The sequence below is a fragment of the Mustela erminea genome, chromosome 17 (genome assembly GCF_009829155.1).
Source record: "Mustela erminea isolate mMusErm1 chromosome 17, mMusErm1.Pri, whole genome shotgun sequence".
NCBI lineage: Eukaryota > Metazoa > Chordata > Mammalia > Carnivora > Mustelidae > Mustela > Mustela erminea.
The window spans coordinates 41232164-41304252 of record NC_045630.1 but is presented as its reverse complement, the minus strand read 5'-3'; the positions used below and the strand labels follow the sequence as shown (position 1 = coordinate 41304252).

Here is a 72089-nt window from a genome sequence, read left to right as displayed (position 1 = left end):
TTATTAAAAATGGTTACAAAATATTAGTTAATTTCCTTTCCCCACTTTCCTCCCTTAAGTCTGCTTACCAGCTAAAGGGTCACCTATTTGTCATTGCAAGTTTCTTAGAAAATGTGTTTAATCCTTTTAAATACACTCAATACTAAAAAGTCTGTATTTCTTATTTTGGTAAGTGCGGTAAGTTCTATTGGGTACAGAGTACAAGCTGTAATCAAAGGATGGAGAGGACCTTTACCACTGTATCTCTTAAGCTGTATGATTTTTCTCCAGTGTTTGTTTTATACAGGTTTTGAATTTCTTTAACTTTTATTGTGTGTACTGAATACTGCATATGTATTATTCTGATTGTTTGCTCTAGTTTACTACCAATAAAAGACCTGTTAATCACAAAATGAAGAAAGGAGATATCACTTAATATCCAGTAACATTTTTCAGATTTTTTTTTTTTTTTATTAACTACATTTTCTAAAATAATTCACATTGGTGTTACGAAACTGCATTTTAGGGACTTGTATTTTTATTGTGGGGTGTTTTTCTTTTTTTTGAACTCAAGTATTTTCATATTTCTAGGTTTATTTTATGTGAAAACTGGGTGAGTATTTTCTGTGTTTGAGGTGCACTATATATATATGGAAGTGTAGAAATTGAATATTATGTAAATCAGAACATGTTTTGTTGAAATGGGTTTACCTATTCTAAATATTATACCAGAGAGAGTATTTATTGAGACCTCATTTAAAATCAGATTCCAGTATCTTTTGGTTCTAGATGGATCCTTTTTGTCTCAAGAAGGTTGTAATAAGATAACAGTATGACACAAAAAAATGGCCTTGAGCATTTTTAGTAGGAATTAAAAAGTATTAGTCATAGTTTAACCATGTTTTAAAAGGTTGAAAGTATAGATAGCGGAAGGAGAGAAGTAAGACATATAAATATTAGAGATGCAGAAGAGATGTTTGGAAGTGTCTTTTAATTGTAAGTGGCTATGTAAAATCAGAAAATTGTGCTTTGAAATTCAGTGGCTTTAAATGTTGAATTAAGGAGTAAAAATATTAGTGGGTGGAATAGGTCTTTGAAACTTTGCTTTTTTTTTTGGCATATGATACTATTGTAGGGAAATGGTAAATTATATTAAGCATAAACATGGATTTTTCTGTAGAGAAATATCTACTCCTGGGCTCACAGGATTATGAAAAGTAAATTAGTTCTTTCTTTGCCAAGGTCATTTCCTAGATTTGGTCATTTTCTTGAACAAGACTGCCAAGCAGAATCTCACTGAGTCTGCTTTCAAGTCTAAGTCTTGATTTCTCTGCACAGTTGAATTCTCCATTCTAGCTAACTTTTTTATTTTTTTTTACCCACCTACCCGCCCCCCCCCCTTAGTTTCTATCCATGGAATGTCCTTATCTGAATATGATCTTTGTTAAATTAAGGTTTTTACTTTTAAAATATTTGGGCATGAAACAGAAAACTGTTGTGTTGTTGTACATTCAGGATGAGGTCTGCCATAATTTTAGTAGTTGCTAGTCTATAATTTGTGTGGTAATTCAAAAATGAGAGCAGAAATACGTGGAAGAAAATCTGTACTTAATTTTTTTTTAGTAGGCTCTACACCTAACTTGGGGCTTGAACTCAATCCCTAGATCAAGTAGTCAGCCAAACACTCCTGTATCTAAAATTTTTAATATTTTAAAATTGTGAACAATGATACAAATATTTCTACGTCACATTTAGTTTTATGTATTGCACTAATGAAGTAAGAAGGGCAAAACTTTGTTCCTTTCTGCTATGTGGAGTTTTGTAGTTTACTTGTAATTAGTAGCATTTAAGCCTGAATTGGGTGAACTGGGTGACTTTGAGCAATATGACCTCATGAGGGCATATACAATCCTTAATTTCCAGATTCATAGGTCTTGTTACTTCCGTTAGAAAAAAGGTTCTGAACTTGAGAGAGAGATTTTTAGAGTAAACTACATCTGAATATTATCATTTTTTGAGTTTTGTGGTATTCATGTTTTTCTAATCCATAATGACTAGATTTTTATTTTTAAAATGTGCTGCAAGATTGTTAGTGCTATGTGACCCGTGCATGGTGTTGTGTGAGGCTGGTGCACTCTGTGGATATTCTTGTTATGGGATCCCTTACCACAGAAGAGGATCTGTGGTGGTTTGCTAATCTTCTTGTAGTTCCTCATGGGTTTTGAGGGAAAAAATTGTGTTATTTCTACTTGTTATGTTATTTACATTCTTAATAATTGATTACTTGAACATTAGCATGAAAACAGCACCGGGAATTCTGTTGTCTTACCTTTGATCAAAAAACTCTGAGATAAATCCTTTGAGATTACAGTGAGTTTAAAAAGAGATTAAGCTATAGAGGACATAACACTTTTTAAATTATTTCCTTCTGTGTACCTGTTCTGCTTTTTGAAAAAAGTATTGACTGCTTGTGAATGACTAACTTGAGTAGATTCTATTTAAATTTTCGATGAGCCTTGGGCTCACTCTGGCGATAACGTTTTTAGGGTTACAGACTCCTTGGGGAGCAGATGACAGAATTGATATCATCCCACCCCCATTCATTAGAAATACGTTTGCATGTGAAAATATACGCGCTTTTCTGTACGCTCACAAGGACCACCCCCCTCCCAAAAGAAACCTCCCAATTAAAAATTCTTAACCTGTGGACCTTAGGTTAAGAATCCCTGCCTTGGGGCCCCTGGCCAGCTCAGCGGGAATAGCATGCAATTCTTAATCTCAGGATCATGAGTTTGAGCCCCATATTGGGTATGCAGAGATTACTAAAAAAAATAAACTTAAAAAAAAAAAATCCCTGCCTTAGAATACTGCCTAAATACTGAAATTTTATTTTACAAATAGTGGATACCTAAACTAAAAAAGCATCACATTAAGAGTACTTAAAAGTTTCTTTATATGCAATTTAACTACTTAGAATTTATAGAACACATTTAGGTTACATAAGGCCATAAAGTTTTATGGTAAGCTACTCAAATCATGAGTTGAGTCTAATTATGTGCAGTTTCTCATCTGATAATAAGTGCCATAGAGATGCTAGACCTGACAATAGTTCAGTATTTTCCATCAACAAAGAAATGTGTTAACGTGTATCATACTACAGTCAACCACTGTGCTGCTTCAGCTGCACAGGAGTGGCTTCCCACATAAGCATGAATATTGGCAAAAATGAAAGCCCACAACCAAGCCATACCTTTTTGCCTAGAAAGAAGAATAATTGAGTTCCTAATAACATGAAAACTCTGCTTCATATAGCCTGAGTGTGGCTACTAGCTAGGTTGAAATACACTGTGCAAGATAAGCCTTGAAAAGTATGTTGTTACATGTTGAGATAGGTATCTCTTGGGAAATGTAGATAAACAGCTGGAGAAAAATGTAATGATTTGGATCTTACACTCCACGGGGAAAATTTTGTTTCCTGTGTTTGTAGGGAGTAAAAGAATAATGGGCAGACGTTGTGTGTTAAGGGAGGTAAGGACTATGTTAAAATAGGGGAAGGAAAGGAATAGGTTTGCAGGAAAATAGGGAATATAAATTTACTCCAACATTGACAGGGGTCCTTAAGAATTTAAGTAACTAGAAGGGTAAAGGAGAGCTTTGAAAAACTTCTCATTCTGTCATTCTTCCAGTTCAGACGTCTTTAGGTACTTTGGTTTGGTATGAACTTTAGTACTATTGTGGAACAATTAATAAATAACTTAACAGACCACTGTGGTGAACTTCTGTTTACATTCCCAATCTAGGAAAAAGATGGCTAATCTTTGTGTTTGTATATTAAATCTTTTCTTTAGTAACTCATAAAATCAGACAGCTTCCATTGGTTGGTGAGAATTGTAAATAACTTATCAAAGCAGTTGCAGTCAAAATTATTGTCATATGTGGTGAAGTGAATATGCACAGAATTTAGGAATTAAGACAAAATTAATTTAGGAATTAAGACAAAATCTCTGAATCTACATCCCCAACTCACGAAAGGAGAAGGAACAAGTACTCAGTATAAAGGCATATGGTGTTATGACAAAGGAAAAGTGTGAGTGATTGTAACAAGTTGGAAACTCCCTAATTAATTATTGTTTCTTAGGTTTTGATTTTGAAAAGGGTTGTTTAATTTTAACTTGTGACTGGCTCATTTGTTCATTCTACTTTCTATAAGATCTTGTTTTTAAAAGCATTATTGGAAACATGAAAGGAGCTAAAGTTTTAATCTTGAGTTTTGAGATAGATACAGCTTTTTAAGTCTGAAAGTGACATTTTTAGGTTAGTTTTTTAAGAGTGCATTGCAAAATTAAATGACAAGATCAGCAATGTAACTATTTTATGTTTGGTTGCACATAAACTAGGCTCTTCCTACGAGGAAGCCAAGTATAAACATTTGAAAGAGAGTTCCTTCTTTTTGGAAGATAATGAGAACTGTAAATGGGTATCATTGTGGGTCTCCATGAATAGACAACCCATGACCTTGATCAGTTTAGTAGTGGAACTGGAACTACCCTCTCCCAGGCTGCAGTTTCTTAGTGGCCCGGAATAACAAAAGTGCTAAGTAGAGATTAGAAAGCAGACTGAAGTGGGACCTGGAGTTTTCATCTTGCAAATGGATCAAGAAATGAAAGTTACTATGAAAATGTATTTAATAGACCCAGCATGTAAATTTTACTCAGTCATAACCACAACATTAGAAAACTGAGTAAGGTTCATGGCACTGCATATGTGCATTAAAATATTTTTTAAAATTGGTCTTATATGATCCACTTTTGTTTAAGTAGCCTTTCAATGAACATCTTAAAGTTGTGTTAATAGTGTGAAAGGTTGTGTTGTTTCTAAGGTAAGTTACTGTGGGGTTTCATTTTTTTGAATTTGGGAGACAGTGGTGCAGAAGTTCCAAACATTTAATTACTTTTAAGTGCAGTCCACTAATAGTGGACTAGTAGACTAGTGGACTAGTAGACTAGTGGACTACTATAGAAACATAGTATATATGTTTCTATACTCAATCACATTTGGAATAGTCAGCTATATATTTTTTTATGAGTGTTAATATTAGTGATTTGGCTATCTCTTAAAAGCTTGGCTAAGAAAATTTATAAAAGAGTAATCTGAAACCATTACAGTCTTTTTAATGGCCTCATTTTTAGTAAAGAAAAAATTTGTGATGAGACTTAACATAGTTCAGGATTTATTTGAATATAAAATATTTAAGAATGCTGGACATAGCATAAAAAGAAAGTATTCAAACTGTTGTGACAGATTTGTCTTTGAAGGGGAAGGAAGGACTGTTGTGTAAAGGAAAAGTGTAAAGGGATGTAAGATTAATATTAATGGACATGTTTACCACAGTCATATAGTAAAAAATCTTAAAGATTTGAATGAGATACATTTTAGAGACTGGTAGTAGTTGTAATCTGATATGGTTTACTGCTGGTGAATCATAGTAATGTATTATGGAGGGAAAATTAAAATGCAGTTTGGGGAGATTTCTAGAGAAGATTGGAGAAAATGAATAGAAAACTAGTGTTTCAGTTTGTTAACTCTTTGATTTTATTAAACTTCTAAAGCAAATTGACATTTGACAAAGAAAAGGTATATTAATGAATGATACTATGTAATTTTTGCTGATAATGCTAGTATGTAGGACCTATGAAAAGAAAAGGTATTTAGGAAAAGATGGGAGAAAAGGGGGCATCTTGCATAATCATACATTTCTAATATTATTTAAAATTTCCTGTCTTGTAACTTAGATTTTGAATTACTATAATTTATTATGGATGAACATCTCAATTTGTTAAAAAATGCTATCACAAACAACTAATAGGTTAATATAAGGTAAAGAACACTTTGATTCTTAGCTAAAAATTTAGTAGCAAAGAATTGTAAGAGGGAACTTTTTGCTTTTAAATCCTATTGCTTTCATCTATGTATGTAATTGAAATTTTATATAACATGCAAGTAAAATTTTATAGGATTGAATACATAATTACAAAGTAATTTCAAGGCTCTCCATGGCATTTGATGATAGAAGTTATTTTTCTGATTTCCAAATCCAAAGTAATATGCATTTTATAATTTAATAAGAAATCATTCTGGATTATACTCATTCACCCAACTAAACCAATACTCCATCTGGAGCTAAAATACAAAAACATTTTGAACGGACTGAAAGTACTGCTTGTTAAAATTGTTCAGTACTGAAATATCAGTTGGAATTTTGGCAGCTGAATAGGAGAGCAGAAATTCAAAATATTTGTAGAATTGGCTTTCATAATTCAGTTAGTGATTTTGTTTATAAGCTATGTATAAATAATTATTTAGCTGATCAAGTTTATTCTCACTAATGCCCCCTTCTCATGTACTTACTTTAAAATAAAATACTCAGAACACAAATTACTGGGGCCGAATATGTTAAGAGAGAATTATATTTTCAGATGGAATACTAGCAGGAGCAGATGGTAGTAGGGGCATTGCTCGGCAATAAATAAGATTAATGTGTTTAGAGCTATTAAGATTGTAAAGAGAAAGGAAAAAAGTTTAGCCTGTCAATAGGAAGCAAACCGCTGCCTAAACCAGACTTGACTTGGTTTGAAAAAGTTCATTTCTCATAAACAGTGGCTAGAGAATTGAGCTTCACAGAACAGATAATATTTTTGAAATCTTTGTTCATATACAGCTTAAAGTAGATCCAGTTTCTTCAAATCTTTTTGGAAGTTTTCAAATGTTGGAGAGCAGCAGTTCTGGTTTATTATAAAATGTGAGTCCAAGATCTTTTTTTGAAGGAAGCTGAAATTTTTCACATGGTAAAATTAAGATACATTTCCAGAAATGTCTGTTGAAAGGTAAAATGAAATACTTTAGTATTTACATTGTGAACATGCGAAATGAATTATTCTCTTAAAATGGTCACTACAGTGTATTTAAACAGACTAGAACAAAGAAATCATAAATTTAGTTTAGACTTTGGAAATGGATGTCTTTAAAATTCTCTTACGCCTCTCTGGCATTTGTTCGATGAAACTCTTACGTTGGTTGAAGCCTATTAACTAATTTATAAATAAGTTTTAGAACTTTTTTTTCCCTCAAATACAGCATCATTGGATTTTAAATTAGGAGTTAGATAAGAAGAAATGTTATGATAATTTTACAGTTGTGCTTTGCTGATTTGATTTAAAACTGTCTTTGTAATAAAAATAAATTGAGCATTTTACTGTGACCAGAGGCTCTCATAAGTAAACATAATTTTTTAAGTTGGAAACTATGGTGCTGAGTGCTCTTCTTGATTTTGATCCCAATTATGTTGTTACCCAATTTGAAACCGGAGGGACAACTGCTTGGTCTTGAATTTGGAATGTATTCTGCTTCTCTATTTAGCTCATTTCTAATCTCATAATTTTTAATCACATAATCTCTCAACTGCTAATAACCTACGAACTACAAAATTCAGAGAGCATACTATGTGTTGGATTAAGCATTAAGTAATGTTGAAGCAAAATGTGGAGAAGAAGGCTTTTGCTAATCAGTGAAGTCAGATACATTAGTCATTAGTCTTTTGCATTATATGTAATCAGAAATTAAGCTAAATATGTTTTTGAATATCATGCATTTCAGCATATTGCATGTAGATACTCATTACATCAGGAAAACGATGCCATAGAAATATGAGATTATTTGGTACTGAGATTTGCAGATTTTTAATTCCATAAAGTATTCGATGCATCTGTCTCATCCATCTTAGAAACTGAAAAGAAGGCAATACAGAGTAGTATGGCAAGTACTTTTCGTTAGCAAATAACTCATCTGCTTAGTCTTCTGCAGTCCTGATTCTTGTCTCAGTGAAAAGTTTTTTTAGAATGTTTAAAACATTCATCAGTTGTCCAGCACCTTCTCTTCGGCTTTCCTTTCTCATCTCTAATCAAAGTCCATCATTTCCACAGGTCCTTAATTCCAGTTTTCTGGTTTCATTTTTGCATTATTTTGTTTACTTGTATTATTGCAGTTTTATTGAAATGTAACATCATATTAGTTTTAGGTGTACAACATGATGATTTGATACATGTGTGTATTGTGAAATGATTGCCACACTGAATTTACTTAACATCCATAACCACACATAGTTACCATCTTTGGTTTAGGGATTGTGTTTTTTTTAAGATTTTGTTTTATTTTATTTTGTTTTTAAGTTGTATTTATTCAGGTAATCTGTATACCCAACATGGAGCTCAAACTCACCACCTCACGATCAAGAATCACACGCTCCTCCAACTGAACCAGCTGGGCACCCCTAAAGATTTATTTTTAAGTAATCTCTCCACCCAACATAGGGCTCGAATTTTTTTTTTTTCAGTGTTCCAAGATTCATTGTTTATCTACCACACCCAGTGCTCCATGCTACATGTCCTCCTTAATACCCACCACCAGGCTCACTCATCCCCCCATCCCATCTCCTCCAAACCCTCCCAGTTTGTTTCTCATAGTCCACAGTCTCTCATGCTTTGTCTCCTCCACCGAGTTACCCTTCACTTTTCCTTTCCTTCTCCTAATGTCCTCCACGTTATTCCTTATGCTCCATAAGTAAGTGAAACCATATGATAATTGACTTTCTCTGCTTGACTTACTTCACTCAGCATAATCTCCTCCAGTCCTGTCCATGTTGGTAGAAAAGTTGCGTATTCATCCTTTCTGATGGCTGCATAATATTCCATTGTATATATGGACCATATCTTCTTTATCTGTTCATCTGTTGGAGGGCATCTTGGTTCTTTCCACAGTTTGGCGACTGTGGCCACTGCTGCTATGAACATTGGGGTGCATGTGGCCCTTCTTTTCACTCCATCTGTATCTTCGGGGTAAATACCCAGTAGTGCAATTACAGGTTCATAGGGAAGCTCTATTTTTAATTTCTTATGGAATCGCCATACTGTTTTTCAAAGTGCCTGCCCCAACTTGCATTCCCACCAACAGTGTAAAAGGGTTCCCCTTTCTTCACATTCTCTCCAACACTTGTTATTCCCTGTCCTGTTGATTTTGGCGATTCTAACTGGCGTAAGGTGGTTTCTCAATGTGGTTTTGATTTGTATTTCCCTGGTGGCTAATGATGATGAATATTTTTTCATGTGTCTGTTAGCCATTTGTATGTCTTCTTTGGAGAAGTGACTGTTCATGTCTTCTGATAGGACTCAAATTTAACAACTCCGAGGTCAGGGATTACACACTCTGGCAGCAGAGCCAGCCAGGTACCCCACAATCTTTGGTTTTTAAAAATCCACTGAGCAAACAGCTGGGTGCCCACTACAAGCCAGGTACTATTCTAGGTGAGCAGAGGTGAAAAGAGAACACAGTTAAGTGTCCTTAAAGTCTAGTGGAGGAGCTGGGTGAGCAAAAGCTTCCTGTGGGGTAGGGAGGGTAAGTGCTAGGAAGAAAAATAAAGGGACCAGAAAGTGAAAGTGAGTAGGGTGCTCTTCCAGATAGGGAAGTCCTGGAAGGGGTAACGTTGGAACAAAAACTCAAAGGAGGTGGGAATGTGAATCTGGGGAAGAGATTTTAGGGTGCTAATAGCCAATCATGAAGATAAAAAACAAATCATTGATAATTATGCTTGTATGTCATAGTCCATATGGTACTTGTGTGTTATAGGTGGGAGTATTTCCCCCAACTTACTGCTTCTTAAAATCACTGATGGAGGGATGTCTGGGTGGTTCTTTCCATGGAGCATCCAGCTTGGTTTCAGCTCAGGTCATGATATCAGGGCTGTGAGATTGAGCCCTGCTCGCATCAGGTTCCGTGGTTAATGGGGAGTCTGTTGGAGATTCTCTCCCTCTGCCTCCCGACCCCTCTAAAAATAAATAAACTTTAAAAAAAAAATCACTGATGAAATATTAGAGACATCTGTATGCTTTACTCAAAGCTCTAATAATTCTTGTGTATTCTGGATAATTTCTGGGTCACTGTAATGGTAGATTTAGGATTATTACATGGAATTTAGAGTTTAAGATTAGCCTAATTTCTTTAATGAGAATAAATCTATTTGAACTTAACTAAAATGCCCTCTTTTTATATTTTCATATTTATATAAGTATGAAAATATAAAAAGAGGGCATTTTAGTTAAGTTCAAATAGATTTATTCTATCCAACATTTAAAAAATAAATTAGTCAGGGAAGAGATACCTAATCCTTCTTTCATTCCAGGACTCCTTTAAAAAGAAATCTCCTTAAAGACAGGTCTTATTCTCGATGCATGTTCTGAATACCTTTACGCAGCATGCAGCTGTGGCGGGGGGACGGAGTAGCAGTTAGTGCTTCAGATCAGTAGCAGCTAGGGCCACAGATGAAGGAAGGAGCAATGAAAAGTGGCTTATACATGACTTGAGACTCTAGTCCATCAGTTGGAATATCTGATTTGGGCGCTGAGTAAACCAAAAGAACCCCTGACTGTTGTGTGCCCTGCCATACTGGAGTCGAGTGCACTAGTATACAGAGTATACGTCCCGAAGAACACAATGTTGCTCATGGAAGTTGGCACAGCCCGTTGTGGCTCTTGGGTATTCACGTTTGTTAACATCTACTTTATGGCTGGAGACCTTGCATACTTTACCTCATTTAGGTCTCCTGATGAGCCTGAAAGACAAGATACTATTCGTTCCATTTTACAGATGAACAGACTTGCGTCAGGACACTTCCAACAGGGAAACACTAGCTTAACATCCCTGACACTTTCCTATGTGCTCCCTGTCCAGCCTGGCACCAACTTTCCGTAGAAGTGGGTAGAGATCAAGCCTACAAGTCCAGAGGCTCGAGTTCTTGAAGCAAGTCCCAGCTCCAGAACTTTTAAGCTGTGTGTTTCAGGGAAACTGCTAAACCTTTCTAGATTACTTCTTCCAGTAAATATAGAAATACTTGCCTGCCTGTTTCTCAGGACTGTGACTATCACAGCAGAGAACAGGAAATTACTCTGCAATTAGTAAGGCCTTAGGGCCCAAGGAATCCTACCCTGCCTGAGTTACATAAAAGAGGTTGATTGGCAGAACTGGGCTAACAATGTGTAGGAATGAAGGGTTTCTATTTTTATTCATTCTTTTTTACAGAATCGTTCCATGTCCTATTTGTGATTCCCCAGTTAGGCACTGTCTGTTCTATTGTGCTCGGCAGTTTGTTTGCAATTTTTAATGCGTGTAGTTGATAGGACTAATATTTGGAATTTGCACAGCGGGAAAGTTTTTTTGAGGGAAGCAAATTTTGTAACATGAAAAAGATTATTTTCTATCTCTGTGATTTTCAGATTATTTTTATAGTTTCCACTGGAAAGATGAATATAAAGGAAATTTAGTATAAATATTAGCCACCTTCCTCATTTTGTTTCCCCAAAATGTAACACTTTATAAATACACTTGACTCTTCTTGTTAACCTGTCATAACATTCTTGCTTAATAAATATTAATAAGTAGATAAAAGGAAATATAATTTTCTCCCAAATGGAAATTATATAATGGTGTCAGTGTTGTTTATATACTGGGTATATAAACATGTGATTTGTTTTCAGACTATCTGCTTTAGAGGAAAAATAGAAAATAAGATGATGTATTCAAGAGTAAAAACTAGTGTCATTTAACTGCATTTTGTGAATTATAGTCTACTGAGGAATTTTTGCTGAAGAAGTTTATTATAAGACTTGCTTAGAGAATGAACTGAGAAATTGAAGATAATTTGAGAAAATTTTAAAGTTTCTTAAATCAAAAGTGCCACTTGGTTTTCTACTGCTTGTGTTTATTATCTGATGATAGTTTTTTCTGGGAGTCTTTGTTGTTAAGCCAATTGGCCATTTAATTTTTTCCAGGAAAACAAAATTTGTTGCTGTATTTGGGATTTGACTTCAATATTCTAAGTACATGAATGTCAACCATAAAAGATATAATTTAGGAGAGCATAGGCACTTCTAAATGCAAACCAGTATTTTGTTATTGTCATCTCATTAAGATGCAACTCATACTTTTTCATTTTTAAGGATTTATCTTGACTAATAAACTTGGTGATTTTTAGCAAAAAAAAAATTTTAAAGATACTTACGTAAGATTAATAATATCATAATTATCTGTAACAGATTTTCTTCATTGTTGAGTCCTCACATTTGAACATGCTGACATACGCTATCCAGTCTTTTCCAGTGGTTATATATTTAATTTTTATTTTTAAAAGATTTTATTTATTTATTTGACAAAGAGAGAGAATGAACACAAGCAGGGTGAGTGGGAGAGGGAGAAGCAGGCTCCCCACTGAGCAGGGAGCTTGATGTGGGGCTCCATCCCAGGGCCCTGGGATCATGGCCTTAGCCGAAGGCAAACGCTTAACCAACTGAGCCACCCAGGTGCCCCAATGACATAAATTTTTTAAAAGGTGATTTTCGGGGGGCACCTGGCTGGCTCAGTTGGAAGAGCATGTAACACTTCATCTCTGGGTTGTGAGTTTGAGCACCATATTAGGTGTAGAGAGTACTTAAAAATAAAGTAACTAAAAATAAATAAAAGGTGACTTTCACTATTAGCTTTCTACAACCAAAAATTGCCAAAAAGGAATAAATACATGAACATTTAAGATGGTCCATGTTTCAGGGGGTGCCTAGTTGGCTCAGTCTGTTAAGCATCCACCTCTTGATTGCAGCATATGTCACGTGATGGAACCCTGGATCAGGCTCTGTGCTTAGTGGGATACTGTCTCCCTTTCCTTCTCCCTCTGCCCCTCCCCCACCATGCTCGCCCGCCCTCCCTCTCTCTCTCTCTCTCATATAATAAATAAATCTTAAAATAGTCCACGTTTCATATATCCCGTGTCACTCAGTAGATCCCCAGGTAAGCCAGATAAGTTGCATCTTCATGTCATTGGTCACAAGGGAGATCAGAAGGGCTAATCAATGTAAAATCAATCCGTGCTGGTGGTAAGCCAATTTTATATCACTTTCCTAGTGGGACAGTCTTTCCATGCGAAGAATAACAAACAAGGCAAGTTTGGTGAAAGATCTAATGTTATGGTTTCACTTTTCAACTCAAAAATTACTCTACTTTTAATGTTTCCATTTTTAAAATATGATATTACCCAATAACAGTATTAATTGCTTGCCAAGCACGACGAGCTGCTGGCACTAAAGTTAAGAATCAGAGTTCTTCCTCTCGAGCTTAATTAAGGCCTAGTGAATTTTTTAAAAGGGGGAGGGCCACCTGGGTGGCTCAGTGGGTTAAAGCCTCTGCCTTCTGCTCAGGTCATGATCCCAGAGTTCTGGGATCGAGCCCTGCATCAGGCTCTCTGCTCAGCAGGGAGCCTGCTTCCTCCATTCTCTCTGCCTGCCTCTCTGCCTACTTACGATCTCTGTCAAATAAATAAATAAAATCTTAAAAAAAAAATGTGGGGGGAGAGCTGAAGCAGAATAGAATGAGAGAAAGAGGTGAGGAGCTATAGCTGTGGATAGTTGGGAATTTACCCTAGTTTAGGAATCATGGAGACGTCAAAGATGAGAAGGAGTTAGCCTAAGAGTAAGTGTAGAGAAAACAAGTGCCAAATTTCAGAAGGACCCTGACTGTACAGCACGTGGTAGCAGGTGGAACGGACAGGCCTAGATTTGCCAGGGCAACGACTGGAAATGGAGGTTTCGAATGGGGTAGAATCCAAGCAGGATAGAAGGGGACAGGGAGATGGGCAAAGGAAAGAGCCCTCAGAAGTTTAGAAAACAGCTGTGGTGGTATTAGATGAGGAAGACTGAAGGCGAAGAGGTCCCAGTCAGAGTGGGATGCCAGAATTTATTTCAGAGAGAGCAGGTCTGGACCCAACAAGGTCCCGGGTGCAACTGTGAGAGACGTGATTGAATTGAGGCAGGGCAGAATTATGATGGTGATAAGGATGGTCAAGAACAAGAGGGGGACAGTAATGGATGGCTGGTTCCCTTGGATCTTGAAGATACTCCGGGAGAGGACTTGGGGAGGAGAGGGGCCCATTTCCAAAGTGACCCTCTAGGACAAGTCTAAGTAGTTAATAGATGTCCGCTAAGAGAGAGAGTGGACAGGGATATAGCCAAATGCCATGAGGTTCAAAGAACTAGCTTTGCAGACAAGCAAAACTTTTAGAAAGTTTTTAGGAAGGAGGTATGTGGGAAAGGAGGACACTGACCCCACCTACCCCAAACCCTAGTCTTCCTTAATTCTCCCCATTTCAGTCTACTGGTATAGTCTACTGGTTGACCTCCAGAATGTGTTTTCAATCAGTTCTCTTTATTTCCATGTCACTCTTCAGGTTCAAGCCACCAGCATCTCTCATGCAGGTGGTTTCAACTGCCTGCCTCTCCTCTCTATTCATTTTTGCCACCACACAATCCATTTCCTCTAGATCTACTCAGATCGTGCCATTCCCCCCACCCTAAACGCTTTAGTGGCTTCCTACAGCTCTTCAGCTGCAATCCAGACTTTCTGCAGGGCCACTCTGCTGTTGGCTCTACTCTCCTGACACATGGGTTTCCTCTGTCCCTGCAGGAAGGCGAGCCCAGTGCCAACGACCCCATTCATGGTGCTGTGCACATTGTGACTCTTGGAACGTACTCAATATTTGTTAAACAGGTGAAAGAACAGTATCCTCTTCAGAGGACTGTGTGAGAGAGTGGTTTAGATGAATGCCAGGAGGTTAAGGCTGGAGAAGGGTTTCATTATGGAATGTGCTCCGGAGGAATCAAAGGAAGGCCTTAGTGACCAGTAGAGTGGAAGCACAGGGAATTTTGAGGTTTGTGGTACTAGCAGACTGTACAATTAGGGTATAACAGGTAAACTAAGTATTAAGAAATAGATCAGGATTTAAGGTGGCCAACCTGCCAACACTTTTCATATGGTTTGGGGCAACATAAAACTTCTGAAATTTTAAGATTTGGGTTAGGGCATAACTATAGAACCCTCTGTGTCAAGTAATTTTTTTCACACTTTCTAGGAATACTTGGGGATTTGATTTTTTATTAGGGCGAGGAACAGTAGTTTGTGGATGATTTCATTGTTTCTCTATTACATTAGACTAGAAGCTCTCAAACTTTTTTTCATGGGCGCCTGGGTGGCTCAGTGGGTTAAGCCTCTGCCTTAGGCTCAGGTCATGACCTCAGGGTCCTGGGATTGAGGCCTGCATTGGACTCTCTGCTCATCAGGGAGCTTGCTTCCCCCCGCCCCCCTGTCTGCCTGCTCTATGCTTACTTGTGATCTCTCTCTGTCAAATAAATGAATAAAATCTTAAAAAAAAAAATCTTTTTTTTATGACCCCAGAGTCAAAAATACATTTCGTATCACCTGTTACACAGATCATATAAGAGATACAAGGTTTTTACACAAAATAATATCTTTCTTATTGTCCTCTCATAGATTTTTTTTTTTTTTAAGATTTTATTTATTTATTTGACAGAGCGGTCACAAGTGGAGGCGGGGGAAGCAGGGGAAGCAGGCTCCCTGCTTCGAGCAGAGAGCCCGATGCAGGGCTCGATCCTAGGACCCTGAGATCATGATCTGTGCCGAAGGGAGAGGCTTACCCCACTGAGCCACCCACGCACCCCGGTCCTCTCACAGATTTTATTCCATTTTATTCTTTTGCAGTTTCACTGAGACACAATTGACATATGTCACTGTGTCAGTGTAAAGTGTCCAGAGCGATGGTCCCATGCATCAGTTCAATCAGAACTGGTTCAAAGAGAACAGATTGAAATGATGACTACACTGCGTTCATCTAGCTCTTTTTTTTTTTTTTTTTTAAAGATTATTTATTTGAGGGAGAGAGAGTGCATGCGAGCAGGGGGAGAGGCAGAAAGAGAGGGAGACAAGCAGACTCCCAACTGAGCGTGGATCTCCATGCGTGTCTCAATGCAGGGCTCAGTCTCAGCACCCTGAGATCATGACCTGATCCAAAATCAGGAACGGGCTGCTTCACTGATTGAGCCACTCAGATACCCCTATTTCATTTTTTTAAAAAGTGCTAGATGGGGCCCACTAAAAACTAATCTGTAACTTGAAAAACATTATTCTAGAAGATGAAGAGTATCATTACTCTGAACGATAGAGTGGCTTATACATCTGTTTTGATTTTGTCCCTTCTAGAGGGAGTGGGGAGAGATAGAAAGGGGAAAAAAAGGGCTTTTGGGGTGCTTGGCTGGCTCAGTGGGAAGAGCATGAAACTCTTGATCTCAGGGTTGTGAGTTCGAATCCCACATTGGGTGTAGAGATTTTTATATCAATAAAGATGACAGGTTCATAATATTTTTGGGCGAATAACAAATAATTCAAAAGGCCTCTGTCCCATTGTCTTTTTCTTGCTGTGTTTGCAAATGCCCCTTGCACAGGCCAGTGAAATGGGGGGTGAGTAACTAATTCTTTTCTTTAGGTCTACTTTCTGTCTCTCTTAATTGTTTTTATTAATGTGAAACCTCTTTTATTGCCACACATGTCATAGGTAGGCCTTGAACTGCAAAGTTACTGGGCTGTTAAAAGCTCATATAAATTATCCCAAAGAAAGTCAAATTTGAAACACTTTCACGAACTCTCTAGAAATTATATAACAGCATTTAGAAGCGAAAGTATTTTAAGTTATAGTCCTTTAAATGAACAGTGTCCATTAACTGTAAGCTAAAATGCCAAAGATAAAACCTCAGGACTCTCAGAGGACTTGTAGCATTATTACTGAAAGAAATGAAGCTTGACGATGACATAGGTTTTACGATTCTTTTATTTTATTCTGATATCATGATGATGTTTATTTTACAAAGTTGGAGGATTAAAAAAAAGATGCTTAAGTGAACTTTTGTTATATTTTCTTCCAGTTTTCCCTATGAAATGTAGTTTTTTGTTGTTGTTGTTGTTGTTGCTTTATTTTTAAGGAAACTCTATACCCAGCGTGGGACTTGAACCCACAACTCCAAGATCAAGAGTGGTATGCTCCACCAACTGAGCCAGCCAGGTGCCCCATGAAATGGAGCTTTTAAATCCTACTTGAGTTCATCAGTATCTTACTACTGGTCATTGCTGATTTTTTCACTGTTATGATGAAATATATGATACTTGTATATAATTCTTTATACCTGTCTCTGGATTATTTTGGTGTGATAAAGTCCATAAGTAGACTACACTAGGTTAAAGGGTTTGAAAATTCTTAAGGCTTTGATATTGCTAAATTGGGCTCCAAAAAGTTTGTGTCTGTTTGCTTACTTACCGGCAGTGTGTGAAAGTGCCCATCTCATGCTCTTTTCCTCTTGCCAACTCTAGATATTTCTAAGAAATATTGCCATTTTCTTAGAGGAAAAATGTAATCATTTTAATTTGCATCTTTGTAATTATTTTGAAAGTTGTTTTCTTATGTTTATTGGCCATTTTTCTTTGTTCATTGATACTGCTTACATCTAAGACATTTAAGTTAAACACAGTTAATGTAACATCCCTTTAAAGTGACTAAACTTTCCATTTTGTAGTTTATATTAGGACTGCTTTCTTGGAGGTTAGTTTATATCAAAAGACTTAAAATATGGGGTGCCTGGGTGGCTCAGTGGGTTAAAGCCTCTGCCTTCAGCTCAGGTTGTGATCCAAGGGTCCTGGGATCGAGCCCCGCATTGGGCTCTCTGCTCATCGGGGAGCCTGCTTCCCTCTCTCTCTCTGCCTGCCCCTCTGCCTACTTGTGATCTCTCTCTGTCAAGTAAATAAATAAATAAAATAAAATCTTTAAAAAAAAAAAAGACTTAAAATATGCATAGAGCATTTGAGGCACCAATTACCATTCTAGGGACATTTTCTATGGGACTATTGTGGGATGTGTACCAAAGATGAGCAAAGATGTTCATTCCAGCACTGTTTATAGCAGTGAAAAATTGAAACATTCTAAATGTCCAGGCAAGTTAACTAACTTATTATATTTCTATAGAGTGCAATCATTAAAAATGATTTTGTAAAAAAAAAAAAAGATTTTGTAAAAATGGAAAGATATTCAATATTTATTCAGTCTAAAAAAGAAGTTGTAAAAAAGAGGATGATAAGTTTTTCTCTTTTTGTAAGAATGTGTACATAAGAATCAGCCTAGAAGTATTAACAAAGTATTATGTCTGGGTGATGGGATTGTAGGTTTTTTTGTTTTTCTTAAGTCTTTGCTTATTTGTATATCCTATTTGTCTACAGTGATACTTGTATGTGTACAAAGTAAAGCTCTGCAAAAATCAACATAAAAGAGGGACCTAAATTTCATAAAGTATCAATATCTTCGGAAGCAAAAAGCATACTTGATATGAAGTTGTAGACTGTATAAATACATGGTTATTTATTTGCAATATTATATTTTAAGGGAAGCTACAGTAAAGTATCTTTAAACTCATCATTTCATCAGAATATCATTTGCTCCACTTTAAGTTAATGTGAGATTTAAATTCACTTTTTTGATTATTGATAGATCCCTTTTTAATATGCTAATGTGAAAAGTTCTCACCCCAGCTTGACTCACAGGGCCAGACATCTGAGATCTTCCCTTCCTATGCAGAGAAGAAACATTAATGGGGATTATTAGAGTGTGGTCAGAGTTTTTCTGAACTCTTAGAATGGTTGCAGGATGGGTCCACGTTTGGTAACAAATCCCCTATCTTTTTTCTTTCTGACGGACAATTAATTTTTAAAGGGAGACTGAATTGGGTTGTCTCTTTAGCCACATGAATATTAAAGAATGTGATAGAAATTCATTTTAGTCATATATCACCTGTGTCCTTAATAGATTTGAGCACTGTTAACATTCTTTAAATGAGCTCTACCCCCTCACGATGATTGTTTCTTTGTAGCTACATCATTGTAGCTTTGAAGGACCAACATATCTGGAATTTTACTCTAGTTTTTGTCATTGTGGAAGCCACAGTATCACATTTATTTATTTTTGATGCAGTTATTTGCGTTCCTTAGTTACCAAAAGCCACACGTGAATGTTGCATACATAGAGAATGATGCGTGGCTCAAGAAAAGGCATCTGGGACTCGGTGACATGTGAGTGGGTAGACATCTCTATGAAACTGGGAAAAGTGTAAAGTTTGCTGAGATCTTTAAGAACTCTTTTGTTAGACATCTTTCTAGAAAGTCTCACTGCACTTTCTAAGGATGGTTTATGTTGAGGAGAATGAGGATTTGAATGCAAGCTTCTCCGCAGGGGCTCACTAATGTACTTCTGTTACCTTCCTTCTGTGAAATGGGTTCTAACCAAGAGATTTGTAGATTGCAAAGTAAATTAAGATTCTATGAGTGTGGAGGGCAGGGAATGAAGCCTCAACTGATACCTACGTAGTGAGTTCATTTCATCTTCTTAGCATTCATTACATGGATTTATTCAATAAATAATACCTAATATAGTACCCCCACATACCACATGAAATTTTTTTTATATCACTTCGCTTTTACAGGCTTCTCTGCCTACCTGTGATCTCTGTCAAATAAATAAATAAAATCTTTTCTTAAAAAATGAAAGAAAAAGAAAAAAAAGCATCTTAAAAAAAAAAAAAGAATTTATTTCTTTGAGGTACCTCAGTGAGTTAAAGCCTCTGCCTTCGGCTCAGGGTCCTGGGATTGAGTTGGGCTTCTCTGCTCTGCAGGGAACCTGCTTCCCTTCCTGCCTCTCTTGCCTACTTGTGATCTCTGTCTGTCAAACGAATAAATAAAATCTTAAAAAAAAAAAAGAATTTATTTCTTTGAGAGAGAGAGAGTTGAGTGCACAAGCAGGGGGAGAACAGCAGGCAGAGAGAGAAGCAGATTTTCCACTGAGCAGTGAGCCTGACGTGGACTGGATTCCCAGCCCCGGGATCATAACCTGAGCCAAAGGGAGACACTTAACTGACTGAGCCACCCAGGTGCCCTAGCTAGTATCTTTAAAGCTGTTTTCTGAGTAGGATGTGCATTTAAATAATTTCTGAGTTTCTGAGTAGGCTGTGTATTTAAATGATTTAATTTAATTTAAATAATTTCATAAACTCCAAAGTGGTACTAAAGAAAATCAAGATGTTGTAGGGGCACATCTTGTAAACTGTCTCAGGGGACCACAACTTCCCATAAATTCCTGGGCTGGATGGACCAGTCATGGGATAGGACTTCTTTCCCACTTTTCCAGTGCTTCACTTGATATAAACAAAGCCCATCGTATTTTAACATTTATTATATACTTCATGGAACACCCATATTACTCATATTTCTGAGAATAAACTTTTAAATCTGGGTTGAAATGTAATCAAGGTGTGAAAATGTTCATATTCTTTGACTTGGTAATCCCAACCCGCGAATTTGTTTTAGACTCTAATAAGATGTATCTGTAGTGTTGTTTTTGATGGTGTCCCCCAAACAAAGAGAAATGCCTAATATCCCACAGAAGGAGCATTAAAAAAAAAAAATCACAGAATTTTAAGAGGTGGTATATTTAACCACTGAAAATTATAAGTAAGAAGTGTCTGGTAACATGGGGATATATAAAGCAAAAAGGACAAAATTCTAACTAGCATGTGTACTATGAATGTAATTTAAAACCATGTTCATGTAGGGGCACCTGGTTGGCTCAGTGAGAGGAGCATGTGACTCTTGATCTTGGGGTCATGAGTTTGAGTCTCCCATTGGGTGTAGAGATAACCTAAATAAAACTTAAAAGAATAAAGTTGTGTTCATGGATTGATAAGGAATAGAGTATTTGATGTGGTGCAATGGTGGTATTATGCCATGAATCCTTTTTTCCTTCGTACTGATTTCCGTTAATGCTGCTACAATATTTGTACAAATGTAAAACGGCTGAGTTAATAACATCCATGCTATACCTGGTCTGGGAATGATTACTGATGCAGGCAAAAATTGTGTTATATTGAACCCAGTGTATGGGGAGGTGGTGAAAACAAGGAAAACCGCTGGAAGTCCATGTTGAATTTCCATGCTTGCTTAATTTTTAGCTAGGCTTTGATTAGTAACTACCATGATGATGCCATGAAATACCAGTCTCTATCATGTCTCAAGAAGGTGAATCCTAGTGCCTGTTTGTCTAGGTTGTTAGAGTCGCGTATTCAACAAATGTGTGGATTGATAACAGTATAATCTTTTAACCCTAAGATTACTCAAAGTAGAGCTTGTACCATACACACGATGTACCCAAGGAACCAAACTATATTGTAAAACCATGGAATAATTCAGGGAATGCAAAATAAATGCACTGCAGTTAGTTAAACCAGAGTTGACCCCCAGTAAAGTTAGAGAGGTCTAGATTCAATTTCATACTTACTGCTGATAAGAAAGGTCCTCTTAAGTAAAATCTTTTCCTAAGAATCCAGATATAATGAAAACTAGAGTATCATAAAATTACAAGTTAAGGCCAAGTGAAGAAATTAAAATGTCTTTGATAGAGCATCTACAAATTCACTGTTGAATTAGTATATTGAGTATTTTTACTATACCACTGAAAATTAAGCATGGCAGGAAATTTCTAGTTGCTTGTTAAATTGAATGGGCTTGTGGTGTTGTAGCTGGAATCTTGTAGTTTTTAATACCTTGATTCTTAAAAAATTACTCTTGGGAATACAAGCCTCTCCTTAAATTTGGGAGTGGTTTAAACTTTGAACTGTCTAGATCTTTCTTAGAATCTGTCTGGAATGGGAAGACATAGATAATATGCCAATTACTCAGAAAGCCTTTTTACCAAATCTTACTTAAAAATAGAATTCCATGTTGTCACATAGCAGCCTAGCAGAGCGTGCTGAGAACACTCTTACATATGCCTTCCTGTAGCCAGTGATAAGCTGTTGACTTCACCCTTCAGTCTAGTATTCATCTTGTCACCCTTTCATTCATTCTGAAGAATTTGAGTATCTGCTAGGTACCAGGCACCGGTGTCAGGTGCTGGAATACACTGATAAACTAAGAAAGCCAAGGTTCTCGCTCTCCTGGGAGTAGCATTCTAGTGAAGTAGGCAGAGAATAGCAAACAAGATAAGTGGATTGTGATAAGTGCCACCAAGGAAGGACCCAGGACAGTGTGCTAGAGCAGAACACGGTGGGGTGCCCTCTAGACTGTATTCCTGGGAAGAGTTAAGATGAATCTTGGACTGTGTTTCATTTCCTAACACTCCTCGGAACAGCCTCTGAGCCCATTAACTCAATTTGAAACTTCTGAAACTCCAAACTGATCAAGTCTACAGAGACCGTCTCTAGAATAGCTCCAGTGCAGTTCTATTAATTCTTACAGCCATGTTTTACCTGCAGGACTATGCTTAAATTTTAACACCCAGTTTTTAAATATGGTATGTAGCAAACACATTCACTTTTAAGCAGGATCCCTTTAATGACTTAAGGCAAGTATGCATGCCTCTATAATTTCACATTACAAATTATATTTTGATTTTGATGAGCTTTGTTCCTTTATTTGTGCACTCACTCATTTATGCATTCATTCATTTATGCAACTGGTACTGAGAACCTCCCAGGTCCTGGAGATGCTGGAGTAGACAACACGAGTAGTGATATCGGCTCTCATTTAGTTATGGGGTCTGGTTATGCTGCTTGATTCCTTTTATTTTTCTTTCTGACTTTACACTAATATACTGTTAATATCACATCTTCACATAAGACCACACTTGGAAGACAATCTTTATGTGATGTAAATAGATCTATTTCGTGTTCTGCTGTTCTTCACACTTAAATGTTATTATTATCAGTGATTTTTATTCTTTGGGATGTGGGTAATTTAACTTTTATTAAGGTAATTTTGCTATGTTAGATACTCAACTCTGTTGGCCATTAGAGTGCTTTTCTTTGTTTAGGAGCATATAACTACTTGTCCCTGACTGATTGTGCAGTCAGGACATAGCTAGAGCCGAGATCCAACTTTAAACACTGTGAGATAAATCATTTCCACATTCTTGCTTAAGTGGCCATTTTAGTGTAGAGAAGCACATTTTCTGTTGAAAGCCAACGTGAGTGTCTCCTTGACCCAAGGTCTCAACAATTTTTGAGCAACATAGGTATGATGGTTTAGAAAGAGCTTGATAGATAAAAACAAATCCTGTAAAATTTGAATTTTTCCCTTCAAAGAATTACTGATAGAAGCATTCATTCGAAACGGTATATATATATATATATTTTTTTTTTTCCTCAAAACTGAAAATGGGGTCTGTTTTCATTTCTTATTATTTACTGACATACCAAATTACTGTGTCTGATTTTATAAGCATTAGTTTAACAATAGCTATACTTCTCTAGACAGATTTCTGAGTTCATATGAACATTTTGACTCAAGACAGTGAAAATCTGTAGAATTTAGTGGGTTTTTTTCCCTTTTTAATGCTTTACATAACAAGCAAAAACTCTGTCTTCTTTCCTGTGTGAACATTAATGACCAGTATCTGCGTGAATGCAGAGCTCAAGTAAGCAAAGTTAAGGCTCATTCCCCCCCATGACTTGTGGGGTGATGAACTCCTTTGTTAGCAGACCAGTAACAAGAGGAGAGCCCCCACCTCTCCATTTAACTGTGAAGAGCGGTAGGTATGTCCAGGTTTACTGGGTGTAAAAAATCTGATTTAGAGGAATAAACATGACAACAAAGTCCTCACAGCGGTGTGCTTTTCTACATTTGGGTCTAGGATCCAAAGTCCAGTCTAGAAAGGGTTTACTTGCCTCCCAGAGCACAGGGGTAGTTGCAAAGGGATGGACCTAGATAGAGGTTTTCACAAACGGGGTCCTCTGTAGAAGAGGTGGGAGCTTGGGAAGCAGAACTCTACAACCGATTTCTTTAAGAGAGGGAGTTACCCAGGGCTGGTCAGTTTGACTGTGTCCTGGACTCCGGTGAATCTGGGTTGACTTTGGAAAGTTTAGGGGGTTGAGAAAATTCTGATGTGAGGGTTCTGTTGGCTGTTCAATGTTGGACACGCACTCTGCCCCCAATTTTTAAAGGACAAATACTTGAAATGAGCTCTGTGTGTGTGTGTGTGTGTGTGTGTTTAAGATTTTATTTATTTGACAGAGAGACACAGCAAGACAGGGAATGCAAGCAGGGGGAGTGGGAGAGGAAGAAGCAGGCTTCCCGCCGAGCAGGGAGCCCGATGCAGGGCTCAATCCAAGGACCCTAGGATCATGACCTGAGCTGAAAGCAGATGCCTAACGACTAAGCCACCCAGGTGCCCCTCTCTCTATATTTTTTAAAGTATTTGCATGCTGATTTTTATTTATGTAAAGCAGACTGTGAAGCATTGTACCTAACCGTTTTTTCTTCTGAAATTTGTTAAAACGGTAAATCAACATTACCAAAAAGTTAGGGGGAAAAAGGGATAAAAAATAACACATAATTCTGCCTTCTGTTTTTCCTATGTGAAAATAGATTTGAACATGGTCTCAATCATAATGCACATATAATTTGTACTCTACTTTTTAACAATGTCCTCAGCGTTTTTCCAGATTGTGATGGCTTCAGAATTCATTTTTTTTTAAAGGTTTTATTTATTTATTTGACAGAGAGAGAGATCACAAGTAGGCAGAGCAGGAGGCAGAGAGAGCTGCCAAGCAGAGAGCCTGATGTGGGGCTCAATCCCAGGACCCTGAGATCATGACCTGAGCTGAAGGCAGAGGCTTAACCCACTGAGCCACCCAAGCACCCCCAGAATTAATTTTTAATGACTATGTAATAGTTCATTAGGAAGATGTCCCATAATTATGATTTTCCTATTATTGGGTATTTAGGTTGATTCAGATTTTGTAGGGAACATCTTTTGGGGGTGGAAGACGTTTTTTATTTTATTTATTTATTTATTTTTAAAAGATTTTTATTTATTTATTTGGCAGACAGAGATAACCAGCAGGCAGAGAGGCAAGCAAAGAGAGAAGGAGGGGAAGCAGGCTCCCCGCCAGGCAGAGAGCCCGATGCGATGCGAGGCTTGATCCCAGGACTCTGGGATCATGACCTAAGCAGAAGGCAGAGGCTTTAACCCACTGAGCCACCCAGGCGCCCCTGGAAGACATTTTTTAAGATCAGTTCCTGCAATAAGATTACTGTGTCTAAGGGAAGAGACATTTTTATGACTCCTGATACACATTGTTAAAGTGCTTTACAAAAGGTTTGACCTTCTTCTTTGCACAACTTCAAAGGTGAATCATCAGCCATGAACCAGTGCTTGCATTTTTGGACAGTTAATTATTATTTCCATATTAGGCAGAGAGAGTTCTGTGTACATCTGAACTTCTTCTAATTGCTTTCATTACATAGAGCTGACTTGCTGAGAAAAATGTCCCGGCCGTGAGACATTCCAGACAACAGAGCCATCACTTTGGAGAAGTTTGGAGCAATCTCAGTTTTGTCATCAGTTCCCAGGGTTGTTCGTATTTCTTTTGGCAGAGATGTCTGTCGCTGTGGTCAAGGGCGGCTGAATGGTTAAAGTCATGGTGTGAGCCAATCAAGGTGCCTATTTTAGGGTTTGTTTGGCAGTCGGTGACCAGGTGTCTGGGTATTTTGAGAGAAGTAATTTTGAAAAGTAATTTGCAATTCATAACCATGAATAGCCTCAGAAGAGTCATATGCAGGTCTTCTGTGGAAATTCTCCCCCTCCCCTTCCCTACACAGTGACTGGAGAATGATCACTGGGTTTTGGTGGGGACACATACGCATGCTTTAGTCAGGTTTCGTGCCGGCCTCACACCTCATGGTGCCTGTGCTCTGTGAGGACTACTTAACCTGGGTTTCCCCACTCTGACAAGCAAGAATGTTGGAAGCAGGAGTCCCAAAGTCCCTAAAATGTTTTAGGTTGTCTGTCCAGCGGATAACTCCTACTCTTTCTTCACTTTCGTGGCCAAAGATGTAATTTCCCTATTCACTGGTGCTTCTGTCAGACAACAATGGGAAAGAACAGGATGTGAAACACAAACCAATGTTGATATTCTGACATTTCCACTAAAAAGATTCCATGGCATATATAATCAGAACTAATGACTGTAACTATTTTAACTACCTCTGACTTGAAATGACTTAGACCATCCCTGTTCCTCATTAATATGTTAAACATAAAACCAGGAAAAAACAGTAACACTCCTGTCCGGCAGGTTAAGGGGAAGCTGGTCTTGAATCTACTGACCATTACTTTATTTGCTGACTGTAAAAACTCTAGCATAAGAAATAGCATTCTCAGCAGCAACATTTTCAAACACGAAGGCCGACAATATTTTATTTAGCATAGCATTTTTAGAATCCAAAGACAATTTGATAAGAAAACTTTGGCCCTTTGGGGAGGAATGAAGGATGTGGTCACTTTCCTGTTAGCGCTACTGAATTATTTTTTGTTTAGTCTCTTGTAATAGTTTATTCTCATTTTCTCCCAGGAAGGCACAGAGTCAGAAGAGAGATTTAATCATGAAGCTGGGTGATCACTTTAATGTAGCTGCTCTTAGAAGGCTTTTCCGTGGACTATGGAAACTCCATGATGAGAAGCAAGGTGAAGGTCACTCTGGCTGAGCCTGAGCAGTTTACTTAACCTCTCTGTTTCTGTACTAGTAAAATAGCTGTTTGTAGATCCAAGCTAATATAGTAAAAGCGCGGAGCTGTTCTCTTGCACGTGAGGATACTATATTTAGAGAGGAACCCAATTCTCAACTCCTGGGGGGGGGGGGGACTGCAGGAGAGCTCCGGACCTCAGGCTGAAGGGTTGCTACTGTTGGGAGTAGCTTTTAGCATCATAAAGCCATCTACATTCTTTCATCAAATTTCTGCATTTTTTTTTTTCAATGCCTTTTATGAACCAGGTACAGTTTCAAGAATTAGAGGTTCTGCTGTGAACAAAACAGAAAGAGGCCTAGCCCTGCTCGGGCAGACACACAATAAATAAGTAAACAAACAGGATTCATCAGATGGAGATAAAAGCTATTTAAAAAAAAAAAAAGAAAGAAAGAAAGAAAGAGAAAAGCAGAGTTTGGAGATAAGATAGAGAGCGATAGGGTAGGAGAGATGCTGTTTTGGGTAGGGCTTTCGGGTCAAATAAGATCACCAGAAGACACTGGAGCACTGTTCTGAAAGAAAGAAGGGAGCTCCGAGCTTTTGATATGAATCCTGGTCTAAAGATGTCCCAGAGAGAACAGTCTGAGCAAAGGCCCTGAGGCAGCAGCATGCTTTGTGTGTCCACTAAAGAGGCCAGTGTTGAGGCTAGAGTGGAGGGAACAGAGAAGAGAATGAGATTAGGAATTAAGAGCACAGAGCCGATAGGGTGGCCAGATCTTATAAGGCCTTGTAAATTAAAATAAGGGCATTCTTTGGCTTTTATTTTGAGTAAAATGGGAAGCCATAGAGATTTTTGAGCAGAGAAGTGACATCACCTGAGAGTTATAGTGTGATGCCGAGTCAGGAAACAGGACATAGTGTGGATGGGGACGGAGCACATAGAACTGTGCTGTCCAATACGTAGCCACTAGCCGCAGGTGGCTATTTTCGTGTAAATCAGTTAACATTCTTTTAAAAATACAAATTCATGTTCTTAATCGCACCACCCACACTTCAGGTGCTCAATAGTCACCTGTAACGAGTGATTACTGTATTAGTGAGATAAAAATAATTTCCATCATCTCAGAAAGGTCTGTTGGAGAGTGTTAATGGAATCTTAGAGGCCTTTGTAGGGTCTTTGGCTTTGACTCTGGGTAAATGGAAAGCTATTGGGAGGTTTTAAGCAGAGGCGAATGTGCTCTGAGTTATGATTTCAAAAGATCACTAGGGTTGCTGTGTTGAGAATAGACTGTAAAGGGGAAGTGGTAAAAACTGGGAGACCATTACTTGCCTCGTTGAGAGATGATTGTGTCTCTGTTGAAGCGGTAGCAGTGGTGATTGTGAGAAGTGGCTGGATTTGGAATACAGTTTGAAGGCAGAATCAATAGACTTTTCCAAAGGAACTGATGTAGGATTTGAGAAGAAAGTGATGAACGTGTGTGGATGATGATGTTGGGAGAGAAGGTAAGGCACAGGCGGAAAGACTGAACACATAGAGGAAAAGTCCCACTCAGCACGAATCAGGGACGACGCAGGGCTGTGGCTGGAGGACAGAGGTCTAGAGAGCGCTCATCTTCATCTAGCAGATGAAGAGGTCAAGGGGCAGACTGGTGTGCTGGGAGTGTAAGGATGGCGGAGAAGATTTCAAATAGTTGTTGGAAAGGGGCCATTTGAAGTCGGTGATCATGAAACCGTCTACCCCTTTGATTTCCTCCAGCAGCGTTTGCTCCCATGCAAGGAACGGGAAAGAGGTGACTAGGACAACATCATTCAGGGCTGATGTTTTCCTGGATGGATTTACAGAGGGGAATACAGAGTATTTACAGAGTAGGAAATACAGAAGGGAAGGGAGGTTAAGGGAACATTGACTGGGGTGTTATAACATGGCATCTAAATTGATAAATAGGAACGTGAAAAAAGCAGAGGGCGGGAGAATTCGGAGGAAGAGGAGGAATCGATAAACTAGAGGCGCTAACACTTCTAAGAACGGCTGCAGGCACAGCTGGAAGGAGAGATGCTTATCCCAGCAGTGGATGCTGGAGTCAGTAATTTTGCAAGTGGAGCTGTTTCGGGTGATGACATGGTCAGGCCTTTGGCATCTATGCAGCTGTATCTTCATTCTGGGCTGAGTTGCTAAGTCCCAGAATTTCATAAAAGATGATCTCAACCGTGCATCCCATCTTAAGTAGGTTTGGTAACCAAAAAACCCAAGAGCTCGGGTTTGGTGCCTACTGCATGGTTCCAGGCCCGTCACAAACGGACTGTGTAACCGTGGACCTTGGGACATGAACTTCATGGTCCTTCCATCTCAAATCTGTGATTCTATGGCCTCATTATAATTACAGTCTTTTTCCAAACAACTGACTTTCAAGAGGAACCCTGGGGGATTTGCCTATTAAAAATACGCAACTTTACAAATATTTATCTGTTTCTTGGAATATTAAACTGTCGGAAAGCTGCCTTCTGGATCACATGACAGAATCTCAGCCATGTGGTCCTCAGAGCCCGTGTGAGAGGAATTCTGTACCCACCACAGCTGGTGCTAGGTGTCCTTCTGGTCCTGCTCTCTGCGATGCTCTTTACCTAACAAGCATTCCCCCCACCCCCGCCTTTTAAAATTTATTTCAGATAAGCTCTATGTCCAATGTGGGGCTTGAACTCATCACCCTGAGATTGAGAGTCACATGTTCTACCAACTGAGCCAATCAGGCACCCCACACTTTTTCTCTTTTAACAGTGCCTTATAGGAGAGCTCCTTCAGCAGAAAGGACAGACGCCATTGCTCTTCGAATCGGACGTGATGTTGTGACCTGTAAATTCCTATGAACATTTGAACATTTTATTGATATTTATTCAGGAGAGATTCCAAAAGGCCCAACTGCCCCCCTCTCTCCCCTCCTCCCCACCAATCACTCTTCCCTCTCCAGGGCTGAGAGAGTATGAAGACCAATTTAAGGTAAATTTTTAACAAGATGGTCTAGCTTGGGTTTTGGAGGCTTGACTAATGAAGTAAGTGGTAGTTTTTAGCTAAAATAACCTCATTGTTTGGACAAGTTTTCTCCTTTGAGTTTTCTAGGGTCATTAGAGCGGTGTAACTACCTTACCTGCTGTTTGAACTGGCTGAGCCTCCGGAGGGACAGAAAACAAAAGAAGGGTGTTGAAATGCAAATAGATAGCTCTAAATTCCAGTCCCAGGGCTGCCAAAATAAAACCAAAGCTGACAAGGAGGGTCTCCACAAAGGTCCGTGGAAAGGCTCTAGAAAAATCTCACGAGATGAATTTCTTTTCGTGGACTAGAGTCCTCTGGTAGGTAAGAAAAACAAAAACAAAATAAAAACAAACAAAGGATTTCATACTCGGAATTTGCTCACTGCCAGTTGAATGGCTAATTGTTTCTTGTCTGCCCCCCCCCCCCCACTTTTTTCTGCCTGAATAGATAATCCTTACAAAACATCCATTCATTCTACAAGTGAAAATTTCTGGAATACTCGCCACTGGCCTTGGCAAGTCTAACGGACCCAGAGTGAGTGATGGATTTGTGTGTGCTGCCGGTCACCGGCGTATTGGTGTTTTGTATGCTAGTTTAAGAATATTTTAGCATTAGAAGATTTATGACATTTTAATTAATGAATACGATGAAGGCTTAAACTTGCAGACAAAATTATAAGGTACAACGTTATTTTTGTAGCTTGATTTTGAGCACAAACCTGTTTGTTTTTGTTGCTTTGAGAAAGGACCCGCTGATAATTAATGTTCGCTTTCTTTTCAGTGTGACCACTTTAACTGACATGTAAACAATTACTTTTTAAGGGAAATAAAATAAGGAGGCAATACAGCCTACCAAAAAGGATGCACAATATCAGATTCTTAATTGCTAAATTTAATTAGGTCTGTTGCTTGATTTCTGCCCTGAACTGGCTGCATGACTTTGAATAAGTTATTAAGTTCCCCTTTGAAAAAAAATATAAAATTGGAATGAGAAATATGTGATAGTGAAAAAATATTTGTGAAAACGTTTTAAAGTCCTGTGAGAAAAGCACAATCAGAAACCACAGTTGGGTTGAGCTATTTCACTGGAAGTATATGATCTTGCCCGTAAACCTAAATTTTAGTATATGAGATAATTTTTTTTAACGCATTTAATGTCAGATGCTTAGGAAGTTGTCAATTTGTTAATGGAAAGAAACACCATATACGCTGGATGGCTACATAGCAACTTTATTCTGGTAAAATAATCTCTTAAGTCCTTGTATACACAGTCACTAACTGTGTTGGCTTTATAAGGTCAGCGCGAGCATACCAGCCCCGTGGCTGTTAGGAAACCCGTGCGTCCAAGATAGCAAGCACTAACTTGAACAAACACACAAAACAGCAAATAGTTTAAACAGTGTCAGTTGATTTGTATGTAACCCAGTCCCAACAGAGGAGTTTAAAAAAAATCACCAGCAAAGTTACATTAGTTATGGAGAATGTTAGGGTGTATCAGTGGAGGTGTATCAGTGCATTATTAAAAAGCAAAGGTTAGAAAGTGGAATCTTGAATTCAGATACCCTTAAACTATGAAGGACTACAACTGGCAGGCCAGCTTTTATTTCAGACTGCTGCTACTTTTGAAGGAGAAAGCTTTGGAAACTGATACTCTTCCAGGTTCTCCAAGAACCAACCACAGTCAAGTGAAGAAGTGAATTCTGCTGAGGTTAGCAGAAGCCCCGTGGTTTTAGGAACTAGGGATGCCAGGCTCCCAGGTTCTGAGGTCCAATATTGAATCTGTCCCTGAGTCACCCTGACCAGTCACCCTGTGTCTTGTGTTTCCCTCTTTAGAGAAGAGATAAGACTATTGACTTTTTTTTTTTAAGAATTTTTTTTTTTTTTTTTTTTGTTATTTTATTTATTTGGGGCACCTGGGTGGCTTAGTGGGTTAAAGCCTCTGCCTTCAGCTCAGGTCATGATCTCAGGATCCTGGGATCCAGCCCAGCATTGGGCTCTCTGCTCCGCAGGGAGCCTGCTTCCCACCCCCCCTCTGCCTACCTCTCTGACTACTTGTGATCTCTATCTGTCAAATAAATAAATAAAATCTTTAAAAAAAAAAGATTTTATTTATTTGACAAAGAGAGACACAGCGAGAGAGGGAACACAAGCAGGGGGAGCAGCTTCCCGCCTAGCAGGAACACAAGCAGGCTTCCCGCCGAGCAGGGAGCTCTATGCAGGGCTAGATCCCAAGACCCTGGGACCACGACCTGAGCCGAAGGCAGACGCTTAAGAACTGAGCCACCCAGGTGCCCCTAAGATTTTATTTTAACCTAAACACCTAACGTGGCTTGAACTCATAACCCTGAGATCAAGACCCACACACTCCACTGACCGCGCCAGCCAGGCGCCCCAGACTGTACTGACTTTTTCAGAGGTTGCAAAACACGTTATAAAAGGATAAGAAGCAGTAAACAAACATGTAACCATAAAATATTAGAGGGGATGCATTTTAATAAAGGTAAGTACATTCTTTTTTTAGGATTTTATTTATTGAAAGAGAGAGAAAAAGAGCACGAGCAGGGGGAGGGGCAGCGGGAGAGGAAGAAGCAGACTCCCTGCTGAGCAGGGAGCCCAAGGAGGGGCTTTATCCTAGGAACTGAAGATCCCAGGACCAAGAACTGACCAGAAGACAGACACTTAATCAACTGAGCCACCGAGGTGTGCCCCTGACCCCCACCTCACCCCCGCCACTTTTCTTTTTCTTTTTTTTTTTAAGATTATATTTTATTTTAAAATTGTATTTAATCATTTGAGAGAGAGAGACTGAGAGCATGAGCTGCGGGGAGAGACAGAGGGAGAAGCAAGCAGACTCCCTGCTGAGCCAGGAGCCTGATGATTGTGGGGCTCGATCCCAGGACCTGGTGGGGATCACGACCTGAGCTGAAGGCAGCTGCTTAGCCATCTGAGCCACCCAGGTGCCCCTTTAAGATTTTATTTTTAAGTAATCGCTATTCACGGTGGGGCCTGAACGCACAAACCTGAGATCAACAGCCACAAGCACCGCGGACTGAACCGGCCAGGCGCCCCTTCAAAGGTAAGTGCATTCTTTTGATAATTGGAAGTTGATAATCTTTATGTAAGAATAGAGAGTTTGATTTTAAAACAGACTTTTATGTTTGAAATCTTTTATTGGAACCTTGGGAATTTGGGTCCTTGTTGGTTCTGTTCATCTATGTTGCTTATGGAAAGGGAACTGTTAACAAGTAGTCTTCTTGGAATGGTTAATTGCTTATCAGAGATCAGCCCCCCAGGCTTTCTAGAAATGTATATTTAAATTTAGTAACCTGCCTCTCAAAATTTTCAAGTACAGGGTGCTGTGCATGGGTTTCTATACATGTTGTAAATATAAATACATAAATATATAAATCTGTATGTAATACATAAATCTGCATGTAAAAATATATACATACAGAGTGAATTCTCTAGAGAACTTTAAAAAGTTGTTTGATTTGAAGGAAATTGATTGAAGCACCCATTTTATTCCTTGCTTTCCCAGGACAGCTGTTCCGCCGCACCTTGGGTTTTGAATTCTGTCTTCTTGTTGGACATCACTTAGATGCCTCACCAACACAGCAAATCTTTCAGAGATGGAACTCAGTGTTTGTTAGTTTTCTTAATGGCACCTCTCATCATTTAAAAAAAGTGTATAGTTTTTAACTTCATCCTTTCAACCTCCTTTACACTTTCTACCAATCTAGCCAGTCCTGAATTCCTTTCAATTTTTCTATCTGTGTCTAGCATCATTCTTCTGATACCCAGTACAAATTGGACTGTATTCCCATCATCCAAAATGAACAGTTATTATTATTTTTGTCCTGTTTCAGTTTTTTTAATGACATAAAACATTGGCGAGAAAGTCAAGTTTCCTTTGAATACTAATCCCAGTTCCATTTCCTCCACCTTTTTAAATTTTTTTACTTTTTTTTGAAAGATTTTATTTATTTATTTGACAGACAGAGATCACAAGTAGGCAGAGAGGCAGGCAGAGAGAGACGGAGAAACAGGCTCCTGGGAGCAGAGAGCCCGATGTGGGGCTCCGTCCCAGCACCCTGAGATCATGACCTGAGCCGAAGGCAGCGGCTTTAACCCACTGAACCACCCAGGCGCCCGCATTTCCTCCTTCTGTCCTCACCTCACAGAGCCCCTGTTCAGTCTGATACATGCTTTAAAAATATTTTATATATATTTAACATGTACATGTTAATAGGTAGCATTGTTTTATGAGTTTAAATATCTATAAATGGTTCCATGTATACCTATTGTTCTATGATTTGCTTACTTTCCTGGACAGTCTTTTGACAGCGATCCATGTCTATATATATACACACACACATATATATGTGTATATGTATAGACGAGATATATATACATCTTCACTATTTTTAATTTCCTGGTATTTCATGGTATAGATAATACCACATTTTATTAATCAGTCCGTTAGTGGATATGGATTGTTTTCAGATTTTCACTAACAAAAACAACGCTTACATTATTTTTACCTATGTCAGATACAGGTATTAGTTTCTTAGGCTAGACCCAGGATGCTGAATTCTACATTTAAATATGCCCAATTTCACTTTTTTTTTTTTTTTGAAGATTTTATTTATTTATTTATTTGACAGAGAAAGACACTGTGAGAGAGAGAACACAAGCAGAGAGAGAGGAAAAGCAGGCTTCCCGCTGAGCAGAGAACCTGATGCTGTGTTTGATCAGGACCCTGTGCTCAGGGGGACCCCAGAGGAAGGCGAGTCTTAACCCACTGAGCCACCCAGGCGTACTCTCTCCATTTCGCTTTTAGGAGATATCACCAAATTGATTTGCAGCTGTTTGAAAACTGTTCCCCAAATACTCTCAACACTTTCTAGGCTTTTTTTTTAAACAAACCAATTAGCCAACCCATGACCTCCATATTAAGACCTGAGCTAAGCTGAGGTCCAGAGTTGGACCCTCAACTGACAGAGCCACCGAGGTGCCCCCAGACTTATTTTTTTTTAATTTATTTAAAACAATTTTTTTCTTGTGATAAGAATTCTTAAGATCTCTAAAACAACTTTCAAATAAGCAATACTGTATCGTTCACTGTTGTCACTGTGCTGTACATCCCTATCAGGCTTCTTAATTTTTGCCAATTTTAGTGGTAACAAATGGTTTACCCTTGGGTTTTCTAGCTTCATTTCAGTTCCTTATATTCACAGTCCTTCCCGAAGGACAGCTCTTTTCCGAGTGCTCTCCAGGTCAAACACTTCAGAGGCTCTCCTCTCTCTGCTCACTCCAAACTGTCTGGCCTTACGGAGCCAGGTCCTCTGCACCAGCCCGTCTAGCCCCGTCTCCATGTGTCTGGCTGCGCCAAAATGAGCTACTCTCACCATTTTCTCAAATTCGGCTTTTATTTTCTGCCTCAGCAACTCGATCATGCTCTTCTACATTACTTTATTGATTCAATAAATATTTAGTGAGTTCTTTACTCCCAGCCAGGTGCTGAGAATGTAAGAGTGAGTGAGAAAGACAGTATCAAGCACGCAGGCAGCTTACCATCTTAAGCAGAGGGTGCGGAAGGGGCAGAAAAAAAACCCAGTAAAATGATAAATAAGCTACTTTTTCATAGTTGTAGGTTCTGTAAAGAAAGTAAAGTGGCGCCTGGGTGGCTCAGTCAGTTAAGCATCTGCCTTCAGCTCAGGTCATGATCCCAGGGCCCTGGGATCCAGTCCAGAGCTGGGCTTCCTGCTCCCCCAGGGTGGCGGGGTGGGGGTGGGGGGCTGCTGCTCCCTCTTCCTCTGCCCCTCCTCCTGTTTGTGCTCCCCATCCCAAATAAATAAATAAAATATTAAAAAAAAATAAAATAAAATGGACTGTTAATTTGACTTCTTACGGTGGTGCGTGTATTGGTGGGGGAGGGGTCCAGAGGATGTGGGCATATCCAGGCAGGAGCCTTAGAATGGCAGGTGCCCAGGGAAGGCTTTGCAGAGGAGATTATATTCCTGCTGAGACCAGCGATCCAAAGCTCATTCACAGCCCAGGAGTGTTGCTAAGCTGGAGCAAAGGTAGTGGCCTCTGTGCAGGGAAGGCCTGGGTGTCCTGAAGAACAGAGCTGCTGTTGAGGCTGGGCGGTCAAGGCTAAGAGAGTGGTAAATGCAGTAGGAGACACAGACAGGCAGAGCTAAGCTTCGCAGAGCCTTGCTGGTGCTCTCTGCAACTGTACTTTGTTATTTATGTATTTATTCATTTAGTAAACTCTACGCCTGCCCAACGTGGGGCTCAGACTCATGACCTGGAGATCGAGAGTCATTAGGCTACCAACCTAGCCAGGCTGTGCCCATGTAGTTTGCACTTTAAAGCCATGATCAAATCCTCTTTTTATAACCATCCTGAGCTGCCAGCTGAGCCAGATGTTTCTGGTCCACCATGGCAAGGGGTGCTGCCTCTGACGACACTGTCCATGGCACTTTGGGATCTTGGTATCTGTTCTTCCCAGGAGCTGACTTGCTTTCATTTGTCATTTTGTTTCTACCTTGTAAGGGACAATATTTTATTTTATTTAAAGATTTTATTATTTTTTTTTTAAGTATCTCTACACCCATTGTGGGGATCGAACTTAAAACCCCGAGATCAAGAGTCTCAGGTTCTACTGACTGAGCCAGCCATGGCACCCAGTAGTACTCTATTTGAAAACGAAGAAAGTCGAAGGAGAAAAGGCACCATGCAGAAGAAGCCTGTCGCTTCTGACTGAGTCACCTTGGAATGAACTGAGTTTCAGTGAAATAAACTTTCTTTTAGTCTATCTAAGCTAATTTTCACAGTGGCAAATAAAATTAATTTTCTTTAATAATTGGTAGGACCAGTTGTAGTTCCCAAAGTGATCTTTTTTTTACCCCACCCAGGTATTTTCTTAGACTAACAGTTATTGCTATTAACACTTAATAGTCATTAACAATCTTGGTTTTTAAATTTTTTTTTTAAAAAGTCATCTTTGCACCCAACATGGGACTCAAACTCATGACCCCAAGATTAAGAGTTGCGTGCTGTACTGACTGAGCCAGCCAGGTACCCACCCAGCAGTCTTGTTTTCGATGCCCCGCCCACTCTGAACTTTAGCTTTTTACGAAGAAGTGATGGTGTGTTTTGGGCAATGGGGACCTTTCTCTAGTTCCGCCAGCTGCTGAGGGTAACGAGTGCTAACGACTGTGATATGTGTTTTCATGTGGTTATATCCCTTTATCTTCAGTATAATCTTTGAGTTGTGTGTTAGATTTATTTTCTAGGTGAAAAAAACCAGGTTTGTAGAGGTCATTTTTGGTCCCCAGCTTATAGGATTAGCAAATAGCGAGCTGACATTTAAATTCGGGGCTTCTGACCACTTCTCTGTGGAGCTACCATGCTTTAAATAATAATACAGCAAACACCAACCACTTGCTATTTCCAGACACAACCTTAACCGCTGTGCTCTTAACCACCGTGATGTGCTGTTCATCTCTTCTTCCTTCTTGAACTCTCATTTTCTGCGAGCCTGTATCAGACAGTGAGAGGCAATTTGTGCTGTAGGTAAAAGATGGGCTCTGTCTGAAGCTAGATTGCCTGGGTCAAGGGCTTTTCTACCAGCTTACTGGCTATTTGGGCAAATTACTTTACATCTCTGTGGTTTGCTTTCCTTATTTTTAAGGGGAGGATAATAACCATATTACCTTATGGGGTTATTGTAAAGATTCCCGGGATCATGTACATAAAGGGTTTAGAAGGAGCCTGCTGATCCTGCTTACTTCCCTCTGCAAGGTCTTCCCGCATCAGATGCACCGCCTTATTTCCCCGAGGGCGATGCAAGCTCTTGGTGGGTGCGCCTGCTCCTTCAAATCTTCAGCTCCAGGGCTGTGCCTTACCCGTAGCTGGCTCTCGGTGTGTATTTGTTAAATGGCCCGGTGTTTCTGATAAACCTGAACTCCGGCTTCCGTGTTGAACAGAATAATTGCCACTCTGGTTTCTTGTCAGTGTGCCCTGTGAATTAGTGTTCCCTAAAACTCCATTTCCAGGGCTTCAGATATCTCAGATGACTCATGAATCTGTTCTTCTAGTTCTGACCATTTTTAAAATCTGTTATCTCCAGCTAACTACTAATAAAAGAAAATCCTGTATGCATCCCCAACTCAGCATGTTCAAGACCAAACTCGCTGCTTTTTCTTGCAAGCACAGCTCCTCTTCTGGGTCCCCTGGCCGGGCTGATGATGTGCGAGCTCCCCCCTCAGCCCCGCCCACTTAGAGACCTCGGAGAACTCCTGTACTCTCCCCACTTTACTCTCTTCCCCTCAGTGTTCCCCTTCCCTGCCCAAACTAGCCCAGGAGTCACTGCCAGAGGTCTGGGACCAGTATTCAGCCTCCTGACTCCACAGCTGGCACCGTGAACCCGAGGACTTGATCCGGTGAGGTCCCTCCTTTGACCTCAGGATCCCAACTCTGGTTTGCACTGCATCTGTTCCTGCGTGTTCCTGCGTGAACCTGTGTTCACGTTCAGCTCCTTCTCCATTTGAATACAGATTCAGCCCTGCGACTTTGCTGCATTGAAACCACTGGTCAGGGGCGCCTGGGTGGCTCAGTCAGTTAGGTGTCTCACCCTTGGTTTTGGCTCAGGTCATGATCTTAGTGTCTTGGGATCGAGCCCTGTACTGTCGGGCTCCCTCGCTCAGTGGGGAGTCTGCTTGTCTCCCTTTCTTTCAAATTAATTAATTAATTAATTAATTAATTAAAAAAACCAACCTCAAAACACTAGCGGTTCCTTTTTGCATGTTTTAAAGTCTAAACTCCTCATATAGCATTAAATCTCCTTCCTGGTGTTTCCCTAGCTTCCCTCCCCCCTCTGTTGCCTCTACCCTCAGCTGCACCTTAGCCGCAAGGTCTCCTGCTAGACCAGGCAGGTTCTGCACACGCTGCTCTGGGCCTAGAAAACCCTGTCTCCCCTTTGCTTCGTGAAGTCTTTTTTATCCTTCATCATAAGCCACATCCTCTGTGAAGGCTTTCAAAGAGAGCCCCAGACAGCCCCTCCCCCTCAGTGTACCCACCCAGAGCCTTCCTAGCCCACAACTTGGGTGAACACATTTTCTGAATTAAAAGTGCAGATGTGACAGTTCACAGAGCAAAACCTGTGCTCCTGGAGACACTGGGACACCTAATCCGGCAAAATCCAGAAGAACCTCATGGAGATCATTACTTTTTTTTCTCTCCGTTCCTCAGTCAGAGGGCCGGGGAGAAAACCCTTCCCTGGCAGGGAGCTGTTCATATCTCTTCGTATCCGCCCGCTGCCTGGCACGATGCCCGATTCAATCAGCGTTGGCTGCCTGTACCAAGATTATACCAGCCTGAGATTCTTTAAGATTTGAACAGATCCAAATCTCATGCTTAAATTCCCCTTATAACCAACAATCCAAACCAAACCCGTAAAAGCCATCCTTTATATCTTGGCTTGATCGCTAGAACAGTTGACTTCTGGCCTCCACATCCTCATCTGTGAATTAGGGATAGTAGCAGCTACTTCTAGGGGTTGCTGGAAGGTTCTGTGTGTGAATTTAAGGAAATTAGAAAGCGTGGGGTCTGGCCAGGGCGTCTTTGTTTCAGGCGCAAAGATCCGGGTAGCTCATCACTATAAACAGGAACTGGAAGGCAAGGTCATATCCTAAAATAACTTTTTAAAGTTAAGATTTCATGGGGAATTTTAAAAGGTAAGACAATTTAGAATATTACTAATATTCTCTAGCAGCTTTAGCCTGCGAAGATGCATCCTCCTAAATTTCAAGTTACCCTTCGACTTCTCACCCTCACAATTTACAGTTGGGCTGGGGGGGGTGGTGGGGAGGGATGATTCACCATTTGTCATGCTCCCCCTTTGTTAATCTGCTTGGTCTGACCCCAAACCTAGCCATGCAAAGGAATCGCTTGGGTGAGTATTGTCACGGATTCCTGGGCCGCACCCCACACACCTACTGAATCATAATTGGGGGCAGGAAGGGGACTGCAAATCTCCATTTATAAAAACCTCCCCCTGTGGTTTGCTAATCTGCAAGTTTTGGGAACTATTTATATATATATCCATATATATATATATGTATGTGTGTGTGTGTGTATATATATATATCCCCCACTAGAAGAGCATAGCGCTCAAAATTCTCAATTTCTCAGCTTTATCATCTTTATAATTACAAAAATGTGTAAACTATTAGCTTTCGCAATGCCTCTTTCCCTTTCACTGTGGTTGGTTCATCCTGCTGGTGGAAAAACTGGCTCCCCCGTTAAACAATAGGAGAAAAAAGGTGCAAACTTTACCAGCTTCCCACCTTCTTAGCATTGGTGAGGTACTTCCCCCGTGTCCTACTGGGGCAATTTAAATGCTAATGTGTTAAGTACAACAATCTCTTTAGCAATCAGAATTGTTTTCTGCCCATCTTATTTCTCTTCATTTTATAGTTGTTGGCTCATTCATTCGTTCTTTCATTCCTTTGCTAGAGAAGCACGGGTTTGGGATCTTCTACCTTTCAAAACCTTAAAAAAAGGAAAGAAAAGAAAATTCCACCCAGGTATCTTTTTTGCAGCACTTGTAAGAGGAGAGGAACGCATCCACCCTCCAAGCCTGAGATCTGCATTTTGAATGTGATGAGTCACCTAGTCTTTGCAGGGTCAAACGTTTTGCACCTAGGAAAAGTACTGCAGAAAAATCAAACTGTAAGCAGCTCGCTGGTATGTTGTTATTTAAATAGGAATAAGGAGACTGGAAAGGAGAAAATGCATAGCTGTGCTGTAACTTATTATTAACTTTTAAACTTGTTTTCAGAGATTTCCAGTAGTCAGATAAATCCTCTTTCTGTTTGATCATTTGTTGGTGAAATGCTTTAAATATTTCTTCCTGTTCCTAGAAAGTGAAAATGAATGTAAATGGTAAAGCCGTTGTCTTACAATGTTTAGGAAAAGGGGGAAAAAATGGTCTTTGCCTTTATTCTGAAGTTTTGCATAATTAAGCTTCTTCAGTTAACTTTCCTTTGAAGAATTAATAATAAAAACCTACCCTCAATGAACTAGATACTGAGAGCTAATGTCTAACTTCAGTTGAACTTTTAGGAAGTCTGTTTTCCTATTTGATCATGCATTTGAATAGACAGTGAGGAGATGTACTTATTAATAGGGGAAGTGGCAGGAAGCTACAGAGTTTCCTTAGAACCAGAAAGAAAGTTTATAGAACTCCTGCTGGGACTTTGGATTATAGATAAAGATAAAACTTGGAATAATTTATATTTAGAATTACTCTTTTATTTTTGTAATATAAAAGTGGTTCCCGGGGCGCCTGGGTGGCTCAGTGGGTTAAAGCCTCTGCCTTCGGCTCAGGTCATGATCCCAGGGTCCGGGGATCGAGCCCCGCATCAGGCTGTCCGCTCCGCGGAGAGCCTGCTTCCTCCTCTCTCTCTCTCTGCCTACTTCTGATCTCTGTCTGTCAAATAAATAAATAAAATCTTTGAAAAAAAAAAAAGTGGTTCCCTTTAAAGTAAGTATTTGGGACTAAAGAGAATGCAAGCATTCCTTCAATAAATATGTCAGACATTTCTGTTTACTGGTATTAACAAAGATTCTAAGGTCATTTCACCCAATGGACACTGACTATAGAACCAATGAAGACGACTGTGGTCCAGAGCGTTTTGACGCGTGAGTAGGGCGCAGCACCTTGATCCCTTTGTGGCTGGAGCAGTGGAGACCAGTGTCCCCAAACCAGCACCTGCAGAGTAACAAGATACTGACCTCTGAGCGGCCACTTCCTCTGTGCTAAGTGCTCAGTTGAACTCCCTCTCTCCATCCTTACAGTCACCTAGAAAGGAGGAACTTTTATTTTTAATCGCTTAAAGCGGAGTCTACTAGAACTTAGAGACTAAATCCTTCCCATTGCCCTCCTTGTCGGGGGGGGGGGGGGCAGAGTGAGAATTTGAGCCCAGGAGAAGGACTCTAATGTCCAGGTGTCGCTGGTTTGCTAATCTGCTAAGAGTGCCTCTTAGCTCATAAAAATGACTACTCACCAGCAAGGAATGTTAAATATGGGAAGAACATCATCAGTTGGTTGAAGTTCTTGTTTTCTCTAAGAGAACAATTAAGGGGGGGGGCATGGGGGAAAGAGAAGAAAGGGCAGAAAGACTGCAAATAGCCACCCAGGAGCCCAGGGGGCTCAGAGCAAGATTTGAACTTAGTTTACCTTCCTGCTCAAAGCTGTCTGTCACTAGCACCTACAGATGGAAATGTGGAATGTATTACATATCTGTAATGTTTGTTTCCGGCTTCGATTGGTAGATATAATACAGTGACTTGGCATTAAAGGAACAAACAAACAAACAAACAAAAACCCTAACTAAGCTGACTGCCTCTCATTTGGCTCTCCGGAACCGGAAGTAGGCTGACATTCCGCAGGTGGGCTAAGGGTCTGTGTGGGGGCGGGGCAAGGACAGCAGCATCTGGCGTTCAGCCAGGTGGTCGGTGGTCGGAAGAATGGGTACAGCGAGGCAACAGGCAGACACGGCTCTAGCCTGGTGATCTGGAGCCAGTGACTGGGTCCCTGTGAAATCAGGATGGCTCCTTTTCTTCGCAGGACCTAGCATGGGACCAGGGGAAGAGACTCAGCAGAGTGAATTGTTTTATTTTCACTTCCTCAGAGGCCCAGGTATAGTCAGTTCTGAGATAGAGGATCCCAGGAGGGCACGTCTATCCCAGACGTTAGAGAGGCTCTGGGATCAGGCAGCGCTGTGTCTGAGCTCCCGCTCCGGGCCAGGCAGCTCTCACGGAGACGGTAAGATAGGAGCGAAGGTTGGAAGCTGCTGAGCGAGTTAAGCCGTGTGGGGATCTTGGTGGAGGAGGTTTATAGGCAGAGAAAACAGCTAAGGTAAACAGAAAATTGCCTCCTGGCAAGATTGAGGAATACAGAGGAATAGGGTGGCTGGAGCTGGGGTATGTATGGGGACGTAATAGAAGGTGCAGTCAGAGGGGCCCCTGGGTGGGTCAGTATGTTGAGCGTCTGCCTCTTGGTCCCCCGCGTCTTGGTTTCAGCCCAGGTCCTGATCTCATGAGTCATGGGACTGAGGGGCTCTGCGCTCAGCGGAGGTTGGCTCAGATATTCTGTCCCTCTGCCCCTTCCCCCACTCGTGCTTTCTCTCAAGTAAATAAATAACTTCTTAATTTTTACTTATTTTTTAAAAAGATTTATTTATCTGAGGGAGAGAGAGAGAGGGAGAATAAGCAAGAGAGCAGAAGGAGAAGCAGAGGCAGAGGGAGAAGCAGGCTCCCCTCTGAGCAGGAACCCCATGCGGTCCGGATCCTAGGACCTGGGGATCATGACCTGAGTGGAAGGAAGGCAGTTACTTAATGGATTGAGCCATCCAGGTGCCTCCCCTTTTTTTTTTCTCCCTCCCAAAGGTGAGGTCAGAGAAGGAATCTAATCTAAGGGAGTCTGACTGGTATGATCTTAAGGACTTTTGAGTTTTACTTTGCGGGAAATATGGAGCCATTGCTAGGTTTTGAACGGAGAAGGACTTGATGTGACTGAGGTTTCTAAAAGATCATTCAGATTGCTCTACTGAGAATAGACGTGTAGGGGCAAGTTTGAAGCAGGGAAACCAGTTAGCAGCCATTGCAGTAATCCAGGCAGGGGGGATAAGGCTCTGACCAAGGCGCATGACAGTAGAGGGGGTAAGAAGTGATCAGATTCTGGATGTATTTTTATGAGAACCAGTGGTGTTGGGGAGGATATGCAGATGGAACGGATTTGTGGGGGGAGACTAGGACTTTCGTATTTGTCCATGTTGAGATGTCCACCTCCAAGTAGAGGTCAGTAAGTAGAAAGAGAGGTATGACCTGGTGACATGTATTTGGAAATGATCAGCATATACAGAATGAAAGCCTGATGACTTGGGGAAATCCTGAATGGAGCATTGATAGAGAAGGGAAGGGGCCCAGGGACTGAGTTTTGGGGCGCTCCAACATTGAGAATTCTTTATATATTTATTTTTTTTTCAACGTTGAGAGTTCTGGAAGAAGAGGAAGCATCAGCCATGGAGACTCGAGACAAGGCAACCAGGGAGGCCCTTTGGCACGTGGCATTTAGGAGGCAGATGGAAAGGAAAGAATTCTAGCAGAGGAAAAGGGTGAGAGCAAAGACCCAGGGCTGTGAAGACCTGATTTGAGATCGATCGAGGGGAGGAGGCAAGCAGTGTGGCATGGGGGGGACTTGTTGGGGAGGAGTTTGGGAGAGACTACAGGTGAGGTTGGAAAATGGGCTTCCCCAGCTTGTAATGGACGTGGACCCTCAACTTCAGAATTTAGTGGTTTATTTTGTGATGGTGGCAGTGAGGATTCCTCGAGGTCTTACTCTGCTTTGGCTTGTGTCAGGCACTGCGCTAGGCACATGACACACGTGTCATCATTTCATCGTTATCCCCACCCTTAAAGAAAGACAAGTATTACTGTCGTGTGTAGATGAAGAAGCTGGCTCAGGGAGGTCAAAGATCTCACCCCCACGGTTATCCCTGGAGTGAGGGCCTTTAACCCAGGCAGACCCAGAGGACTTTCACCCTTTCAGCTGCTAATCTGCCCTGTCTCCTGGAGGTCTGGCCCTCCTTCACTGGGTGTTAGAAGGTCAGAGGTTTGAGAGCTTGCATCATGTCTTTGGAGAAGGTCTGGCTTCACTTTGTGGCTTGGAGGAGAGGCTTTACCTGCAAAAGTTCAAGATAGGTCTGGGGCATCCGTGAAGGATTTCAAATAGGGCAACAACTTGATCATGGCATGGTAGCATCTTGTAACATCCCAATCTAGGGGCAGTGCAGTAAGCAGAGTGGATGAGGCTGCCTGGGAATAGGGACAGGGAGATCGATTTGGAGATCAGTGGTCTGGGGGACTCTTGAGGGACCTCAGGGCTGGCCAAGTAGTGCACTGCAGACTGAGGGTCTGGGGCTCTGTGGAGGCTGAGCTGGAGATGGGGAGTTGAGAGCCAAAGCAGTTGAAGGAAATGAAATCACAGTCTGGGCAAGGGAAGCAATTTTCAGGTGTTCATTGTTCATATATAAACCCTTTCCTGAAATGGATCCCCCTGCGAGCGAGTCAGCCTCCCACTTTATAGGGAAAAGGCACATGTCTTGCCTTTCCAGCATCTTGCTAGGAGGTGTTTGGGGAGTGTATAAAAACCTGGGCTCCAAACAAAGGGGCTATTCTCAGCACCAATGCAGGTGTGAGAAAGTGAGTGACTCTGGCCGCAGTGTGGGGGCAACACTCCTTTTACAAATCAGGTGGTTTGAGTGTTTGCTTTCAACATTTTTGGAGGGAGACCTAAACATAATTTTTGATGATGGATTACAAAGTAATTGTGGGGCTCTAGCTTGCCTGGATGTCAGAGATTTGAGCGGCGCTACTGTAAGTAGAGTACTTCCATCCCCCTACTTGTGTATTTTCTGTGATTGCCTCAGTAAAAGGACAGGTAGGAAGATGTGATTATAACAAACTGTTACATTGTAATAAAAAGGCATCCACAGACCCATGAACTAATTACTGGAAAATAAACCCAGTTCATCTCTCGTGAGGGATGTATTTCCAATAAAAGTTTACTTTTTATGTTTAAGAATTGTCAAATTTTGTAATATACGTCTGGTGCTCTGATTACTTTTGTAATCAGATAATGGGAATTTATTACTACTCTGGACTAAAGTCCAGAGTTTTCGTTTATTTGGTGAGTTATGGTCACAGAAACTTTATTTTCATTTTTATTTCTGATTTTTAATTTAATTTTTAAATTGTGTTTATAGGGGCACCTGGGTGGCTCAGTGGGTTAAAGCCTCTGCCTTCTGCTCAGGTTGTGATCCCAGGGTCCTGGGATCGAGCCCCAAGTCAGGCTCTCTGCTCAGCAGGGAGCTTGTGAGCAGGGAGCAAGTAGAGTGGGGAACTCTACTTGTGGTCTCTGTCAAATAAATAAAATCTTTAAAAAAAATTTGTGTTTATAGTTTGTGGATGAGATACATGAAAAGCTTATTGATGAAAACCTTTGAAACACAGAAATAGGGGCAGCTGGGTGGCTCAGTCGGTTGGGCTTCTGATGCTTGGTTTCAGCTCAGGCCACGATCTCATGGATCATGGGATTGAGCCCCGTGCAGACTTCACACTCAGCCAGCGTCTGCTTGGGTATTGTCCCTCTCTGCTGCTCCCCTCACTCTCTGGCATGCTCTCTCTCTCCCTGAAATAAATAAATAAATCTTTAAAAAAAAGAAACATTAAAAAATCGGGTTTAAAATCCATGGGTAACACAAGCATTTGTACATGAATGTTGATAGCAGTGTTGTTCATCACAACCCAGAAGAGAAAACACCCAACTGTCCAGCATTTGATGAAGAAACAAAATATGGCATAGCCAGAGAACGGAGTATTACCGGATGATAAAAAGGAATGAGGACTGACACACGCTACAACCCTGAAGATGTTATGCTAAGTGAAGGAAGCCAGTCACAAAAGACCACAGGCTGTAGGATTCCATTTGTGTGAAATGTCCGAAACAAGCAAACCTATAGGCAGAAAGTAGAGTAGTGGTTGCTTAGGGCTGTGGTGGGGCAGCGGGGAATGGGGAGTGATTGCTAATCGGTATGAGGTTTGTTTTTGGGGTGATGAAAGTGTTTTAAAATGGATTGTGATGATTGCACAACTCTGTGACTATGCCAAAAACCACTAAATTGTACACTTTAAGTGGGTGAATTATATGATATCACTGATACTTCAATAAAGCTAATAAAAAAATCTGTGGGGCAAATGGAATGGAACTAGGACTTAAAACAGAAAAAAGAATGGTGTGCCGTTTCTGACTACTAAAGAGTTGTACATGCATGAAAACACCATAAACTAGAGTCTTTGCAACCATTCGAACTTGGGTTAAAATATGACCTTCAGCTTAGACATAGTAGAGGGGCACGTAGATTTTATTTTAGGGGATTCATGAGCAAAAAAGTTGCAAGCCCAATCGACGAGATCTGCTAAGGCGAATGGTTAGATTAAGACAACGGGACTATAGGAGGGAAATTAGGAACACCAACGTTTAAGGAAAGATGGAGGCAAAACTAAGGTGGGCGGAGAACAGGGAGGACTGTTTCCAGGTGGAAGGGGGGTCTGGCCTCGCCTGGGTTGGGCCAGTGAAGGACTCAGCCATCCACTGCATCCGCCTGGCAATTATGAGGTCATTGAGGTTGGCACCCTGCTTTTCATTTATTTATTCATATTTATTTATTTATTTATTTAAGATTTTATTTATTTATTTGACAGACAGAGATCACAAGTAGGCAGAGAGGCAGGCAGAGAGAGAGAGAGAGGAGGAAGCAGGCTCCCTGCCGAGCAGAGAGCCTGATGAGGGACTCGATCCCAGAACCCTGAGATCATGACCTGAGCCGAAGGCAGTGGCTTAACCCACTGAGCCACCCAGGTGCCCCTATTTATTCATTTTTAAAGATTTTATTTATTTATTTGACAGAGAGAGAGAGAGAGAGCGCCTTGGAGCAAAAGTAGGAGGAGTGGCAGGCAGAAGGAGAGGGAGAAGCAGTCTCCCTGCAGAGCCGAGGAAGCCCCATATGGGACTCGATTCCAGGACTCCGGGATCAAGACCTGAGTCAGGAAGACAGTGGCTTAACCAAATGAGCCCCCCAGGCACCCTAGCACCCTCCTTTTAATAAACTAACTGCAGTGCAGCGCAGAGGCTGGTGGCTGGAAACAGTTGAGAGAGGTTAGAAGAGAGAGCGAGGGGGGGGAAGTGCGCACGCGGCTGCGGACTGCTCTCAAGTTAGAACACACAGATAATGGGGCGGCAGTTTGCTAACTCCGGGGAGAAGTGGTGTAAAGGTAGTTGTTACCGCTCTGAAGTGTAATCAGTTGGAGCATGTTAGGGGACAAAAGGTAAGAAGCTGGTGAGCCAGAGAGTGAAGACAGGAGAGAGGGAGTGTCCTAAGCAGCAGGCCTCTTCGGCGGAGGCCCTGGGGAGGCCGGGGGATGTCCTGGCTTCCTCCAGCGTCCTGCCACCCTCCTCCAGCGAGCGGGGCATGTCACCCTCCTCCAGTGAGCGGGGCATGTCACCCGGTGCTTCTGCGGGACCTCATGAGGTCCTCCCTCAGGCCTGGAGCCCCTCTCTTCAGATACCTGGTGTCCTAAAGGGCTTCTCTTTTTTTTTTTTTTTAAAGATTTTATTTATTTATTTGACAGAGAGAAATTACAAGTACACTGAGAGGCAGGCAGAGAGAGAGAGAGGAGGAAGCAGGCTCCCTGCTGAGCAGAGAGCCCGATGTGGGACTCGATCCCAGGACCCTGAGATCATGACCTGAGCCGAAGGCAGCGGCTTAACCCACTGAGCCACCCAGGTTTTAAGGTAAAAAAAAAATTTTTTTTTTAAAGATTTTATTTATTTATTTGACAGACAGAGATCACAAGTAGGCAGAGAAGCAGGCAGAGAGAGAGAGGGGGGAGGAAGCAGGCTCCCTGCCAAGCAGAGAGCCCGATACGGGACTCCATCCCAGGACCCTGGGATCATGACCTGAGCCGAAGGCAGAGGCTTTAACCCACTGAGCCACCCAGGCGCCCCTAAGGTAAAAATTTTTTAATCCACCTTAATTCACGTAAACTCTGCTGGAAGTTAAGAAACCAGCCCTCCTTGGGGCACCTGGGTGGCTCAGTGGCTTAAAGCCTCTGCCTTCAACTCAGGTTATGATCTCAGGGTCCTCGGATTGAGCCCCACATCAGGCTCTCTGCTCATCAGGGAGCCTGCTTCTCCCTCTCTCTCTGCCTACTTGTGATCTCTGTCTGTCAAATAAATAAATAAAATCTTTGGGGGAAAAAAAAGAAAAGAAACCAGCCCTCCGCCAGTGCTTGGGGAAATGGGTGCCAGGGCGGGAGGTGGAGGAAATGCCTTTTCCTTCTACGCATGGCTTAAGCCGCTGCACACCAGCTGGGCCCCAGAGTGCATGGTTGAATATGCAGCATCAGACCAGAGGGTCATGTGAAAATGTCACAGTGAACAGGGTTTTTCCCCACTGGGTGCTTCATTGTCACTCCAGTTCCCTTGAACCTGTTTCATTATTTTTATACCCTTTCGAAATGCTCTAGGCCAGAACTGCAACAGCAAAGAGAGAAGAAAGGAAGTATTTAGTAATATTAAGAGAGAGGCATGGTGGTGGGGACAGTGCGTCTTGCATTATTCGCTGCTGCAACAGGAAGAAAAAGACTGAACCAAGGGAATTTCCTACATGCCTCCTGTATCTAGAGCTACACCGTCCCTTGTGAAGGTCACAGCGGAGGGACACTGTCAAGGTCATGGTGGGGTGGGGACTGACGTTCTCCTCTGAACCACCTCGATCTTTAGATAGTCTCTTTAGATGGCTCAATATTAATGCTTGGAGAACTGAGAACTATGTTAGAAGGTGGCGGAAGGACCATGTGGTTCCAGATGCATGAACCTGAAATTCCCTGGTACTCCGTGAACAGTTTTCCCGGATACAGTTCGGTGGAAGCACACGAGGCTTAATGGCAGCTCGAATTAGTGGGAGAAATTATCTATCTCTGTTTCTGAATTCATACTTAATATCCCCATTTGTTACCATTACAGTGTTTTGTGGCTCTTACCCCAGCCGTCCACCCCCGTGTGCTAAGAGCAGTGAAAATACAGAGGGCGGTGCTCATCCAGATGTCCACGGATCTGTGTCCTTGGGTGGAATTCCGAGGCTTTGGGAATTTGAATGGAGAAAAGATCCCATTTTCGGTAACCTCTAACGGCGGCACAGTATTTCCTTCAGAGAGAAATGGTGATGGAGAAACCACAGCAGTATTAGCCGTACCTGTGACCGTCATGAGGAAGCACACTATATTCATATTCTATATCTGATCACAGCTGTTCGCTGCTCTCTTAAAATACTGCGTCTACATATCAGGACTTTGAAATAATGGCAGGTTTTTGGTCTACCGCGGGATAGCGTCATTTCATGCACCAGAAAAAAAGGCACATGTGTTCTTTCATCAGATACAGGTTTTGCTAGTTGGACACCGTATTTCATAATATTGTTGACCGCATATGCCTGTGTATGTTGCCTTATTCTGAGGCTGCCACAGGTGACAGAGGCACCAAAAATCATTGCGAACCCCTTTAACTGTATAGGTTCGGGGGGAGCTTAGAAGCCTAAGCAGATAAAAATCAGTACGAAGTGGCGAGTGGCAGCTAGAGATATACCCAGGAGCTATAGGAACCCAAGGAAGGGATTGACTGAGCCAGGGTGATTCCTGGGCGGCTTCTGGAGCGAAGCCTGAAGAGGAGGAGAAAGAAGCAGGAGGTCACTTGGCGGGGAGGGAACAGAATGAGCGCGGGGCCTGAAGCCGCCAGGCCTCTGTGGAAGTGAGGAGTACTGAGTGTGAAACGCTTGCGTGCTGGGTCCTGGGGGTTCCAGAATGAATCAGAGACAGTCTACATGGTTGGTAAGCTCACCTTTTAGAGCAATTTTTATGGGGACAGGGTGGACAAGGTTCTGTTTCCTTCAGAAGAATTCAGTGGTATAGTACAAAAATCAGAATTTATTTTTTTTTAAAGATTTTATTTATTTATTTGACAGACAGAGATCACAAGTGGGCAGAGAGGCAGGCAGAGAGGTGGGCAGAGAGTCAGGCAGAGAGGCAGACAGAGAGGAGGAAGCAGGCTCCCCACTGAGCAGAGAGCCCAATGTTGGGCTCCATCCCAGGACCCCAATATCATGACCTGAGTCGAAGGCAGAGGCTGAACCCACTGAGCCACCCAGCCATCCCCCAAATCAGAATTTATTGACGTATACTTCACACACAATAAATGCAGGTACATGCTAAGTTTTGAAAAATATTTTATTTTATTTTTTTCATTTATTTATTTAACAGACAGAGATCACAAGTAGGCAGAGAGGCAGGCAGAGAGAGAGGAGGAAGCAGGCTCCCCGCTGAGCAGAGAGCCCAATGTTGGGCTCGATCCCAGGACTCCGATATCATGACCTGAGCCGAAGGCAGAGGCTTAACCCACTGAGCCACCCAGGCGCCCCTCGGAGTAGTATTTATCATACAAGTGTGTCCTTTGAAAAGGGGCAGGAAAAGTCAACCCTTGTTTTCAGAATACAAAGTTTAAAGAGGGAGCGGGATTTCTAATGCTTATCAAATGGGAATATGGGTTAAAAATTGAGAAACGCTGCTCTGGAGTGTGGTCAGAGCGCATTCCAGCCCAAGATTTTTCTTACCGTCCATGTTAAACTTGAGCACATTTGGAAATATTTTAGACCTGAAAGAAAACATCGGGACATCAAAACAATCACTACAGCTGGGCAGGGCCTCTGCAGCCACAGGCTTGCTGATGAAAAGATTTGTGGAGACTGCCTAATGAAGTGTTCAGAAAGCGTTCTGTGTGTCATCTGTTTTCCTGACGACCTCCTCATTGGGTAGATAAGGGGCAAGAGCTATTTTCCCGTGTTGCATAAATAGGAAATGAGGTAGAGTGAGTTTGAGAGAATTATGACTCAAAATAGAAGTGAGTCAGGGGCAGACTGAAGACTGCACACGACCTCGCCTGATCCCCTAATCCCAGCCTTGGCGGCAGGCTGGGCCCTAGGTTTTAAAGAAAATACAATGATTTCACTTTCACTTTTGTTCTTTTGTAGGGTTGTGCTAGAATCTTTACACTGGAGAAGGAAAGGGGTGTGTGTTGGGGGGAGGGTATGTTTTTTCTTCTTTCTTTTAAAAACTCTCCCCTTTCCCTTTGGTAGATGCCAACATCTGTATTGACTCCATTCAGTTGAATTCAACAACCCGGTGCCTGTTTTGTGCAAGGCTCTTTCCCAGGCACCGAGGAAGTTCTGGAAGGTTCTTCCAGCCGGTAGGACAAAAGGACCAAATGAGAATTGAATGGTATTTCTTACCATCTTTTGGTTCATGGAAAGTTTGAGAATCTGGTGAAAGCTGTGAGTCCTCTCTCTTTCTCTCTCTCTCAAAAAAAAAAAAAAAAAAAGCACATATGTGCACACACACACAGTTTTGCAATGATTCTAAAGTGTTGGGAGATCTCCCCCCACCCCCACCAAGCTCGTGCATAGAATGACCTTAGGGTGAGTATTTTGGGCATGAAATGAAATAGTAATGCCTTGAAGGAAGCACAAAGCCATAGTCACTGACTAGAAAGAGAGATTAGAGATAAGATCCAGGTGGGTCAGAGGGGCCGGTCGGGCTGGTGGGATAGGTATGTTTTGATAGGCCTGGTTAGTTAGAGGTCAGGTTATTAGTCTCTGGGAGGCAGCATTCCAGCAGAGGGACAAGTCTGAGAAAGGGAAGGAGGCTGGGAGGTAGGAAAACTAAAAACAATCGGACGAGCTGAGCTGGGCAGGAGGAAGGTTACATGCTGAGGAATCCTCAGAATCATCACAGTCATGGAAAGGCAGAGGTCATATTTTGAGTGACATTGGAGGCAAGGTGAATATTCTCCTGCCCCTCCTTCCCCCGGTAAAGTATCTGTAATTCCTTTTATTTACTTATTTTTTAGGTAGGGGTTTTGGGGTATGAATAATACATACTCACTGTCCTGAAGGAAGGAATAACAAAAATCAGAAATTCTCATATCCTATAATCTGATCTCTCTTCATAGTTGGTATGTTCTGTTCTAGTTTATGAACAACCTCATTTGTCATCACTTGTCCCAACTTGGACCCACCACCGCTCTTGTTATAAAATAAGTCCTGTAAATTCACCGCAGTTTTTATAACTCTTCTCTGTGTTTATGTTGATTCAAAGCACAGTAAACATTTTATACAAATATTGTTCTTAATATTTTAAAAGAGTTTATTTATTTATTTGAGAGAAAGAGAAAGAGAGCTGGAGAGAGAGCGGAAATGGAGGGTCAGAGGGAGAAGGAGAAGAAGATGCCCCACGGAGCGGAGAGCCCTATGCAGGGTTTCATCCTAGGACCTTAGCATCATGACCTGAACTGAAGGCAGACACTTAACCGAGTGAGCCACCCAGGTGCCCCATATTGTTCTTAATTTTTATTTTTTTTAAGATTTTTATTTATTGATTTGACAGAGAGAGACACAGGAGAGAGGGAACACAAGCAGGGGGAGTGGGAGAGGGAGAAGCAGGTCCCCCCACTGAGCAGGGAGCCCCATGCGGGGGCTCGATCCCAGAACCCTGGGATCATGACCTGAACCAAAGGCAGACGCTTAATGCCTGAGCCACCCAGGCGCCCCTGTTCTTAATTTAAAAAAAAAAAAAAAATTATTTCCTCAGGATAGTTACGCAGAGGAGGAATTATTGGTCAATGTGTATGACCTTCTGTGGAAGATAGAAGGATTATATGAATAAGCAGCTCTCTGAACGGTTATCTTATTTTCTTTCATTGCTTTTTCTTTTTCTTTCAGTATCTTTTGCTCCTTATCCTGTTTCTTAAATACTGGCGCTCCCCAGATCTCTGCCCTTCCTGGGCCTTTTCTCACGGAATACATTCCCTTCTTGATTCTCACTCACAATAAGCATGATGTGTTGATTGCGTGTCATGTACCAGATATTGTGTTTTAAGTTATGCCATGTAGTTTTCACCACAACCTTGTCACATAATGATTAGTATCTTCATTTTACAGACATGGAAACCAGAGAGGAAAGTTATTTTCCCAAGGGCATAGCCCCAAGGGTTCTTGGGGAATGTCTGTATGTCCATCACCTGAAATCTGTACCTTCAGCTTCCATGCCTCTACTGAGCTCCCAAGCAGCACATTCCTATGTATGTTTCCATTTGGGGTTCCCATGGATGCCCCGGACTCAGTGTGTCAAAACTCAGCCTTCAGGGCACATGGGTGGCTCAGTCAGTTGAGTGTCTGGCTCTTAGTTTCGGCTCAGGTCATGATCTCATGGGTCATGGGATCAATTGTCCCGTGGGGCTCTGTGCTCAGCAGGGAGTCTGCTGGAAGCTTCTCTCCTCCTCTGCCCCTCCCCCCACTGGCACATATGCAAGCACATGTTTTCTCTCTCAAATAAAAAACCTTAAAAAAAAAAAAAAGGCTCAACTTCCAGCTTGTGTCTTCAAACCAGCTCCTCCATTGCATTTGTAAGTCCCTAATCTGCCCTTGACAATTATCTTCTCTTACCTATCCTTAATCACTCCACCCCGATTTGATGCACCAATTCAACACTGATCACTATAGCCTCCCAACCACACAGAGATCACGAGTTCAAGAAATTTAGTGCCGTTTACTCCTTGGTCTCCCTGCCTCCGGTTGACTTCCCTTTCACCATTCTCACTCCTGGCAAGTTGAGCAAACTTAGGTCATCTCCCAACCTTAAAAACTTCCAGGGGCTCTGTTTTACCTTCAAAATAGAACTCAGATTTCTCAGCTTGACCTCTCACTGCGTGGGTTACCGTCTCCCCTTCCCTCGTTTAGTTCCGCTCTTGTCTGATGCTTTCCCGTTTGTGTGCTCTGGGATCCAGTCCCAGGGAACAACCTGAAGTTTTAATGAAGGGGATCCTGGCTCCCTCCTGTTTCCTTGACCTCTCGTCCCATCCCCTGCTTCTCCTGCGTGACTCCTTGTATTTCTCAAGATTTGGCTTTGGTGGTCGACGAGAAGGCCTTCAGTCTCTTCTCTTGACTTACCCTCCCTGCCGCCTCCTCCATGCCTGACTCCTCCACAGACATTATCAGAGTTTATTCTAATCCTTTGATTACTATTGTGTTTTTCCATTTCCTTGACTAAGAATTTTGGGAGTGGACCCTGAGTTGTTTTAATCATCTCTGTATTCCCGTAGATTCCATAGACACTCAGTAAATGTTTGCTGAATAAACTGTGGTGCTGTCCCCAAGCCTCAGTGCACTCCGTGGGCTTCCGATCGCTGTTCCGTCATCACACAGGGGAAATAGAACTGAGACTTTGCAGATCTGACTTTATAAGAATGTCCCACAAAAGCCCCTGAATAAGAATTTGTGAGACTGTGGTGTTCTGAACTATAAAACTATTGCCTGTTTTAGCCAGATAGCTTTTGCTAGTAAAGCTTCCCCACCCCCAATTTAGTGGCTTAAAACAACCGTGTGTTTAGTTTGTGATTCTGTGGTCAGGCGATTCTGGTCTGGGCAGCTCAGCTGATCTCTTCTGGGCTCGCCACGTGTCTCGAGTCCGCCGATGGGTGAGTTGGTGGTGGAATAACCAGGAAGGCCTTGCTGCTAAGTCTGGCAATTGGCCAGAGAGCCTGGGTGTGTCTCCATGTTTCTCCTCTGGCAGACTAGCCTGGGCTCATCCACAGGATGGTGGTGTGAGGGCCCCAGATCCAGCAGGAGAGCAGACCCTCACAGCAGAATCAAAGACGCTGCTTCTGTCACTTTTTTTTTCCCCCCGCGAGTCACAGGACCAACTCCGATGCTAGGGCTGGGGAAATAGATTTTACCTTCTGATGGGAAGTGTGATACCACACTGCAAAGATGTGGACGTGGGGAGGGGAATTTGTGGTCATTTTTCCAAACAGCTTCCTGGTCCCTGAATATATAAATTCCACAGTATCTGATAGCTACTCAGTGCTTGATGAAATTAAATTAGTGGCCACATTGATACACATACATATGCACCATACTTATTCCGCAAATACGATCGAAGTCTGCCTAGGAAAAATTGAATTCCACTTCATTTTATTTGTGGATCCTTGATATTAATGTTAGACAGAGTGCAGATATGGCAGAGCTATTAATAAAATGTTAACATCAATACCTCAAATGCATTTTTGGAAAAGGGAGTTGTTGAAGAATATTGAATTCAATGTAGAATTGAATTAATTAAAGCTGATGGCCAAAAGTCTGATATTTTTGGACCAGTGCCTGGTATGGATAGAAAGCTACAGAAAACTTTGGTTTGCATTTTAAAAATATCTTGCACATGAAGCCACTCCATATCTTTATGCCTCATTGTCCTTTCCAGGCAGAAAATCTACCTACTAGAATTATTTCATATTTCTAGTTGTTTTCTTTTTCGGTCAGGTTACAATTCTAGCTGACTAACATGATTAGCAGCGTACTGTATTTTATCGTACTTTGCTTGGTTGTGTTTTGCAGCTATTGTGTTTTTTTATAAATTGGAGTTGCAAGACTTCAGTGCGAGAAGTAACTGCAGATATGAAAATTAACAAGACAATTGGAATTAGAAGTGGAGCAGGAAGGTATGACTGAATCGAGGCGATGTCCTGTTAAAACGCGAATGGATGCGAAGTTGTTTCTTAAGAATGAGCAGGGAAAGGAGTTTTTTGAGATGGAATCTACTCCTGGTGAGGATGCTCGGAAGACCGTTGAAATGACAACGAAGGATTTAGGATGTACATGAACTTAGTTGATAAAGCAGCGACAGGGTTTGAGAGGATGGACCCCAATTTTGAAAGAAGCTTTCCTGGGGGTGAAAGGCAATCCAGAGAAATCATTCATGAACAGAGGAGTCAGTCCATGTGGCAAACTTTATTGTCTTATTTTTAAAAATTGCCCCACATAGCCACCCCCCACCCCATTCAGCAACTCCCACCCCGATCGGTCAGCAGCCATCCACTCTGAGGCAAGACCCTCCACCAGCCAAAAGATTATGACCCTCCAAAGCTCAGATGGTGGTTAGCATTTTTTAGGGAAGTGTTTTTTTAATTAAGGGTGTATGTTTTTATAGACATAATGTTGTTGCATACTCAAGAGACCACCATATAGTGTACCCCTACCTTTTATATGCATGGGGAAACAAAAGTATATATTTGACTCACTTCATTTGTAATATTTGCTTTATTGCAGTGCTCTAGAACCGAAGTGCAGTATCTCTGAGGTATGCCTGTGTTCTTGAGATAAGCAAGCTAGATTTGGGCTACAAAACAGTGGCAGAAATAAGGAATAAGGGAATGGTCTTTATTTCTTTTCTTTTATTAAGATTGTATTTATTCATTTGACAGACAGAGATCACAAGTAGGCAGAGCAGAGAAGCAGGCAGAGAGAGAGAAGAGGAAGCAGGCTCCCCACCGAGCAGAGAGCCCGATGTGGGGCTTGATCCCAGGACCCTGAGATCATGACCTGAGCTGAAGGCAGAGGCTTTAACCCACTGAGCCACCCAGACGCCCCTGGTCTTTATTTCTTGCAGGCAAGTGCCCACCCATCCCACTAACCCTGATGAAGTACCACTTACCCACTTTGCAACAGGAAGAAGAATCAAACAAAATTCCCTGCCTTCCAAAGTTCAAGGTTGATGTTGGGGAGAGAGATACATAAGTACAGTTTCAGAGACAGATGCTAATAAAATCTATTTAAATAATAAATAAATAAAAGCTATTATGCCATGGAGTGTATTTATTTATTTATTTATTTATGGTCTCAGGAGTAGCATTTAGTGGTTCATCACTTATATATAACACCTAAAACATTGGTTCTTAATATAGGAATGCCAAAGCCAGCAAGCAACCCCACAATTTTTAAGCAGTTCAATAGTATCTGTGGTACATACTTTAAATCACGTTATTTCACTAATATCCCATTCTTGGTGCTGGAGATTGGGAGATGAGTAAGACTGGATATTGTCCCTGAGGAGTCATCCAAGTATTACTCCTGGAGATATTTTTAAAAGATTTTATTTATTTATTTATTTATTTGAGAGAGAGAGAGAGAGAGAGAGAGAGAGAGTGCAAGCTGGGGAAGGAGCAGAGGGAGAGGGACAAGCAGACTTCATGCTGAGCTTGGAGCCTGACATGGGACTTGATCCCACGACCCTGAGAGCATGACCTGAGCCAAAATCAAGAGTTGTGCGGTTAACCACTGAGTCACCCAGACACCCTTGCTCCTAGAGATGGTTATTAGTTAGGTCTTAGTGGGACCATAGTGTGTACATTTTGAAAATACTCAGGTGGTCTGGTTGGGGGGACTCATACTTAAGAAAACTTGTTTTATAAAATGTTCATGTACACTTTAGGTATGAGAATGTGTTTTAATTAAGCTTGGAGGGGAAGAATGCCCCTTACGCTTCTTAGAAGAGACCAGGGGGCACCTGGGTGGCTCAGTGGGTTAAGCCTCTGCCTTTGGCTCAGGTCATGATCCAGGGTCCTGGGATCGAGCCCCGCATCGGGCTCTCTGCTCAGCAGGGAGCCTGCTTTCCCCTCTCTCTCTGCCTGCCTCTCTGCCTACTTGTGGTCTCTCTCTCTCTCTCTGCCCAATAAAAATAAATAAAATCTTAAAAAAAAAAAGAAGAAGAGACCAGTGTCATCAATGAGTGGACATCATTATTACAAGGCAATGATGTACTCTAAAAATGTGTAAAATGTATAATTGTACAAAAAGAAAAAAATATAGCAGTAACCCTCCCATCCAGGGACGGCCACTATTAACATTTTCAGGAACGTTCTTTCACGTGTTTCCTGGAAACATACTACAAATGATCATGTCTTTATGAACTACTTTTTTTCTAAAAAATTTATTTATTAAATAATCTCTACAGCCAGCATGGGTTTATGAACCCAAGATCAAGAGTCACGTGCTCTTCTGACGGAGCCAGCCAGGTGTCCCTGCTTTTCTCATTTAATATATTGTGATTATGTTTTCAAGTTGTTAACTTATTTTTTATGGTATTTTAAGCAGTTCAATAGTATCTGTTGTACTTCTTTAAATTACATTATTTCACTAATATCCCATTCTTGGTGCTGGAGATTGGGAGATGAGTAAGACTGGATATTGTCCCTTAGGAGTTTACAGTCTAGGAGAATCAGTTTATCTTGGTGAATCCAGATCTGCAGAACCCAGAATCTGCAGAATGTTCCTTGATGTGAAAAATCCAGATCTGCAAAATGTCCCTTGATTTGCCTTTGTTTCCTCACGAGTAGATTAGCTCCTGCATTTCTGTTGAGAAACTATGCAGGTGAGGTTGGGCCTCTCGCTACCAACAACTTCACAGAACGTCGGGACAAGGCCTGATCACTCGGTTCAGAAGCATTTCATTGAGTTTCTTTATGGCAAAGGTACCTGTCCCCTTTGTCATGAATAAGTAATCTGTTGGAAGAAACACAAGAGTCTGTGGAAATGTCCTTACTTCCAGTGGCCTTTCACCTGATGGTTTAAGCCTGAGTCCATTGTTTCAGTGGTGGCTGCCGAGTGGTGCTTCTCCAAGTAGATCATTATATGTCTACATTTGTTTGTTGGAAGGCTGCGACTTCATACAGCCAAGCAAAGATAATTCAGGAATTATCTGAACCTGTAAAGTGGTACCTAATTTGGGCAAAGGGTCTTTGAGGACACAATTAAGTTAAGGATCTTGAGATTATTCAGGTGGGTCCTAAATTCAATGACAAGCACCTCTGGCAGAGGGAGACTTGAGACAGGAGAACACACAGATGAGGAGGCAGTGTGTCCACTGAGGCAGAGATTGGACCAAGGCAGTCACTAGGCAAGAAATGCCAAGGAATGCTGGCAGCCCCCAGAGCTGAAAGAGGCAAAGAACAGATTCTCCCCTGAAGCATCCGTGGAAAGTACTGCCTGCTAGTACCTTGATTTTGGACTTCCGGCCTCCAGAGCGATGAAAGAACAAATGTCTTTTTTGAAGCCTCTTGATGCTTGCCATTGTGTTACGGCAACTACCGGAAACTAATGCGAAGATGACAAGGATTGTTTTTGCCTCTCTGGCATGGTCAGTTTCATTACTCTGTTCATTTCCTCTAGACCAAGAGCTCAGTCAGAAATGATCTTGTTTATTATTCGGATCTCTTACTTGCTCTTGATTTTGCTTGTTTCCCTTCCCTGTTGTCTCCTCGGCAGCCCTTGGCATAGTCTCTGGCAAATACTAGATACTCAAGACATATTTTGTTGGCTCTCTACGTCCTCATCTACTTGTCTCTTAACATTCCTTAAAGCCAGAGGTGTCAGACTAGCCCAATGATCAAATCCAGCCATCGCCTGTTTTTAGAGGATTTGTGAACCAAGGATGGCGTGGATATTTTTGAATGGTTGAAAAAAATCAAAGGAAAACTTGGACATGCAAATTATACATGTTTCAGATTTCCGTGTATGAATATAAAGTGTTACTGGAACAAGGTCACATCCACTCATTGACATATTATCTATGGCTGCTTCCGAACTACACTGCAGAGCTGAGTGGTTGCCACAGAACTCATGTAGACTGCTCAGCCTAACGTGTTTACTATCTGGCTCTTTACTATCTTGCCCAATCGTGTCCTAAAGGATGAACAGAGATCACTAGGATACTGATAGCCTCTCTACCGATTTACCGTGTTATTCATGGGCATGTTTAACTCTCAAGTCGGCATATGGCGAGACAGCAGGGTGGGTAGAAAATGTGGGTGCCTGCCCTTTTTTGTCCAGGCCTTTTTTGGTAACTCCCTCAGGCCAAACCATGCACCCTGCATCTCAGACTGATCGTTTTCTACCAAAGGGACACGAGAATCCTAACAGACCAGAAGCTGGATGAAAGACAAAAAGACTCATAAAAGTGCTTTCTGCGGGTGTGGGGATAACATTACTTTGCAAAAGTCAAACGTCTCAATAAACCAGGCTGTTTCTTGACTCAAACCAGGATTGTCCAGAATACCAAGGGCCATAGATACAGGAGAACTCACCAGATCGGCGAGGCCTGAGGTGTCTGAGGAATGTGAATCACGTTACTAGGAAAAAGGAGTGGTCAAATAAGGGCGGGGAATGTCGAGTTAAACAAAGTGGAGCAAGATTCTTGACAGTAGACTTCTGTGATTCTCCAGCCGGGGACAGTGTGCAAAACAATGACTAGACTTGGGCCACATGCCAATGGCCACCTCATCGGACAGGGGTTCCGGGGAACTTGACTGGGTAACGATGCCTTAGGTCTTGCCTTTTCTCTTTCCAGTTTAGTTTAAACAACCCCAATACTTCAGTGACTACAGAAAAGTCTGTATCTTGCGTTCTTTTTTTTTTTTGAAGATCTTATTTATTTATTTGACAGAGAGATCACAAGCAGACAGAGAGGCAGGCAGAGAGAGAGGGAGAAGCAGGCTCCCTGCTAAGCAGAGAGCCCGATGCGGGGCTCGATCCCCAGGACCCTGAGATCATGACCCAAGCTGAAGGCAGAGGCTTTAACCCACTGAGCCACCCAGGTGCCCTTCTTATGTTCTTTTACTGCTGCGTCTAAGCTAGGAAGAAAAAAAGGATAGCACCGTGTATCCAGATGTTAGAAAAACTCTTGTCAGAAGGGATGTTGAAATTAATAATACAAAATTAGATTAAATGGTTTTTGAGAGCCTTTCAGTTATTCAACAGCAATGTCTCGGTTAAGATCAAAAGGAAATCTAAACTTTCTCAAGTGTTAATATTTTTTACATATTTTTGTTTGCCCCAACCTTTATATACTTCTTAAACACTGAGCGAGACCTTGGAATGTAAAGCATGCTTAGTTTCAAATGACATATGCAATACACATTTGTGTGACTAAGATGTAGGAATTGTAGCCTTTGAGCTCTGGTAAAGTCAACATGGAAATATGTGGAATTTTCTCTTAGTTTTCAGGAAATAAGGTGTCATTGTTAGGATGGTTTCCTGTCATAAAAAATTCTGTAATTCGGTTTTAAAATAGCAGCCTTAGATGTTGTTTTTGACTCAGAAATCTATAGGAAATCTAAAATTGAATGTCTGTGTGTATGTGTGTGTGTCAAAGAATTTTCCATATTTTCCACAGACAAGAAACAAGATGTTTCTATTCCTGGTCATGCACAATTGTTATGACGTAAGTATTTACAACACACACATGTGAAGGCGATCTGACATTGAAAGTAGGGAAGCTCTGTATTGATTTTGGCGATGGGCTACATGTACGGGGAACCATCCGTCTCCTACAACCATTCCCACAACTCCCAGTCCAGTGACCTGGTCACCACAGGGGCTTTTTTTTTTTTTTTTTTAAAGATTTTATTTATTTTATTTGACAGACAGAGATTACAAGTAGGCAGAGAGGCAGGCAGAGAGAAAGAGGAAGCAGGCTCCTGGCTGAGCAGAGAGCCCGATGCGGGGCTCGATCCCAGGACCCTGGGATCATGACCCGAGCTGAAGGCAGAGGCTTTAACCCACAGAGCCACCCAGGTGCCCCACCACAGGGGCTTTTGGTAATCATCGGTGGCTGTCAAACGGTTTTTTACCTGAAGCTTCTTTGTCTTGGACCTTGTTACAAGCTTCCACTTATAAAACAGAGCTAAAACATTTCTGCTTGGATGGAACAATGACTTATTTTTATGAGCAAAGAGTAGTTTGTCTTCCGTTCCTTCACATAAAGTATCAGGAGAAGAGTCTTTTCATTGTGATGAAAGCAGTTAAATATTGAAGACCAAAAACCTCATTAGAGAGTTCTTGGGGAAAAAAAAAAAGAGAGAGAGAGAGAGAGAAAGCCAGCTGGGGAGGAAGTGCTGCTGCCTGTGGGAAGAAGAGCCAGAGGCGGGTGCGTTAGGAAGGCGGGCACGGGTGCTGGTGCTCCCCGAGAGCAGCCGCCTCATGAACTGGCCTTCTCGGGATCTCACAGCCCAGTCAGCTTCTCTTCTCTCGTCCTTTTAAAAATTGTGGCACAAAGTCAATGAGAAAACTCATCCGTGTAACCATTTTATTTTTTAAAATTATTTTTTAAATTGTTCTCTACACCCAGCGTGGGATGGGGATTAACAACCCTGAGATCAAGAATCACATACTTCTGTGACCAAGCTAGCTGGGCACCCCTCAATTCAACCGTACTATTTTAAAAAAAATAGTATTAAAAAATAATAATATTTATAAAAATAAATTTTAGAATAAAATTTAAAATAAAAATTTTAAATTAAATTTTAAAAAAATGCTATTTTATTTATTGTTTTAAAAGATTTATTTATTTGAGAGAGAGCGTGTGCATGCACAAGCACTGAACTGGGAGTCCGAGGCAGGGCTCCATCTTAACGACCCTGAGATCATGACCTGAACTGAAATCAAGAGTCCAACGTTCAACCCACGGAGCCACCCAGGTGCCCCTCAATTTAACCATTTTCAAGTGTACAGTTCAGGGGCATTTAGTACATTCGGCATGGCGCGCGACCGCTGCCATGCTCTCATTCCAGAGCATTTTCATCACCCCCGCGGGTCCTCTGTCCCCCCCCATTCTCTCCTTCCTGCAGCCCCTGCGTCCTGTCTCCACAGATTTGCCTCTTCTGGGCGTTTCATACAAAGGGAATCACACAGTATGTGGCCTTCGGTGCCTGGCCCTCTTCGCTGGGCATCACGTTTTCAAGGTTCATCCATGTTGATTCCCAGGAGGCAACGCTTCCTTCCTTTTTATGGCTGGATAATATTCCCCTGCACGAAAATGCCACGTCTCAGTTATCCATTCATCCATGAATGGGCTTTTCAATTGTTTCCACCGTTGGGCTGGAGCACGCCACTGTGAATGTTCACGTACAAGTTAACTAATTAAAAACCTGTTTTCAAAAAAAAAAAAAAAAACAAAACCTGTTTTTCCTTCTTCTGGGGTATACACCTGGGAGTGAAATTGCTGGGTCACGTGGCCATTCTATGTGTCACTTATTGAGAAACTGCCAGACTCTTTTTCTCTTGCCTTCCAAATGCTTTTCTAAAAATAAAAATTCACCACAAAATTGATATTCCAAACTCAATTATTGTACAGTTCAAAGCATGCCTGTATTTCTAGGATAAATATTAAAAGTCTAAGAATTTCCTTTGTGGACAAAATTGCTTCAGAATGCTTTGCTAAGTGAGCAGGCAAGCCCAAGCCACTTCTGTTTATTTACTCCCAGCCACAGTTGGCTTTTTCCTAAAACATTCGACCTTTTACAAAATTCAGTATCTCTTAAGAGGATGGTTATAAATAGATTATACTGTCACTGTTCATGTTGGCTTTATACTTTTTTATTTCTGGGTCAAATGGGAGCTCTCTAATCTCTTTTGTGATTTGGTTAAATGTAGTAATCCAAGGGCAAATCCGAGTTAGCTACTCTACATTTTTTTTTTTAATGTTTACTTTTGCTTAAATTTCATGGGTGCCCAGAGCAGAGTTAAAAAAAATAAAATAAAATAAAAAGTAATACGGTTACAGATAATGCTGATAATTTCCCAATATCAGATTGTCTGGTGACTGTCATTGTCCCAGCACAAAGTGAACCTGATGAAGAATGGAGCGCTTGCTTGCCACAGACATCATTAGCTCGACAAAGTGTTCTAGCCCATTCCTGGATAGGCAACTCCCCAGCCCTCAGATCTCCGCTGGTGGCCCAGCCTCCCAGACATATTTAACAATCAGTTAAATGGCACAAGTATCAGCCACTCTGCACAGAGGATATGGACCATTATATGATGCAGGACGTTCTGGAAGCCCCATGTGGGTTAAGCTTAATGCTGTGGTTGCTCAGGGCCCCTGGGTGGCGAAGATGGTTGAGCATCTGTGTTGGTCTCAGGTCACAGTCTCCAGGTCCTGGGATCAAGCCCTATGTTGGGCTCCCAGCTCGGCAAGGAATCTGCTTCTCCCTCTCCCTCAGCCTCTCCCCCTGCTTTTGCTCTCTCTCTCTCAGCTGAATAAATAAAATCTTAAAAAAAAAAAAATGCTGTGGTTGCTGGAACTTAAGACCGTCTCAGTGTAGTGCTGTTGGGGTTTGGAGGCCATAGCCCTGGGAGGGAATTAGGGTAGGAGCTATTTACCAACTGATATAGAAGAGTATTTTATTTTATTTATTTATTTATTTATTTATTTATTTATTTAGACTCTGTTTATTTGAGAGAGAGAGAGAGAGTGAGAGAAGCAGGCAGAGAGAAAGGGAGAAGCAGGCTCTCTCCTGAGCAGGGAGCCCAATGTGGGACTCGATCCCAGGACTCTGGGATCATGACCTGAGCTGAAGGCAGACACTTAATCCACTGAGCCACCAGGCGCCCCATATTTTAGTATTTTAATAACCAAGAAGGCTGTACTGCTAATCAAGAATTTGTTTACTAGAAGCTATGATTATATTCCTTCCTCCCCACCATTCCTCACCAGAAATCTCTGTCTTACTCTGCTGTCTTTCTACAAAATATGGTGACCACTTTTCCTACTAGAGAAGGCATTATTCTGTCTACTCACCTCAGCTTCTGACGATGAAGAGAGAACCATTCTAACCGAATAGGTCTAGGAAGGTTACTGCCCCGACCAGCGATTCCTCAACTTTGAGGAATTCCCTCCTTGATCTGTTTTACGTGGTATGACCACAGTCTTTTTTTCCTAAACTCTCAGTTTTGCTAGATATTTGTCTTGTTCAATAACCATCGATGTTTTCTCGATACCAGAAATAACCCCCGCACACACCCATGCCCAGCCTCACCAAGAAAAAGCCACACACCCAACCTTAGAATGGTGTTCTAGGCCCCAATCTCATTTCCAATTTCTTTTTCAATCACAATATCTTTTACGCACCCTTCTTCCCATCTGTAGACACCCGTTTTCTCCCCCAGATAAACCTGTTCACCACCGTCTCCATCTCCGGACTGCCTCCATGTCATCCTTTACTAAAACCCTCTCTTACTTGCTGATTATTCAGGCAGGGTCATAGCCTTTCCTTTTTTGGAAACTAGAGCAGGGGTATGAGACGGAATCTGGGCAGCCAGCCTTTTCTCAGGCAGAGAGACTCTGACCGTCCTCTCCAAGGCTGCCTGAACCTGGAGCTTTGGTGGCCGTGGAAACACTGAGAACAAATTCGACAGGGGAGGAGGGTCCCGGGCTCAAGGGATGGGAGAATGTGCCCTGGGCACATCCACGGAGCCCTGGGCTCACTTCTGGGGCTTCTCAGCTGATGGGGACAACAAATTACCTTTTTTGCATAATTTGTCACTTAGAAGAGTGAGGTGGCTTCTCTTCCAAGGCACGCGTCATATGCCAACTCCTCTGTGCTCTTCTTCTGCTCAGATAATCTCCTCATGTCCCCTGCCTCCTCTCCTCTGGCTCTTTATTGTGTGGCTTGACACCGGCTTGGGGGGTACTGTGGGTGTACATGCTTCTCCTGCTAGAAAGTTCGGGCCTTCAGGAGGACAGACCCCTGGAGGTTCAAGACCAGACTATGGGGCATGATTAGGGGGAGGGGGTGGTGAGACACTGAGTACGGGTGGCTGGCTCTTTTGTGACATTAGGCAGGGAGAGGGAGGAAAGACTGGTGGGATAGGGGTTGGCTCTGGAGGCCTCAAGAAAGCTCAGGGAAGCTCAAGAAGAAAAAAAAATTCCGCCCAGGGTATGAGCATTCATGGTTATAAAAGCAAGGAGCCGGGAAGAGGGAGGGGGAGGGTCTGAAAGCAAGAGGGCTCGTGGCCAGAAGACAGATACAGGATCCGCAGGGGTGGGGTGGGGGGGGGTGGGGGGTGGGGGGGGCTGGGATGAAGAATGAGAAGGACGGGGATTGATTCAGAGACATAAGCGGGAGAAAACAGACTATGTTCAGATAGGGTGACATTTTAACACGGAGAGGAGTTGAAGGCGTGCATACTTGGTGATTTTAATCTCAGTAAAGCAGCAAATCATCAGTTTATGGGACGTATTGTTTAAATGCTTTGAGTTCAGATGACTTTCCTTAAACCCGCCTTGAGGATGAAACAGTCGCGTCTTTGTTTTCCCTCTAAGGGAGGCTCACCTCTCCCTCCCTTCCGAAAGGGTGTCCTTGTCCACACTCTTTTTCCACACCAATCTGCACTCTCTCCAGTGGCCAGGACCCAAACTGTCCATCCTGTCTCATCACTTCAGATCTCGAAACAGTGCAGATGCTTCCCAGAAGTTCTGGAACGAACTCGAGAGGCTTCAGCTTAACACAGAAGACCTTATATTCTGTCGGAGCCTAGCACCTGGAGGGGATGTATGTGACGGATGCGTAGACCGTGCCTACCTGCTCAGACCATCTTCAAACGCATCATGCCTCCTTGTCCCTGATTCATATGGAACACTTGCACAATGCTGGAGTTACTTGGTATTTCCTGCCAAAACTTATGTTCTTTCATCCTTCTAGATCTTTCTACGTAGTGCTTCAGCTTTATTCAGTAACATTGGGTGAGGACAAAAGAGGTGCCTGATGCTGTAAGTTTACCCCAATTGGTTTACTAAGCAAACTCCTCTGCGGGAGTTTCCATGCTCTCAAGCCCCTCTAACCTGGGAACCTTTTCTAGAACCCTTCAGAGCAGAGCCAAGAAGCATTGATTATACAGTGAGATCATATCATAAGTGAATATAACTTAGCTTACTTATGTAATTTAGCTCTGCAGTTTCCCTGTGGCATGGGCTCAAAATGGGAGCTGACTATCTCATCAGGCAGTCCACTATAAAATATGTTACATAATCGGTTTTTGTTTTTGTTTTGTTTTGTTTATTTACATAAACTCCACCCCCAACTTGGGCTCAAACTCACAACTCTGAGAACAAGATTCTCATGCTCTACCAACTGAGCCAGCCAAGTGCCCCAACATACTCTTTTTTGGTATTTTGGACATTACTGTCCAATATATCGTTGTACAGGGTTATAGGTACCAACCTTGTAGGTTAGGGGCCATTCAAGGCATCTCCCAGGGAACAATTTTGTGTCTACTTTAGTTTCACCTTCTCGTTGACTTCAGACCTTACACCTTCCTAAGATTAAGTGAAGGTATGGGGTGACCATTGCATAAATTATACTTGAAATTGTCTTGAGAAGGCATTGGGTTGGCTTTCACTCTGGGGCCTTAGCTGAGCATGAGATGAAGCAGTTGGCTTGTGTTCGGGGCCTGGAGTGTCTTGAAACACTAGACTCTGGCTGGTGTTCCCCACGGCAGAGGCATTTTTGGAATGAGATGTCCAAGGAAACCACAGAGCAACGTTCACTAGGCCAGGCCCTCCTTTTGTGGAATGGCCTGGGCTATTTATAATGTTTTAAAAACAAACAAACAAACAAACAAACAAAAAACAACAACTTACTGAATGACTCTACCTGAATTTGCTTAATTCAAACAGGGATATGATGGGACCCCATTGTACTGGTCTGAGTCCATGAGAGAATTCTAGTTGGGGGAATAATCTGTGTGCAGGTAATCATTGAAGTTGTGTGTCTAGATGTGATTGCCAAGCGCAGCGTATGTCAGAGGGAAGAGTAGGCAGCCGAGGGCAGAGCCTAGGTGAATGCTGATGTTGATGGGGCAGGAGGAGGGGTGTCCAAAATGGAAGTTAGAAAGGTGTGAGACTAGAAAGTGGCTTGGAGGCCAAGGGAAGGAGTGTTAAGAAACAGAGAGTTGGGGAAAATGTCTGATGCTATGGAAGAGGGCACTCCCCATCTTAATTAAGTCCGATAAGGCTAGAGGGTGTTCTTTGGATTTAACAACTTCTCCAAAGTTGCCTTTGCTCCTACGCCATGGAGAGGCTCGATGAGGGTAGAAGTTGGATTGCAGGGCAGTGAGGTGGGAAAGGGACACTCGCGTTTTGAATAAGGTAGGCTTGGAGGGTTGGGGGCAAGTGAGGGATGACAGCTAAGAGAATGTTTTAACATTCAATAGATTGGAAATTCTTGAGCATCTTTTATGCTAAAGAGAGGAGGCAGCTGAGCAGAAGAGATTAAAGATAGAAGGCCGTGGCTGGAGGATATGGGGCGGGGGGATGCTCTGAAGGCCAGATCCAATATTTGACCTTGGGCAAGAGGACAGGGAGGAAGAGGAAAAGCAAGCTTTCTGCAATCCAGGAGTGTGTCTAATTTGTGTCCTTGCCCCACGTGCATGGTGCCTGGCACACAGCAAGGCTCGGAGGCAAGATAGAGAAACACAGATAAGGCTGGGCTGCTGGCTGGGAACTCGGAGGGGTGGGATCGCGAATTGAGAGTTCTAGCCCTTGTCTGGTTTACAAGAGAAGGACGAGGCAAGAGCATCTGGTCAAAGTGACAGGGGAAGTGGTGGGATTTAGAAAGGAAGCTATGGGTTGGGAGGACCCACAGAAACAGGTGGAAGAGGAGGCGGAAGAAGCCGCCATGATGCAGAAGAGGCCCACTGAGGTCAGGGACCTTGAACTTAGACGCCCAATCTCCAACAGCATACTGCTGCCTATAGGTGGGAGCCAACAAGGCTGGGCTGCTTGAGGTAAGGAATCTAGGTGTCAGGAGAGGATGAGATGCCTCTCAGTTTTCTAGCATTGGCTGTCCATTTCTCCATCTGAAAGCTCAGCCCCTGCCCAGTCCTCAGACCCAGAGGGACAGTTTGTAACCCCGTGTGCTCACCATGGCCAACCCCTGGACAAGCCTCAGCGGCCCAAGTTCCTGACTACTGGGCGTCTGGGCTTCTGTACTGCCCAGGCCCACTTTATCTCTCCTGTGCCTGCCCTCGTCTTGGGAGTTCTGAGCCCCTCTTGGTGGCACAGGTGGGCCTTGGCTCTGATCCTCTTTCTAAGTTTCTGTTCGAGCAATCTCAGCCCTTCTGAGACCTGGGGCCCTGTCTTTTTCGTAGATGTATGTTGCTGACCCTTACCACCTACTTGGTTTTTTCCAGATGATAAATGTGATACATGTTCATTGTAGAAAACTTGGAAAATACAGGAGCAACTAAAAAATCACCCATCAGGGCGCCTGGGTGGCTCAGTGGTTTAAAGCCTCTTCCTTCAGCTCAGGTCATGATCCCAGGGTCCTGGGATCAAATCCCACATGGGGCTCTCTGCTCCGTGGGGAGCCTGATTCCTCCTTTCTCTCTGCCTGCCTCTCTGCCTACTTGTAATCTCTGTCTGTCAAATAAATAAATAAAATTTTCTTAAAAAATTAAAAAATAAAAAAAATTAAAAATCACCCATGGTCCTAGGGATAACTACTATTAACATACAGAATTTTTCTAGTCTGTGTATTTTTTTGTCTAAAATAAGATAATACTCTTTATGTAACTCTGTCTTTAATATTCAGTCGTGACTGTTTTTACGTGCCATTAACCATCTGTTGAGGGCACAGTTAGTGGCTTCACTGCATTTTATGGCTGCATAGTAATGTCTTGAATCATAGTCTCTCCTCTGCTTAGCTTTAGTTTGTCCCCTTCCTGTGGGCTGGCACTGCCCCCTGAAGCGTAATCTGGGCTTTGGGGCCCTCCACACATGGGCCTCTTGGTGCCAGTCTGGATTCCTCCCTTCCTGTAGATTGGTGGGAACTAGATTTGGCTGGAACACTCTTCATCCCACCTCCTCCCTCCTCAGGCTCACACTAAGATGCTCCTGAGCCTGGCAGAGCCGCCTTGTCCCCCCGTCCATCCTGCTGAATGTGGTAGCACTTTCTGATGTCCTGGATCAGGACCTCTGAGGACATAGCAGGAGCTTAAACTAGAAACAACAGGTGTTTTACTTTGAACGAACCCAGATTCATTCCATGTTTTATAAAAGTGACCTTTTGTCCTGATTCTAGAAAGAAATAATTGCTCATTATGAAATAATTGGAAATTACAGAAGAGCTTAAGGAGGAGGATAAGGAAACAGAAATTCCACTACCCAGAGATAATCACTATTACCAGTTTGGTGAATTTCCTTCCTGTTTTTAATATATGCATATGAGCGTGCATATATAGAAGTTGATATAATCGAGAGAGGAATATATATACAGGTGTGTTATATAGAGATTTACATACATTATATATATATGCATGTGTTTACATATATCACATATACATATATATTTACACATTAAATACACATGTGTTACATATTTACACATTATATACACATATATACTTACATAGATTATATATATTTACATACATTGTTTATACATACATTACACACACACGAATATATACAACAGGTGCTATGGTCTTATCAGCCATAATTATGTACACCTGTTACTTTTGCCATGTTCTGTTGGTTAGAAGCACGTAACAAGCTGTCCTTATTATCAAGGGGAGGGGATTATGCATGACCCTGGAAGGTGGGCTCGTGGTAACCGGAGTCTGGCTGCCACAGCAGGAACGGTCAGCTCCTCTTGCCAAGTTTCAGATGAAGCAGACTCTATTTCCTGAACTTGGTAAGCCAATCTTTCACATTCCTTTTCCTAGCCACACTGATTGGGTCAAGGTTGGGCACTCAACCTGGGTCAAGATAGTTGGGACCCATGTGATGCAGATGTGTGGTCAATGGAATGTTGAACCATCAGTAGAGGAGACCCACCCTTCCACCGGACAAGGGAGCCAATTCAGGAAGGGAAGGGAGCCAATTCAGGAACAGTGGAGCTGGGACAGAACTGTGCATTCTGGTTTGCCCTGGACAGCCCCTGTTTAGTCCTGTTGTCCCAGTATAATTATTACTAGCATCCCACTTTTGCTCTGTATAGTGTCAGGTTTGGAGAGTAAATTATGGGATGACCCTGGCTTTGAATTATCTTTCAGATTCACTTGGAGAGTCTTGGGGAAGGCCATCTCCAAGAACAGCCTGTCGTCCCCTGAAACCAAAGCTCAGAGGGAAAGCTGACTGTGAGAGACGTGTGCCATGTATAATTACGAAGATTCTGTGTGTAGAAAAAGCATGTGTTCTGACTGACTATGTGCCCAATTTCATAATAAAAAGATTATACGTACCATTTAGCTGCTTCTAACATGGGCATCGTACCTCGTGTTTTTGGAATGGAAGTAGCGGGCCTTCAAGGACTGATGAGGTCATTGGTTCAGTCAAGAACTCTAGCTTTGCTAGTTAGTGAGAAAGGGGTCAGGGGATTCGAGTTCAGAGCCCTGTCCAGAGGCAACAAACAAGAGGAAGGCTTTGAGCAGCAAGCAGAGAGGTAGTTGTTAGTTGTGAAGCCAGTGGACACGGACTCTTGAGGGGGGGAGGTGTGTAGACATCTTGGGTACCCTTCAGGATTCTTCCTTCCTTTCCTTCAGAACATGGACTGAAAATTCTATGAGGGGGAGGAGAGAGGAGAGATGGTATAGTTTAGTGTCTTATGAGCACCAGCTCTGGAAACAAATTACTTGGATTTAAATATTGGCTCTGACCCTAGACAGTTGTGTGTGCTTGGACAAGTTACTGTGACTCAATTTCATCATCCCAAAGTAGTTGCATTATATTAAACTGTGAGGATTGCTATCATTTTAAAGAGAGAGAGAGAGAGAGAAAGAGAGAGAGAGAGAGAAAGAGAGAATGGGGTGGGGGAGGGGCAGCAAGGGGGGAGAGAGAGAGAGAGAATATTAAGCAGGTTGTTCCATGCTCAGTGAAGAACCGGATGTGGAGCTCGACCCCAGGACCCTGAGATCATGACCTGAACTGAAACCAAGAGTCAGATGCTTACCCAACTGAGCCACCCAGGCACCCCTACACTGGGAGGATTAAGTGACCTGATGCATGTGATGTGAGTAGCACGGTCCCTTGGAGGTAGTACACTCTTAGTCAAGATGAGCTTCTATTAATAACATTTGTTGGCCTCCTCGGTATCACGTATTTTAGATACATCACTCAATTTCATGCAATGGACCCGGTATGTCCTTCATTTTACAAGTGAGGACACGGAGACTCAGGGATGATACAATTTGCCGTGTTGGCTAGTGGGAGGTAGCCAGTATTTATGTTCACGAAGGGCTTTG

The 72089-nt window shown here is 41.9% G+C and overlaps 1 protein-coding gene and 1 long non-coding RNA gene across 3 annotated transcripts in view; both read left to right on the top strand.

Moving 5' to 3' along the window:
* Positions 1–392, top strand: part of ZNF281 (zinc finger protein 281) — a 5185-nt gene extending 4793 nt beyond the window's left edge. For both annotated transcript variants that reach the window (XM_032318189.1, XM_032318188.1), the window contains exon 2: positions 1–392. This exon is cut by the window's left edge. The gene's annotated coding sequence lies outside the window, so the exon portion shown is untranslated.
* A 41662-nt stretch (positions 393–42054) lies between these two features.
* LOC116576528 lies at positions 42055–51530 on the top strand. The gene is made up of 2 exons (XR_004280195.1): positions 42055–42337; positions 50782–51530. It is a non-coding gene; the product is annotated as an uncharacterized LOC116576528 (long non-coding RNA).
* Positions 51531–72089: the final 20559 nt, after the last annotated feature.